Here is a 71,060-nt window from a genome sequence, read left to right on the forward strand (position 1 = left end):
CAAAGGACTTCATTGTAACTACTTGGCAAATTTCCATTTATATTTTTTAAATGGTTCTGGCATCAGTGTAAATATCTGCTCAATTAGTTTTCAAGACTCTTGTTTTTCTGCTGGAATCTTTAAATTTCATACTGAGAGATGTATCTGGTGTTTGGGTTAGATGGATCTCGTACCCTGTTTCCTAGTACTTCAACATACACCAGGCATTGCCACATCTAGGACCATTTATTGGTGTTCTTTCACACTATGGCAGGCTAATAATTGGAATACACGCAAGAGATATTGGCTAAAACCACAAGCTTAATTCAGAGTTTCCCAAAGTCTATTCTATGAGATTTTAATGCTTGACACACATGTACACCAAGAATTTCTTGATTAAATATACTTGGGAAATGATGACTAAAAATTAGATGTTTCTTTACTGGAAAAATTTACAGAGGCTTTACTACAGATTGCACTAACCCCCTAAGAGAGGGTTAGTGTCTACGTGTTCCTCAGACTTATTGGACCGTCAATGCTTTGTTCATAGAGCATCTCACAGGACTAGTGTTCTGAGGGACATGCCTTAGGAAACACAACTTCGGTGGCTTCAGGCCAAAGGGAAAGGCACTGAGTAAGATTATCCTAGGACAGACTGTCACAAACACAAAGTTGGCTGAGAAAATCAACTGTAAGAGCAACCAGAGCTCCCAACTTAGGACTGTCATCCTGGAGCTCTAGTGCTTTTTCATTGTAATACCTGAGACCCCAGGGGAAGGTCACATAGGGACAGGAGGCGCGAAGGCAGATTAGAGACACACATGCCATGAGTCTTAGTGAGCCTTGTGGAGGACTCAGTTTTCAATATTACCTTTCCTCTCTCACTCTCCAAGAAAGAGCTCCTCTAAATTAATTACATTACCCCCATTGTATTCCTGCAAAGGAAGGGATCCAGGTTGATTTAAAATTAAAGATCATCAGAGACAATTGAGAAGAATGCCTATTATTATTGCCTCTAGGCTCACCCACTGCTCTGGGATGTTACCTAAATGATGGGCAGAGAAAGCAAGCAGAGAATGCTTTGTGAGATTGCAACAGAAAAGAAACAAGTTAAAAGGAAGACCTTCCCAGGGATCTTGCACAGGAATGTCACCATAGGAACAGATTGCAGCATTGAGGTAGATCCGAGAGAATGTGGGTAATTCAACATTCTTCTTCATAATTGAGTCTTTTACATATGAATTATGCCCATTTTTCCATACACAGCTTTCTGTGCTTCCGTACCTTCCTGTTTTGGGCAAACAATTCTATGAGGTTATTTTTCAGAAAGCTTAAGAAGGTATAACCTGAATTATAATCTTGATTAGGTAGATTTGCTTGTATGGTGAATACTAGTATGATGAGCTTTAAAATTTGTTAGCAACTCAGTGTTCCAAGTCAATGTTCCAAATCAGTGCTCCAGCTTTCATATCAGAGGCAGCAACAGTATGAGGTACCTTTGTAGCTCTTCGTATAAAAAGCCCAAATATTTTCAGCACCTGCCTTCAAACACTTCAGCATCGGTAAATAATATAGAAAATTCTGGAAAAGAAATAGTAAAAACCCAAACTGCCAAGATCCACGATAGAACTAACTCTGAGCCACTGTATGGTGCCATCATCAACAATGCTTTTTTGGCAATGAGAGGAAAGTTAGATAACAGGATAAGTGAAGAGGAAAAGAAAGGAGCTGTCCGAGGGGATAAATGTCACTCTGATGTTTGAAGCAAACATTGTAGCTCTCCGTGAAATATATTCCAAGACATTAAGTTTCTGATCCTGTTTCTGGAGTAGAACACCAGACTCACTCAAACAGGAAAGTGCTTTGGCATATGCTAACAGAATGTCCCTTCAGCACTGTGGACTTGCTGTTCAGTTTAATGGCTCACCTCCCCACCCTGCTGAGGTAATTAAAGTGTTCCAAAGCCCCTTCAGAATTCAAAAATAGTTTCTGTTTGCTGGGCAGGTGATAAATCTCATTGAGGCTGACAGGAATTTAATTACACTTTCTTCATGAAAACACCAGGGATACCCATTACCTGGATCCCTAAAACTGAAGGCTTGCAGACCCCCCCGCAGTTGAAAGGTTACGTACCAATAACAAGTTCTTCATCATTTAAATGGATGGGAGGCCTCCTGAGTGTAGCCAGCTTAAATTGGACCAAAGAAAAATTGGTCTTGGACCTTGGGGCACGTAAGATCGTTTGTCACCGCTGCTCAGAAATAGCTCGGTCAGTTTGGCTCCATTAACATCTCATAGAAGATGAACAAGAAGTTTGTTTTCGTTTTTGTTTTTTTGTAGACTTCATTGCTCCACTCACTGAAGTGTTACGAGAGTAAGATGGAAGTGAGTATGTCATTGAACACCTGGATGAGTGGCTAAAAAATAGTCCCACAGAGAGTAGGGTACCGAGCTAACCTCACAGTCCCATGGCTTGCTGTAATGTTGAGTTCATTACCAGTCCAGTTAGAAAGAGGAAATTAAAGTGTCGACTTCTGTTGGAAACCCAGTGGGAAAGCTTCATTTGGCCTGCTGTTTTCCTACTAACAGAGCTGCTCGTTGCAATGGAGAGTTTACTGTATCTTCTCTAACAGTAAGTCATCCAGAGAGGCCGAGGTCAAAAGGAAGCACAACTCTGGACCCTTATTTCACAACCCATGGGCCTGACAAGATGCAACCCAGGCTAGAGATGTGGGGAAAGATCCAGCAAACCAAATCTTATTTACCCTGGACCCAGTTCAGAATAAATCAGCACTTCAGTTGCACCTAACTCTGAGACAGAGGGAAATCCCACAGAATGCTGGGGCCACCATGGACCAGACCCAGGCTCAGGTTTCCCTGGGCCTAGAAAGGCTATCACATGAGAATATTCACCTGGAGCAAATTCTTATTTACAAATCCTTGTCTCCAAGATCGACACTTAACGTTTTCTGCATTGTAATTGCATTGTTCATTTGATCTCATCACCTTCTAATTTCCTTCATCTTAAAAAAATTTCACCTGTCACGCTTCTGTATCAGCTCTCTCTCCCCCTATGGAGTTTTCACAACATTTATTGAAATCTTTGGAAATTACCCAGTGTCACAAAATCAGGGTTAGGAAACAAATACTCAAGTTATAAAGGTATTTGGCTCTAGGGCTGTTGCCAGTTCTCCTGAATATGATTTCATGGATTTATCATTTCATGGTACAAAATAAAAGATTTTGGAGTGGGCGCCAATGGATCATACCTAGCACCCTGCTGGGAGCCAAGGAAAGTCCTGAGAATTGCTGACCTTGCCGTGTGGTATTCCCTCATTTCCTCTGCATGCCTGCACGTCTCTGTGTCTGATTTGAATTTGACTTTTGTGGGATATTTTTGCATGCTCTTATTTGGATTTGTTTTATAATTTACGCATTGTTTTCTTCCTTTGCATCTGTGTTTTTCTTTTTGTTATTTTGTTTTGTTTTGTTTTGTTTTCACTAGGCGACCCCCTCCTGCCGTTCCAGGACGACCATCCTAACCCCCATCATTCATCTCCTTTTGTTTCCAACAACATGTCTACCGTGGTATTTAAAAGCCTCTCATTTGCACTATATTGTCATATGTACATAAAAGCTTTTATTTTTGATCCATGTCTATAATAAAAACAAAGTTTATTCTATATAAAAAAAAATGAAATGTGTTCTGTTTCTTTTTCTAAAGAAGACCCAAATTTATTGAGTTTGCTTCAGCTAAAACCAGGTAAGGTGAAAAATACATAATTTGATCATTTAAGGAGCTTAATTGAAAAAGATTGATTTTAAGTTCTTAAAGCATGGCAATTTAAGATGCTATTTGGTGGAGAATAATAATCCATCTTCAGTTGAAATGTCTGTCCAATAGAAGAGTGAAAAGATGAAGTAAAAATTCTGGGTGTCTAGAAAGGCACAGAAGACTGAATAATTTCAACTTGCCTCCAGGTATCCCATTAATAATTATTATTGTACCAAAACATTTTTTCCTTTTTTTTTTTTAACATTGGCACCTGAGCTAACAACTGTTGCCAATCTTTTTTTTTCTTCTTTTTCTCTCCAAAGCCCCCCTAGTACATAGTTGAGTATTCTAGTTGTGAGTGCCTCTGGTCATGCTATGTGGGACACCACCTCAGCGTGGCCTGATGAGTGGTGCCATGTCTGCACCCAGGATCTGAACCTGCGAAACTCTGGGCCGCCAAAGCAGAGTGCGTGAACTTAACCACTCAGCCACGGGGCTGGCCCCTTTTTTCCTATTTTTATTATTTTTCTAAACACTCTTGTAGGAGATAAAATGTGTAAGATTATGGAAGAAATTGTAAGTCTTAAATACATAAACCTTACACATTCTATTGGGGAAATGAAGGGAAAAAAATATTATTCAGAATAAAAGTTCAAGGCCACCTTGACAAGAAAGATTCTTAATGATGTCAGGAAAGTACTGGAAGAGTGAGATCTATATGAATTTGGGGGAAAAGAGAACTTTTTTGTACCTTAATCCTCAAATGGTAATTCCAACATTGAAATTTTAAGCTATCATTTAAAAAAAATCCCAAAGATTTATCCAAATAAAATGTTTATTATTAAGGTGATATAGTATATTCTGCCAAATATGTGCTCTGAAGCCTTCCCAAAGGTTTGAGATCTAATTTAGAATTTTCTTTTTGAAGATTTACATGGTCTAAATTAGAATTTAAAGGTAACTCCTCTCAGATGAGATCACTTCTGAATGTACCTTGCTTTAGCATATTAAGACAGAAAACTATAGGACAGGAAAGTAAAAAATTCTTCCTCAGGAATTGGTGTCCCATTTCCTTCATGTCTGACCTGGGCAAAGAGAGGCCGCATAGAAGATGTGGGCAGGAAGCCCCAACTCAAAAATGGAGACCACTCACTAACAATGCTCTTTCTTTGGACAATCAAAATCTTTTTTTAAGGACTACACTGTCCACTCAAAAATGCAAAACTAGTTTATTTCTCAGGTTAAAAATTTCATACTTTACATTACACACAATTACATCCATTTTTACTTGTATCCCAGGTCCAGTGACTGGGCGTTAGAAGCACTGGAAACTAAGAAAATTCAAAGGTGTCAAAGTAGTGGGTCCCCTGAAGCTCAAGTGCACCTGGGGGGACTGAGTCGATGCAAAATAATGCACAGCCTGTGGTCTTTTGCCCTTCCCTTCACCGTCAGTCCAGGTATTTGATTTTTAAATCAATATTCTTATTGGATAGCATTCTCATCCAGTAACATTCTCATCCCCACAGACGCAGCATTCCCAGATTATTTCATACCACCTCCCCAAACAAAAACAGAGGTTGTCAAAAGGAAGGTTTTCACCAGCTGTCTTTTCTAATTGTTTGGTACTTTTCCAATTTGTCTTAAACATGAACTTATTTTTATATGCAGTGTTACAGTTTAGATGTTAAAAACTTACACTGACCTGATGAACAATGAGAAAGGAAAACTCAAGTCATAGTGGAATGAAATGATTCCCTGGTCTCCTCAACAGAAAAGTGTGGTCCTTTCCTCACATTTGATAGGGGAGAAAAAAGGGGGAAAGTTGGGGGAAGGAAGCAGCCTGGAGTAAAATGAAAGTACGCTAAGGTTTGTTCATAGTGTTTCTGTGTTTCATAGTATACCCCTCCCCAACACTCCCTACCCCCAGGTCCACCCTCCATATCTGATAGAGGGTTGAAAAAGTACAGCGTTCTTCAGAGTTGACCATAACTCAGGATCATCAGGAGGAACAAACTATTACACCTTTAATAAATATAATATTTCTTAAATATTCTCACCCCTTTATGTGTACATCAAACATTTCTTGAATTTATAATAATGTCCTAGTTCCTGGGAGCTAGATAATAAAAAAAAAGATAAAGGTAGCTTACAAAATAGCTAAATAAGCAATTACGGTACAGTGCTATGAAAGGAGGAAATTTTGGTCATTTTTTCAGGGAGAACTGTTACCGACTTCAGTGCTGAAGCAGCTGTTTGAGTTCTAGAACCGCTTGACCCAACGCGTGCTAATGTTCTAGAACGTGGTGATTTGACCTCTGACAAAGAAAAGAACCATGGAAGCCATGTCAGCCAATCAGAAACCACACTTTTCATTTCTAATGGAGTAGTCTAATACAAGACGCTGAATCGCATAAGTGTTGGTTGAGAAAAAGACATAGTAGTTTGAAACTGAAGTAGTCTCCAGCTAGAAAAACCCAGGACATCCAAGAGATGGAGAAGAGAGAAATGAAGGTAGGAAAAATAAAACTTCCAACCCCTTCCTTGGGGAGTTTCACTGGTCAGTAAATGTCTGTAAGCCTTGGGGACCACGTGTACACTGCGGGATGTTTTAACAAACATCCTGGAAGCTGAAAGCCAAAAGGAAGTAAGGAAATAGCCTCTGCTGTTCATTTACAGACAAGGGTCCTCTCAGTGGGTTTGGAGCTCGATATACCTCAGTCCTGTTTATCCCAGAGTTCAACAAAATGTTGTACTTGCCAACATCTGTTTTATAACTCAGCATTAAGTATGATTAAAAAAAACTCAGAAAATTGATATTGGAATCTTTAGTCCAGGTCCATGAGATTCTGAAGTAAACCTTTGCAACCGTGAATCCATTTTAAAAACGTGAACCTCACCCACAGAAAGATGGTTGAAAAAGAAAATGCTTCTGTAGCCGTTTACAATACTACAGGGTCTATATCTGAATAACTCAAACAGAGCTCATGGTACTACCCATTTAAATGAGAATGTCCCACTTGAAGGGACATGCCAGCTGCCTCCACTGCCATAATACACACCTGCTTTTCTTTGGGATTTTTATACCACAAGTTACTATTGAATCGCAATACTGTCGACATATGAAGATAGGATTAGGTGGCAGGCTATTGGATGAGTCAAGATATACACTGCTCTTCCCATACGGTTTTTAATCAAAATAAATTTTACAGTACTTGATGTCAGGTCCAGATTTTCAGCCCCAGTTCACATCCTCAATGAACCTCATGAACAGGAGCCACGAGCGGGTGCCTTAGCAAACCCCAGGGGGCCGAAGAGACTGAACGATCCTCATGGCCGTAGTGAAGTCACTGAAGTGGGTTCTACCTCTCAGACAGAGTACATTTTTGAGGCTCCATATAACACTATCAAAACACTGGTCTTTCAGGCTCCTAAGGGCTCTATTTTTTTTCTCCCAGTTCTCATCTCCGTGGGTAGGTCTCAAAAAGCAATGGAGAGCAAGCTAGAGCCAAGGAGACAGTTCCTTCTGCCACTGCCTTTTTCTCTTTTAAAGACAAAAGCTACATCCACAAAAGCTGCCTGGGACCTAAAGATCTGCTTATTTTGCAGTTTAAAAGGAGTAGGAGGCCCACTGTGTTCTCACTGACCAGAGTCCAAATGTTCCTTGGGCCCTGCACAAGGCCAAGGGGCCGCTCCGGAGTGGTGAGCACGGAGCCAGCTGGAGCTTGGGAAAGCAGAAGCAGCAGCTCAGAGCCAGCTTTTACAGAGGCCCCAGGGACCACAGTTTCCCTTGACCTCTGCCTTGGTAAAATCAATTTGTTCCATCGTCCCAATCACAGTATGGTCAAGGGATTGTAGGGCCGGTCTGTTTAGGCCACAAGACCTTGAGCTGCTCCTGGGTGTCATTTGAACCCAGGTGCCAATTGGTGCCATATGGTGGCAGAAAAGGCCATTTGCCTTTCAAAGCCCCTTCCTCTGGCACTTTGGCTGCTGCATTACCTGCTGGGCGTGAGGAGGCACCAGCACCATGGTGTTGCCAGGCCCCTGCTGCTGAGCAAATGCTGGGCAGTGGGAAACAGATGCTCCCTAACCAGCCTATCTCTGGGGGATCCTCCCCTTAATCACAGTAATACACCTGCAAAGAAAATGGCATTCTGGTTTGGTTGGTGATTGCTATTGTTTCTCAAGGTAAACAAACCAACATTAATTGCACCTGTGAGTTGCAAAAGAAAAAAGCCAAAAGCATGGGCATGGTCTAAGCCCGCTGGCTCCAACAGGTCTTCAGCTGTTTTTCCTCTGCTGCTCCCTGCAGCTAAGCTCTCCAGAGCCCTCCCAGCTCTCAGAGGAGTATGACATGGGACCTTGGTCAAACCCTGGCTCTCCCCTAAGTTCTGATCACTTTGCCCAGAATCAAACTTTCGCACTGTCCCCTGTTGGAAGTTTGCACAGTTCTCAGGAAGTTTGTCTCATTATCCCCAAAAGGCTCTTGTCAAAATGTGCATTACCCAGAAAATTAGTACATTAATTCCATTAGCAAACTATAGTAAGTTCATGATGACATGAGGAAGCCTGCACACTAACACCACAGCTCCTCCAAGGTAAAGAAGAAGCCCCAGAAGTCCCCCCCTCCCACCCCACCAGCTCTCACATTCTCACCACCATCTGCCTTGAACCCACTGGGACTTACACTATTAGCCCTTTCTCAGCCTATGTTGGTCATCCAAGAACCCCTAAGCCCTCCACTGCTAGGCTGCCTTCTTCTCTGCTCTCTATCTCCATTCAGGTCTGTACATATCTAGTCTGTGCGCCTCTCCTACCCCTCGCCAGCTTCTGAAACCCTTACACTGCACCCTCTATAATTCCCTTCCCATGATCAGCAAAATTCCCTGTATCTTCAACTTATTCTCCTGATGTGTCCCTCACCTACTTTCTCTGACACAACCAGATTCTCCTCTAAGGGCACTGCTTCGCCTGCAGCCTTCTCAAAAGGTGGCAGCTTGTCTCCCGCAGCCCTCATACTACTGAGCCTGAAGTGGAGTAGGGATCCCTGTTTTTATATTTGTTTTCAGACCGTTCTTCCTCTCTCCTCCCTAGAACCCTCAGCTTTGAACCGCATGGCATCAGATTATAGCACATACCCCTCATTGTTGTTTTCACCTAACAACCTCCAGTCTATTTTCCATTATTTCTCAATGATTTTAGCTGCTGTTTCACTGTCACTCTCTGCAGTACCACACCTGTCTTAATTCTTGGGGATTTCCACATGTGTGTAGGCAATCCCTCCAACACCACACCCCATCCCGCTTCTCATTTTCTTGACTTCACTCCTCCAATGGTGTTGCCCTGTTCCCTAGCCCAGCCACTCACTCCCAAAGTCATAACCTTGTCTTTATTCTCCAAGCTTCACTTTCCATCTTTCTAACCCGTTGGACCTCCACTTCACTGGCCTTGTCCCTGTTCCTCACCTCCCTGTCCTTCACCCCCTTGAGTGAAGTCTTCTTACCCAACTTAAATGCCAGGGTCAATCATTATAATCATGCCCAAGCATATATACCTTTCTCCCTTGTCCTCCTCTCAATTTGATAAAACCACCCCCCTGGGTATGTTCAACTCTCCATCTCCTTTGCTTTGCACCCATGTAGCTGTACATGGTCTGGAAAACAGACACACAAACTAATTGGTTTCACTTTAAATTCATGACCACTACCCTCCAGTGAGCCCTTGATGCTGCTGGGCAATTCTTCTGAGTATCCCTAGTTCATTCACTCTCCCAGCATCTCCCAAAACTACTTCATACCTTCTCTCCTCCCTCCATCAATTTCTCCCTTGATCGCACTCTCAGCTGACCGTTTGCCTCCTGCTTCCCTGGAAAAATTGAAGCAATCAGAAAAGAACTTCCAAAGATCCCCATCCCTCATCTGCCCGCTTACAATCTACTCACTTCCCAGCATCTGTATCTATATACCCCGCCTTCCACTTGTTACCATAGTTCAACGTTCCCTGTCTAATGCCAGTCCCTCCACTTGTACGCTGGATCGCATCTCTTCTCATCTGCTCAAGAATATCACTGCAGCAGTGCTTCCCTTTCTCACATCAACTATCACTCTCTGCTGTTTCATTTCCACCAGTATACAAATGCACTATTGTTTCTTCCAGCTGAAAAAAAAAGTTTCTTGTCCTCACCTCCCCTTTCAGTTTCTGTCCTGCTTCCTGGTTCCCCTTTGAAACAAAACCTACAGAAAGTTGCCTGTACTTGCTGCTCCAATTTCTCTTCTCTTATTCTCTCTTAAACTCACTCCAAATAGATTTTTATTCCCACCACTCCACCAAAAGATTCTTCTTTTTAAGGACACCAGTGACCTCCTGCTTTCTAAATCCAATGGTCAATTCTCAGTCCTTGTCTTATTGACTTATCAGATTTTGATCTGCTCACAGCTGATCACCCCCTCTCCTTTAAGTCATCTGCCTTGGTTTCCAAGGACTCTAAACTCTTGATTTTCCTCCTGCCTCAGTGGTTGTGCTTTCCAAGTCTTTTTGCTTGTTCTTCTTCCAACATTTTAATTTGTAGTTCTTCGTCCTCTTCTCTGTCTATATCAACTTCCTTGGTGATCTCATCCAGTCTCATAACATTAAATACCATGTATACGCCAAGTCCAAAATTTATATCTCCACCACATACATTGCTCCTAAAATCCAAACTCCTATCTTCAGCTCCCTACTCAACATTCCAGCCTGATGTCTATGTCTGTATGTCTACACTCAGCCTATATGTCTATAATACATATCATATCCTACATCCCCCGCTGAACTCCTCCCCAAAATCTCCACCCACCTCCCTTACATCTAGTATGTTAGGAAGTCCTTGACTCTACTTTCAAATTATATCCAGAATGTGACTATTTTTACCACTTCTTCTGCTATCACTCTGTTCGAAGCCACAACCAGTTCTTGCTTGGACGACTCTAAGAGCCTCCTAATGCTTTTTCCTGCTTTTACTCCTGCCCCACAGCAGCCAGAATGAACCGTTCAAAACGTATGTCTGATCACGTCCCTCTTTTCCTCCAAGACCTTCCAATGGCTCCCATCTCAGAGTAAAAGCCAAGGTCCCTTCAATGGCCTGTAATGTCGTACATTGCATCCTCTCTCATTCTCTCTCTAGCCTCATCTTCTCTTCTCCTTATTCACCCCACTTCAGCCATCTTTGCTGTTCCCCAAACACGCCAAGCAGTCTTCCGCCAAGGCCTCTGCAGCTGGTCCTCCCTCTGCCTGGAACGCTCTTCCTCTGGGAATCTGGATTATTTGCTCACCTCCTTCAAGTCTTTGGTTAAATGTTACCTTTTCCATGAGACCTACCCTGACTCGCTTATTTAATACCATTGCTACTTTCTTCTTTTTTTCCATAGCATTTATTGCCGCCTGTCTATTGTCTGTCTCCTCTTGCTACAGTGTAAGCTCTGCTAGTTCAAGGACCTTTCCTGTTTTATTCATAGATACATCTCAAGCACATAGAACAACATTTGTCATATAGTTAGTGGTCAATAAATATTTGTTGAATGAATAAATTCCTGAGGCCAAACATCATAAAATGTGAAGCTAGAAAGTGAGTAGAGATAGGCTTCAGTGGACAATAAATATTCTGTTAAATGTTGGGGGAAGGAAGAAGGGATAAAGGGGATAAACTGCCTCCCAGTCAGCCTTTGGCCCTGGATGCAATTCAGCTGTCAGAAAAGCAAAGTATCAGCCCACACTGGCAATATAGCCTGAGGCGAGTGACTGGCTCACTCTGAGCCTCAGTCTCGTTAACTGCAAAATGAAAATAATACCTGTATTACAGGATTGGTATGAGAAGTAAATACGTTAATGTATATAAAGTGCCTGACGCAGTGCCTGGCACACACTGGGTGTTCAAAAGTGTACCTATTATATCAAATCCCAATGAGCTATTTATTTCCTGAATTTGTGGGGACCTCAGTGTAATTTCCCAAACCGCAATTCAGCAAGAATTCCAAGGCCTTTATTGAATTTTATTATAAAAGGATTATTAATAACTTCCACAAGATGGCACTGTGTCCCAGCCCTGTTTCCCCACATTCAGTGGGTTTGAAATATTGTAAACTCGTGTGACTGATGCCCTCTGCTGGCTTGTTTTTGTTTTTCTTGAGCTTGAGCCTCTAGCTTAGAAGATATAAGTGATAGCTCCATATGCTCAGCATGAATTCTTAAATCCAGAATCTAAGCCAGTTGCCCAAAGGCTCGCTCAGAAGTTTACAGTACTGACGTAGTATACAGGCATGACACGGACATCAATTTGGTTACCACACAGAACCACTCGGATTCCTGCCAGCCTTCTAGCTACAAGCCAACCATCTATCAGCCCCATTATGCCACAAAATAAAGCACGCCTGCCACCCTATAGCTCTACCTCTCCTTGATCCTTCCATCCCAACTACAATCCCTGGTACCATTTTGGAGGGATGGGCAAAGCTGCCTCCCTTTTCCTCCCTCCTTGCTCTCACTTGCTGCATCCACCCTTCAGCCTTACCTATAATTTATCCAAGTTATATGACAGGACGCAGAGCTGGGAAGAAGGGGTGCAGAGGGGAAAAGGCAGACAGCTTCTTCTGCAAACAAGTATTTGACAGGTTGGGATTTTAATTCCAATGCTACTGTAACCCTCTCCCCCTTGCCTTCCCACCTTTCCCCCACACACCCCATAATATTCTCTGAATTTCTAAATCATTAATAGTCTACTTGCATCCTTTCAGTGTGGTTTAAATTTAAGAGACCGACAGCATCACTGTATTTAAGTGATGAGTAACTTTCCCAACAACTCTCACACTAGGTCATACCAATCATTATCCAGACCTGCAGCCCCAGGCCAGAGGCAACCCAAAGAAGCATGCCACAGTGAGCCATGTCATGCTGCACGTAGCAACACTTCAGCGCTTGGGATTTCTTAACATCTTCTTTCAAAACATTTATGGCTTTTTTATTTGCATTTTTTCCCAAATCTTTTTGGAATCCATTTATATTCCTGGTCTGTGAAACTTCTTAGAACTCTAAGAACATGCAGAAAGTATATAAAATTATATTTTAATTTGTCTTAAACTTGCCCTGCTCAAATTTCAAAGGGTGTCTTCTCCTCCTATAAGTCATATTTGGTGAGCAAATCAACATTAACTTTCACCTTTAACAGTTTTATAGGCAATGACTGTCTCTCTCCATTGAGCCTTCCTTCCAGGCTGTGGTGTTGTAGTCCTGATGAATCCATTTTCATGGGGCAGCTCCTTTCCCTTTGATTCTTACCATTTTGATTTTCCAGTTATCCTTCTGTGATCCATTTCTAATTCCACTATAGCCTGATTGTGAGGCAACCAACTGCACAATGAATTCCAAGTACAAAAGCACTGGATTCTGTTTAGATCGCAATACCCTTCTAGATTATGCCCAGAATTTTGATCCAATGTCCTCCAGATACTACCTATGAAACACCTTAGTCTGGGTGTACTGTCTCGGGTACCACAAACTTAACATGCCCCATTCTTATTTTCTTACTACTTCACCTCCACCTGTCCTCATTTGTTTTTTCATAGTATAGTTAATGGAACACAAATCCACTCAAGGCAAAAGCCATCCTCTATTCCCCTTCCATCTCCCAGCATAAATTTACCAAGCTCTCTGAAAATCTCTCTAATCAGGCCCCTCATCTCCACGCGCACTGTCACCACCCTTAGTCCAGACCCGCGTTTTTCACTATTGACACAAGAGCTCCCCACGCTCAGCCTCTGTAGTTAAGCCTGAACAAAGCTGCCAGAATTATTATATATAATATACATATTTCAGATATATATGAAAGTGTGTTTGGTGGGAATCTTTATATCCCTTTTCAAAAGCTGCTTAATTTGCTGTTGACTACGGGACAATAATTCAAAGTATTCAGCACTCTCAGAACTCAATCCTTCCCACCACAGCCCGTCTATTCTGTGTTTCTCTCCACCGTCAGGATGCATCATGTGCACTTCGGCACATACTGTGCATTCTTCCCACCCTGCCCCCACCTTTCTATCGGAATTGAGCTGACTGCCTTAACCTCACACTCACATCCAACCCAGAACTCCCCATCCCCTGCCACCTCCACACTGAACTTCTACAACCATGAAGTTGAATATAATCAGGCCCTGGGCGCCTCCAAATACTATACAGTGTGACAGAGAAGAGCTGAAAATGACAGCACAGGCACATTAATTCACCCCAAGGAGGAACTATTCTTGAAAGTGGTTCAAATTTGGGGAACTTTTTATACGATCCAGCCATCCCACTACTGGGTATTTATCCAAAGAGCTTGAAGTCAGCAATCCCAAAAGTCCTATGCACCCCAATGTTTATTGCAGCACTGTTTACAATAGCCAAGACGTGGAAGCAACCTAAGTGTCCAGCAACAGACGAATGGATAACGAAGATGTGGTACATATATACAATGGAATACTACTCAGCTGCAGAACAGAACAAAATCATTCCATTTGCAATAACATGGATGGACCTTGAGAGAATTATGTTAAGTGAAATAAGCCAGCGAGAGAAGGATAATCTGTGTATGACTCCACTCATATGAGGAATTTAAAATTATGGACTAAGAACAGTTTAGTGGATACCAGGGGAAAGGTGGGGTGGGGGGTGAGCACAAAGGGTGAAGTGGTGCACCTACAACATGACTGACAAACATTAATGTACAACTGAAATTTCACAAGATTGTAATCTAAAATAACTCAATAAAAAAGAAAAAAATTGGGGGACCTTTTTGCTCACTGACATGGATGCAGTTGCTATGTGAGTTCCCTAAAGTTGGTAATTGGAAACCCATACAAATAAGGCAAATATATTAAAACATAAAAAACAAAAGCACAATTTTATACAACTCTTTACTACCTTCAATCACTAACTCCTGGCCCTGTTCCTGATGTGGACTATAAAATAATTATGAGCCAGTTCTGACCACTCTCTGGGCATGAGAAGGATAAACCCCACATAGCCAGGAGGTGGATGCTTTGAGCTCCGCAAGTCACTCTCCAAAATCCTTCTCTCCCCATCGGCCAGTGTCCTTGGGACAGTGACAGCGATCAAATTGGCCTTCGGGAAAACTACCCATCCTAATCCTGAAGCACTATTCTCATCAGTCCAAATTAAAACAAGAAAAGGATGTAAGATGGCAGAGCTGAACACACTAGTTCACAATCCTATTCAACACATTTTTGAGAATCTATGTTCAGAGAAATAAAAAAACATTACTTCTTAGGAATACTGCTGCCCTGATGAAATTTCTGATTTGAAATTAACTTCTAGTGAGAACGGATGGTACAGGAACTTGCCACATATGAATTATTTCATGAGGGACCAGCTATTCTGGGATGCACCTGGTGCATGTTGCACTGTCTCTGCTCTCTTCAAGTCTTCTTACCTATCAACTTAGTAACAATACTTAACACTAATACTGCTGTGTGTCCAGCATTCTTCAAAGCTTTTGCATATATCTCATTGAATCATCACAATTCTAGAGGTAAGCACTTCCATCCTCACTTTACAGATGAAAAAGCTGAGACACAGAGTACTTTGTAACTAGCCCACGATCTGATCATTTACTCCCTCCTTAGATAAGCTGGATTGCTCCCCGTGACCTGCAGTATAAAGCCCAAATTCCTGAATATTCAGACCCCTAATTGTTACTCAAACCTCTCATTCCAATTTTTCCTCAAATCTCCACAACTCTGAACTCCCATTAAACACTCCCACTTTGTGCTCTGCTAAGAACACATGGCATAGTGGCAGTCACATGCAAGTGTGTTTTTTGGCCCGACTTGACAGAATTTACAATTAAGTTTTGTATTAAAAATCACATTTACATGAGATTTCATTTGAATTTTATTTGAAATTCTAAAGATCCGAAGCCAGGCCCAAATTCTGACTGGAAACATTCAGATAGGGCAGAGCAGCGGCTGCCCGCACTGGACAGGGCATGCTCTCTCCAGTTTCCCAGTTGCCATAAGTCACACAAAGTTTGCTAGCTTCACTTGCTAATATTGCCGACCTGGCTCCTAAAATTGGCCTACGACCTTGCGTATCAGGACACATCACTCTCCCCCTTGTAGTTAGCTGCGTACATGCTTCACTAAGAATGAAGAAGAAACTCCGAGTGAAGGTTAAGTGACCAATTCTGTGACCTCAGGCGACAACTCTGGACCCAGCATCCAGGGCTCTAGGATTCGGGCTCTAGATAAATAACGGAGCCTGCATTAGACCACTGAAAAGGCAGAGAGAAGCGACTTTATACACACACAACACATACACACACACTTACTTTTATTCTCTCTTCACTCTTCATGCCCCTTCTGTCTGCCCTCTGCTTACAGAAAAATCATGGACAACTTGATGGATGTGTTGTTATTTTTTTAATAAATAGAAACCACATCACTTCATTTGTTTCAGCGAATGGTAAAGGAGAGGCAATAATTCAAAAGGGCCCCAGAAAGCTTTTTCATCCGCAAAATAACAAAGGACAAGCACCTTTGCCACCCAAGCCTTTGGTGAACTTTTCTTTTGATCTCTGTCCTCCTACCCACATCAGTATGCTGCTTCCAGAATCACACACTGCCTTCAAATCTTAGACTTTTGGGAGGCTCGGCTATCAGCTTGTCTTAACAGTGGAATGGAGGTCCCTAACTCAGCTGAGGAACCTGGACAAGTCTTCTTTGATTTCAGCCTCATCCCAAGGACCATGAATGTTTTCTTTAAAAAGCTGCAGGCGAATGAGGTAGAAAGGGCAAAGACATGAGATGGAAAGCAGCAGAAGGGCAAAGAGGATGGCTCCCACAGCACTAATGGACAGCAGGCCTCCCAGGGCTGAAAACGCAAAAAGCAGTGTGACTCCCACGTAGCTGCGAGGAGTACATGCCTTCAGTTTCTTCTGTAACATGGGCCACAGGGCAAAAATCTGGATGGCAAATGTCACCATGATGAAGGCATGCAGGGACCGGGGCAGGCGTGAGGCAAGGCAGACAGAAGCAAAGATGGCCATGTTCAAGGACAGTGTGCTGGAAACAATGGCAGCATTGGCACCGTAGTCGAAGAAAATGAGGTGGCCTAACAGCATGAAGACTGACATGGCATAGATGGTGTCAGTGCTGACAGACTCTGTCAGGGTCTTCAGCACTGGGGAAAAACCATACGTGAAAGTAATGAAGACTAAGGCACTCTTCAAGTCAGCCCACCGGGTCCGCCTACTCTTCTTCCGTCCCTCACCTCCATCAATGAGATCAAACAAAACATAGCCAATCAGTGAGGAAGCCAGGCCAGTCCCAAAAAGCCAATGGGGGGCCAGAAGACCCTCGTCCATATACCACCAGATAACCACGAAAACACAGACACTGCACAGCTGCTGTACCACCACACTGGACTCAAATACCACAGCCCAATATTGGTATTTCCGGGCATAGATGTTTTTCCGGAGCTCTTCCAGGAAGCGCCGGTCCACGTAGTTATCAGGAAAGGGCTGTCGCTCGTACAAGATCTTCTGCCACCTGGCCTCTTTGGTGTTAGTTACAGGTTGGGCGTACATTATCCTTTCTCTCACACTCAGGCCAGTTCAATCTCCCTTGCAGAAGTCCATGTGGTTCTTGTTCTTTATAAAGTTTTGAAATAAGACCTCTCTGGAAATTCCATGCTGTGTTGTGGTTGATGTTGCACCAACCTTCCCTCACTTTCAAAGGCAGCAACCCAGGCTAGGCCTGCTATGGAATTTGTTCTCTGAGGCAGGACAACACAGCCAAGTTCCTGCAAAAAGAGAGACTGTGAACCTATGCAATTTGTGAAACGTCACAGGTAGAACTGAGTCAAAATCAAACCAATTCAATTTATTCAGTCTAAGCAAAATGTGTGTGGTGGCCTTTTTATAATTATGGACGCTCAAATTTCATTTCAGATTCTAAATTATAATCCCTTGGATGATAATAGACATGTTAGCTACCACTTACGGAGTGCCTACTCTGTGCTAAGTGCCTTAGATAGCATCTTGCATTTAATCTCCACAACCCTCCAAGTTAGCAGTGGCTCACTTTAACCAGCAAAAAAGGTGAGATTCAAATTGCTGAGACAACGTTAACCCAAGTTAACAGCGGTAAGTGGTGGAGCCAGATTCAAACCAAATTTGAGCCCAAAGCTTGTGCCTCCATCATGCCTCCCTCTAAACCAGTTCTTAACTCAGGGGTTCACATATCCCTGAGGTCTACGGATGGGCTTCAGAGCACCCCGAAACCCTCCCTATCTCTGCACGCTTGTAGCGGCAATTTATGCAAATTTCTAGAGACAGTATCCAGAGCTTTTATTGGGTTCTCAAAGGTCTCTATTATTTTTTTTAAAAAGTTACGGTCTAAAGACAACAGTAAACTGCACAACAGAGAGGTAAGAGCCAAAACCAAGGACTCAGAAAAACTAAAGATTCCCAATCCTTTAACTGAGTTTGACATCCTTTAAAGAGCCATCATCCTACTTATAACGGCGAAACTCTAGTGAGGATCGAAGGTAATGATCCCTCTTTCACAATGGGAAAACTAAGAGTCAGAAATACCAACGTCATCCAGCAAAGCTGCGAAGAAAATTCCTATCGTCCGACCTTATTTCTTCCATGGAGACCACGGTAGGTTTGCTTCACAAGTCAGACACCCTGGGAGCCCCCCTCACTGCAGCAGAGCCTCCAGCCCCGGCAACTCACGGCCGTCCGCGGGGTCGAGTTAGGGCTGGGGCGGGGTGTCCCCGAGGCGCCCTACTCACCGTCCCGGGTCTCCCCCGCCCGCCGCCGCCCCTCACCCAGCCGTGGGCCTGCGGGGAATGGCGGCGGAGGAGGCCAGGAAACACTCGTTCCCACTCGGAACCCACCTGCCCGCGAGTTCCCAGGGTTGCGCAGCCGGGGAACGGCGGCCTCCCGCATCCTTCCCCATCCGGGGCGCCGGGGTCGCGACGGCGGCCGAGCACTTCCGGGTCCGCCGCAACCTCCGCGGCTAGAGCGTCCTTCCTCGGCCGGCGGGCCCGCTGCTGCCCGCTGCTGACTGCTCCCGGTTCCTCCCCGGGGACCGAGCGCCCGGAGCCCAGGAAAGCAAATGCCCCGCAGAAAGGCGAGATCTGGCGTCCGGAGGGCAGAGAGAGGGGCTAGGCTGGTAGAAGAGAGATTCTAACGGCTGCATTTATTGAGCTCCTATTTTTAAGTCAGGCCCTCAGCTAGGGACTCCCCATGCATCCGGTGTTCATTGGACACAGGGTCACTGAGTACCTACAAATATCAAGCGCTGTTTTAGTGCTCGTGATGCAGCAGTGACCAAACAGACAAAAACCCCTGCTCTCCTGGAGCTTTCTGTCTTGTGCATCGACCTGTAATGACCTGTGATGATATCCTCTCTCACACAGAGGACAAAACAGGCTCAGAGAGGTTGTGATTTGTCCATGCCACACAGCTGAGAAGTGGATTAACCAATATTAATATCCAGTTGTCTGTAGCTTCAAAGTGTGGTTCTTTCCTCTGTCTCCCAGAAGGAAGGAGGGTGTAGGGCCCCGTGGCTGAAAACAGCCAGAGACTTTGAATACAAGGTTGCTAATATTCGGCTGAATTCATGGAAATATTAGAGGTTATATCAACAGATAGAAGTTTATTAGAAGCAAGAGATATAGTAGAACACAAGATATAGTGGACGCAAAAGTCAGAAAATCTGAATCCACTTAACTAGCTGTGTCATGGCAAATCACACTGTATTTCGATTTCTTCATCTGTAAAATGGAGATAACACTATTTGCTCTTAATGGGAGAGTCAAAAGGGTCCGATGTAAATCATAAAAATGTTTTATAAAGGGTTGACTGCTGTATAGCTGCTGTTGGCTTACTTTGGTCATCGTAATGATGACAATGGCCAAGTGCAATGAATTCTGTAAAATGATCTCTTTCCATTTCTCTTCAGGTTTCCGTTCCAAAATTTGGCAAGATTCCTTCGTTTAGTGAGGCTAGCCTCATCAACAAGCCATTAGTGCTCAGCCTCCCCAAAAGGTAACAGCTCAGCCACTGAGGGTGCGGGTTTCAAGAAAGGTCTCACGGAAGAGGATTTCTCAAGGGTTAGGGGGTGCTTATCAGAGGGGCACATCTGATCAGCTGAGAAACCCAAGACAAGTGCTCACAAACCAGAACTGGCCAGGGTTTCTCAGAGAACACTGAGCAGCGCATAGGCTGGCTGGAGGAGATATTTCAATTCACCTCCCTCTCTACCACCACCACTCAACAATACAAGAGAATCTTGCCCCTGGACACCACCTCTCAAAACTCTTCTATCGTCCTTGTCATCTTACCTATTCTTCTCTCCTTAAGTTTGAAATTTTCGAATTTTAACCATCAAAAGTCTAGAACCATACATTCCCATCTTTATAGAGTAGGACCTGCCTGTTTTTAACCCTGAGACAATCTCCTCCAATCTCACGAGTCCCACCCCTTCCTAACAAACTGCCATGGAACATGTTCCTGTTTTTCAAAATTGAGGGAGTTGTGTGTAGGGAACATCTCAGAGCCGCCCCTGGAAATAACTGGGTTTCCTCATTCCTCCCCCATTTTGGTCCCTGGGTGTGGTGATACACCCTGCTCTGGGAAGGGGAAATGGGAGGGAGGGTGAGTGTGAGTTAAGGTGAAGGGGAGAAAAAAGAGGAAGACCAGGGAATGGGCAGGCCAGGAGGCAAGTCCTGGGGCACCTCCTGGATGAAGGGGGGCTCCCTGGCCTGTGCAGCAGTCTGCTAGAAAGGCTGCACACTCTAAAACGAGTTTTTCCTCCTGTTGCTAACTGTCATGTATCCTCCTGCCCACCGATGAGTGACTCTCCATGAGAGACGTTCCCTCCACATCCTCATTTCAATAACACGTACGTTTGCTTTGTCTGCTGCACCATTTAAAAACCACATTTTCAGTAAGCAGCCAGACGATTTTGTGTATTTTCAGAGCACTTTTGAAGTGGTGGTTATTCGGTTCTGTTGTTTTAACATAACTTTGAATATATCCAAACTCTAGGTAACATCTTAGCTCAAAGCAGGCAGTCAGAGATTCAATAAACCCAAAGGCTTGTTTATTAAGTAAAAACGCAGTGATGGAGTTCTTATGAAGAGTTGTTAGCACTTCAAGGATCAGCACGAGGAATGACAGTTTAGCATCTTTTAATTGGGGGCAGGGCGCAAACTCACATGACAATGACAGTCGGATGGCATAAATGAATAGAGCTGACCAGAGTGGGACTGCAGTGAAGGGGAGGTCACCTCCCTTCACCAGAGGGGCCAGTCTGCCCTCTACCCTCATCAACGTGGCTTGCACGAAGGTAACTCCAGTGGTCAGATCTGCTGGTTCTTCTAATACCAGAAATCAGAATTTTTATGTGAAATAGCTAGTGTCTGGCATCTAAACAGGGTAACATCCCACTATCCCACCCCACCATCATGCCCATTAGACCAGGCCCTGCAGCCAGGAGCAAAACATCCCTGTGAATGGCTCTCTTGCTCCTGCTCCCTTGCTCCCTGATCATATAAGCCTTTGGTAGGAGGTGAGGAGGGGGCTGGGGGAAGGGGAGGAGCTTGAAAAAGGCAGGCCCAGAACACCACTGGGTGCCCTCAGAACCTGTTCCCTTTCACCGCCAGGTCCTGGGGTGTCAGAGGGGACAGCCTCTCAACAGTCAGCTGGGAAGGGAAGGGAAGTTTTCCCTCCAGCCAGCCAAGCTTGAGCTAGTTGCAAGGAGAAATTACCTAACACAGTCAGGGAAGCTCCGCTCAAGTCTATACTGGGAGGATTCGGGCAGCCATTTCAACCCTTGTTAAGAGAAATGGCCTTCCCTACCTCACAAGAATTCTCAGACAACTGGACAACACCTGTGAGGTGCCTGAGCTTTCAGAAGGACAAGACAGAAATGGAAAATCTATTGAAAGGGTAGTTAGTTGAAGTATCAATTCTTAAAGATTAGAAACTCCTCATCTGGCCAAAGCTCTGGGTTCCAAGCTGTTTATTTTTGGCAAATCCCTTTTCTGAGACCTTGGTAAGAAGGGTCTAAAGGTGCTTTACATATTACCTAACACAGAGAAAGGAACACTTAGTGAAATGTGCTCAGAGCTCCCCCATGGCAAGCTCTGGAAACAGACCGCGGGGTGGGGGGTGAGACCTGGCTCTGAAGGTCGGGGTGGGCACAGACCCACTTCCCTGGAGAGGACTCGCACAAATTGGCCTGACTGCTGCAGCCACACTCATTGTCAGTCCCGGAAGCCTGCAGTTGGCACTGAGATCCTGTCGATGTGCCATTACTGTGTGCTGAAGCAGCTCTAAAGGGGCCTCTGGTCTCTCCTGGTCGCGTCTGGGTATCAAGTCCAAGGCAGGCTGTTCACGCATCCAAGTCAAAGGCAGCGAAGGAGCTGGGCCAGCTCTGCCTCCCTACCCTCCCAGGGCCCAGGGAAGTGGTGAGGAGAGATGAGACAATAAATGCCTCCTGGACACCGAACCTCTTCACAGCCCTTTGTTAAAAATGAACAATGGACAATGAAATCTTTCAGAGAGGAGAGGTGTTCTTGGCAAAAGCACGCACTCCGAGTTTCCATTTCTTGGATGCCAGGGGCATGCACGGAGCTGTACACACAGGCAGTTTATGATGACCAGCCCCCTGCATGCCTTGGCCCCTTATACCGTAATAAAATGAACCACACTGGCCAGCAAGGTGGTTCACCCTGTGGGGAGAACTGGTGTTACCCCCGCAGCATCACTGCTTCACCTGCTGACCGGAAAGAAAGAATGTTCCGGGGGGAAAAGAGTAGTTGGAGGGAGACGTTCCATGGGAGGAAACGGGTGGGTTGTGTGAGTGTGCAGGGACATGGACGCCGAGAAGGCAGGCCGGGCATGGACGGACAGGCACTGTTAGATATCAGTAACTTCCCTGCAGGCCTTTTCAAGAGGGAGATCTGGGTGCATTCCACCCGTGACACATCTGCTTTCACGAAGAATTGTTTTCCTGCCTTAATTTGTACACTGTCTCTGACGACCCACAGCGGCATTGGTTAGTTCCACACAAGGGGGACAAGAAGCCAGAGTGACTTAGAGGGGAAAGCCCTCTTTTGGGAGCTCCAGAAGGGAGGGAACTGACTCCTCAGGGTGTCTCTCGGGTTCTCTCTGAAACAAGGGCCTGACTCTTCAACCCGAGGAGATGGTTCTAACCTGCTCTTGTTCTGATTATTCAGATCTCCTCATTCCTCTGCCACCTTTCTGGTTTCATCCAAGAAGGATATGAATTTGCCAATAATGTTTCAAGTTCCAGATGTCTTATCTAAGGTACTCAATTTGCTTTTTAACTGAAAAGAAACCTATAGCTAGGATGACATAGAATGTGACCCCAAAGGCATTTCCTATTTCTTTAGCACAGCCCAGTGCCTGGAACATCATCAGTGTTGGGTAGATATTTGCTGGATGAACTATCAGTCACGGAGGCCTCACCCGGCCCCCAGTGCTCAGGGCATCTGTCCACTAGAACTCAGAATAAAGGCATGAGGTTAGAATCATCAAAAGGAAAACCAAAAACATTCCTATTGAGGAATCTGCCCTGAGACGGCAGGCTGTGTCCAGAACCAGTCCGAGTTTCTGGAGTCTCGAAGCGCCCCTCCCAGCACCACCGTAAGTCCCTTTTGTCTCCCACTTACAACCCCCAGACCGTGGAATTTCACATAACAACTCCTCATGTCCCCTCCACCTCACACAAATCAGCCACGACTGGCTGCTGAGTGACACTCTGTGACACTGTGCTGCAGAGGGTTCCCCAACACTAACGGTGCTTGTGAAGTCAGCACCTCCCCGCGGTGGGGAGAGAGGGACCTGGGGGACGGAGCAGGCTTTCCGCGGGCGGTGCATGGAGCCGTGTTCCTCACGCGCTCAGGGACTGTGAGCCTCAGTGTTACACGTCACTCACGTCAGTGGACAAATGCTGGCGGAGCCCTTTTTGTTTAGTTTAATTCACAGACGGGGTGAGCAAGTCAGATGCGGGCCACAACGAGTGGGCCAACCGGTCAGGTGCACAAGCTGCAACGAGCATCAGAGAGAGGGGCGGGGGCGTGCGGGGGAGGGGAGGGAAGGAAAGGGGCCACCTGCAGGTCGCAGGAGGGGCGAGCAGACAGAGAGCGGGAATGCAAGGATTGAGGAGTGGCGTCTGCCCTGGATCTGGAAGATATTATTTCACAGGTGGAGGGCAGAGCCAGGGGGCAAGGACACGGAGGCTGAGCGCGCAGGAAGTGCCTGAGGGCCATCAGGGTCCGGCCTTCCATGGAAGGGAGCCGAGGGGACGGATGGGCCCCGCAGAGCGCAGAGGGCCGGAGGCCGAGCGCGGGGGAGGCGGTCCGGCGTTCAGCACGGTCGACAGGTCTGCCGGCAGCACAGGCCGGCGGTAGGCGAGGGGGCCCGGGGAGGCTGGGGGCTGAGCGCAGCTGCCGCGGCGCCAGCAGGCAGCCTCCATCCGGGTCTCCGATGTCCCGTTTCGAGCGGGCCGGCCCCGCCCCGGGCGCCCCCTCAGCCCAGGCGGGCTCTGGCTCTCCGAGCACCGGGCATCCGAGGCGCGGTCTGCAGGCAGCCGCGGGCCGGGCGGGAGGGGCGGGAGGAGCGGGCGGAAGGCGTTGATCGTGCCCGGGGCCTGCGAGGGGCCCACCTTCTGCCGGGCTCACGTTTCATGGCTTCAATGCTCACGGTGGCCACGAGATGGCGGCCGAGAACAAGTCGCTTGACCAATGGGCTGAGCCCGGGAGCCAGTCTCTGGGCCACCCAGGAGGTGGTGAATCCATTCCCCCTCCCAGGAAGGGAGAACCGGGCTAGCTCACCCTTACCTTTACCCGCGCCCTGTGGGGGCTGACCCTCCACCAGTGTGTGTGTGTCTGTGTGTGTGAAAGAGCTGCTCATCCAGTTTGGAAAGGCAAGCAGGTGTAGGGAAGCGAAAGTTTACCTTTGCTGTCCTAGGGTTTTTGGCCACGCCTGAGAATTAAATCGACTGAGACAGAGTAACAGGAGAAAAGCACACACATTTATTTAGTAGAAGTTTTACGTGACAGGAGAGCCCTCATAAGAAAATGAAGACCCAAATGTTTTTATACTGGGGTGAGCAGAGAGAGGCAGTTGTGGAAGAGTAACTCAGATAGATGGGAGGCTAGAGGAAGATAAGAATTATTTAAACAAGGTCTGTTTGTACAGACTTCTCTCGGCTTAAACTTCTTGTCCTTGATGATAAGAATGTTGCTTTCCTCCGGGTGTGAGGAGGACGTCTTCCATATGGGGTTTCATCTCCCATGTTTAGGAAGAGCAGGAGGCGGGTCAGAGCACCATTCTTGCATCTGCTGTTTTTACAAAGTGCCTTGAGCTCAAAATAACCCTTATGCCGAAGTGGCGTATTTAGGAGAGGCATACTCTGCTGCTCTTCATAGGGAACCTGGGATCCCTATTCTGTTGGGACACCAGGCGGGTGCCTCAAGTCGGATCTTTGCCCATCACACAGCCCTCCTCAGATCCCAGATGAGTCAGCTGTGCCCATGACGGCCTGCACATGTATGAGGTAAACATGGCCTGCGCCAGCGGCTGCTCTTTTCTGGAATGAAGCTTTGTTGTATCTCACAGGAGCGGGATGTACTGTGGACACTATCTCTTCCTTCATCCTCTGAGTCAGGGGCCTGCTAAGAGGCTGCCGACAGCCCTGCAGCCAACTAGAGGTCCTGGCCCCTGGTCATAGGTGCAAAGGTCCTGCCACCTGGCTCCCTTCCTCCTCACTGTCACAGGTCAAAGGGCAGAACTTTGAACATCTGCATTCCAAGTGGCTTTCCTCCCCTGCCCTGGAGCAGTCCCGTGCAGATGCAGGTGTCTGTGTGTCTGGAGCAGTGTTCCCTGATGATGAGACAGAGAGACAGAGAGGAAACAGGCTCAGAGACTGAAAGACAGGGAGAGGAAGACAAACAGCAAGAGAGCAGAAGCTCAGAGACACACAGAGAGGGAGGCAGACCAAAAATCCAAAAAAAGGGAAACAGAAGAGGAGAGGCAGAGCTGACAAATAAGAAAAATAGAAAACAGAGACCAAAAACTGAAGCCTAAACATCTCCCACTAAACATCTACTGTGGGCACGCTTCTTTATCATACATAACCTTCACCGTAAGGGCATCGACTCATGACTCCCCAAGATGCTGTGAAATAGGAAAGTGTCATCTCATAACTGGATAATTGAGGCCAAGAGGGGACTTGTCGGAGCCCCACAGCAGGGCAGAGCAGCTATGTGTGGGCGAGCTGGAGAAGTGCAGCTGGAGACCCTGGGCCCCCTTTCCTCCTTGCTGGGTTGGGGATAGCAGAGCTGGAGCCCCCAGTTGCCAGTGGAGTATAAGATGCCGTCCGCTCTCCGTTCCTGCCCCCACTCCCTCTCCACTCTCTTTGATCTGGGTTTGTTGTTCCAGCCTAAGAAGCCAGAGTAAAGATAAGAGCGTCATTTATGTTGCTTTTAGCAGACTTGTGACCAGAAGCCCTGGCTAAAGACATCACGCTGTAGCAGAGAGGTGGCTGGGAGAGGGGAGGAGGGCAACCTCCAATTTTCTCACCGCTGAGAACTTGTTTTGTTATTTCTGTCTCATTGACTCTCAGTTTTTGAAAGCTCGTGACCACCAAGGAGACTACGTTGCATATTCCTAAGTCCTTTCCCTGTTTATATTGATCAAACACATATAACCAGAAAGTAAGTGTTTAAAGGGAAGTAGTAACACTACTGACCTGAGATAATGATGTAATAGAAACCAGGTTTAATAAGTCTGGATGGTAGGTACATGGCTGTTGATTATTTCCTGTACGTTTGAAATTTTTCCTAGTGAACGATAAGGGTATTTTAAAAACTATATTCAGCTTCACTCTTCAATTGGGAGGTTTGGTATTTTCAGAGAGCAGGAAAATGTGTCATTATCATAGGAGGTTTTTTTTTTTTTTTTAATATTGTACATAGTTTTCTGAGCACCACTTTTTGGATTCCAAGGGATATAGGAATCATTTTACTCTCATATGGACCCTAAGAGTCCACTCTCCCCCTGAGGAGAGGTAGTGTTTTTTTGACTCTTTATCCAAACAACTTTCTGGCTGACTGAAACTAAATAGATGTGCTGTTGGACAAATCTCTTAGCCTTTCTGGGCCACAATTTCCTCGTTGTGTTTGTTGAAAGAGTTGAGCTAGGTGACCTACGAGGTCTCTGTCAGTGAATGCAGGAGTGGAAGGGAGAAAAGGAATAGAGGTATTGAAGGGCAAGAGGCACGGAGGCAAATCTGTCAGTGCTCCTCGAGATGTGCTTGTGATGGCTATTTTTAAAACCACCATTTGGTGCTTACATTTTCAGGTTTTGGTATGTAGACAGGTGTGTGTGAGAGAGAGAGTAGGGGAGGGAGAAAGAATAGTGGAGACAGAGAGAGGGAGAGAAACATATCTCTCCATTTCTTTACCGAAGATTCAAGGAGGCCAAGGACTTGGGCTGTGAGCCATATCTTCGGAACATTAGCAGATACTCACTGCAAATATTAAAATGTTTCCAGTTGTGAAATGTGAAGAGCAGGCTTTGGCTTCTGGGTCCTGGCTGAAATTCGCACCATACCTTGGCCAGGCTACAAAAGATTGCTCTCACGTTTCTGTCACAACTGTTATCTGCTGTCCTGGGGACAGCTGCTTGGGAAATGAGAACCCCATTAACACTTCAGAGCTTCTTTTCTTGGTGACTTGGACTCTACAGATGATCAACCAGGGGGCTGTGCTCTGAACCACTGGCTGGTTCACTCTGCATCCCTGCTGCTGCTGCTGAGATGGCCTTAAGGAAGCCAAGAGTGGGAAGGGAATACCCCAGGAGAAAAAGGCCTTGGTCTCAGGGCTGGGAAGGGAAACCAGACAGGAGAGAGGAAGCTGAGGCCTAGAGAACATGGAATCCCAAATCATTTGCACAGTTTCTTTGTAGACTGTCAAAAGCAGGACTTGCCCATCACAGCTGCTTTCCGTGTTGTGTAAACGCCCCCCCCAGTGCCCTCGCCCTCCGCTCCAAGCTAAGAGGAGTGGAGTGGCTCTTCCTGGAGGCCCGGCTTCAGCTGACAGTGAGGCTCGGGTGGAGTCACTGCCACATTCCTGGCAGAGATGACTGAAGCCACACATCAAAGACTTGTTTTACTCCTCTACATGTCAAGCATGGGCAGGATTAGAGCCCTCTGTCTTTTTGGCCACAGAGTGCATCAGCAGCAGAGGATGGGAGGCACAGAGTGTTTATGTGGCTGACCGAAGTCACTCAAGTTGCTCATAGAGCCAGGACTGGAACCCAGCAATTTGGGCTCCCAGCCAGTGCCTTTCTCCAACACAGCGTATAGGGTGAATTTGTTGCACACTAGTGTCCCATGTGTATATATATGTGTGTGTGTGTCTATATCTATACCCGATAGTTTAAAATGCTTACAATGACTCATTCATTCAACTAACGTGTGTTGAATGCCTACTCTGTGCCAGCTTCTGTGATAGGCTCTAGGAATACAAAGATGTGTGAGACACGTTCTTGCTTTTGAAGAACTCTCAGCCTAGTGGAGGAAACAAACATGTTTTTTCAAAAAACACAACAGTACAAAAAGCTGTATCAAATCTATGAGGGCCTCAGAGAGGCAGGCACCCAACTCAGGGGGGCGGGAGGCAGCGAAGTGGTAGGAGGGTCAGGAGAAAGATTTCCTGAGAAAGTAATACATAAGGTATGTCTTAACAGATGAGGAGTTGACAAGGCCAGGTAGGGAAATATAGAAAACATTTCGTCCTTCAGGTTCTGAAAGATGACAGTCGTCTTGTTTGTGGGACTCTGGAGTCACATTCATGGTTGTCAACAACCTGGCAAGATCCTGCCATGCACCTTGGAGACCTCTGGTGTATATTTGCTAGTCGATTTGCAATGATCTCTGTGATTCCATTCCCTGTAGGGCCTAGTAGTAATCTTATGTAGAAAGCGGAAGTCTGGAAAGGTGAAGGAATCAACTGCAGGAAGGACAAGAGTCTGCTTATAACTCTGCTAAAGACAGCCCTACACCAGGGTTCTCCCACTCCCACTCCGCCTGTCCAGATCCTCCTCATCCTTTCAGACTAAGTGCAAATGCCACTTCTAGAAGCGCTTCTTGATTCCTCCAATGGGACATGGTCTCTCTCTTTTCTGAAGGCCCAGAAGTATCATTGCTTCTTCTATGATATCTCGTGTGTCCAACTTTGAATCACAGTTTCAGATAGGTGTCTTAGGCTTAGAAACCCAAAGATGTGAGGGATGGAGGGAAGAGCCAGGTCCCAGGAGATACCATCCCCGGAGTATCAGGGAAGATATGGTAGAAAGTTGAATCTGCCCAGAAGCAGAGGAGTCAGCACACACGGGCGCTTCCTCTCCAGCCTCTCTTCTTACTCCACCCCTCCTCCCACGAGAGAGTCTGCCATTCCAGGCTATCCTCAGGTACCTGAAGCCAATTTTCGAGGTGATTCTTCCATGTTGTTGCACAGTGTTTCCCAGGTGGGAATGCCCTCCCCACTCCTCGCTCACCCCACCAACACCTACCAAGCATTGCCTGCTCTTCGAACCCTTCTCAGACCCTTCCCTCCATGCCCCATCCCCCACCCAGGTGAGTTCAAGACTCCTTTCGGTTTCACTGTGGCCTCTATTTCTATCGTAGTAGTTTTCACACCATCATAATTCTCCGTACACAATCTGCTGGTGGTGACAGCTTAGAAGCTGTGTCTTATCTATCTCAGTGTCCCCAGTACCTGATGAATGGGCAAACAAATGAATTGGTATTCTTCCCTGGTCTTCCTTAGGGCCAGAAACTTTTGTCTTATTCATCTTTGTGACCCCATCACAGCACCCTCCACGTGGTGGCCTCACAATAAATGTTTGTTGTTGAATGAATGAAGCTAGTCATTCACACTCATACTTCAACATACCAACCCACAACATTGTAATAGTGAGTTGATTCTTTTTAAATGACCTATAAAAATGAAATGCATGTTAAATATTTGTCAAAAGAATCCACTTTGTCCGTAGTTTTCAGTCCTCAAAGTCCCAGTAATGCCTCACGCAAGTGCCATATGTCTCTCACAGGACGAAGCTCCTTGCAGACCAGTCTGGCAAAGGTCACCTTAGGGGCACACCCACGCACTGTACGCCACATAGAGTCCTACTCCTGTTCCGCACACGTCCCAAGGCAGCATGAACGGGGCAGGGCGCAGATGTGCACACATGTCACTGTGGTAGGTCAACGAGCTGATCCAATGGAAGGAGAAAGCTTCAGTTCTGAGTGATCACCTGTTCGTCCCTCTGGCCCTCCTCTCCCCTATATTCTATGCTTCCTAGGAACACATCTCATGACTCTGATGTCAGTGTGAATGAGGAAGGATCGGAGAGAATCCCCAGATGGAATATTAACCTCAAGTTCCCGTTTGCTCCCTAACCAAACTTTCATCAGAATGCGAATGAGAACCTCATGTTCAGGTATAAATGTTCCAAAGCCCTTCCTTCCACCCTTTGGCAGAAGTAAAGTCAGAAAGAAAGCAGCGTTTGCGATGAACAGACAGGGTGCCCCCAGCCTCCCTGCACTGGTCATTTCTTTGCCCTGGCCGTGGCAGCCTCTGTTCCCCGGAGGAGGGGGGGCGCTCAAGACCCACACACCAGCTCCAGTACTGTTTATGGCTTAATCTATGGCTCTCAGGAGGTGCAGAAGGGCCAAGTGGTGCTGGACAGTGTATGCTTGAGAGCTGATGTCAGACCAGAGTTAAAGCGTAAGAGAAGGGGATAACGCTTGGGAGAGGCCAGTGAAAGGAGTTTTGCAGAAGACAAGTCATCTCTTCATTTTTCTTAGACTGTCAGAGGTCCTCAGCTACTCAATACAGTGGAGACTTTGTGTGAAATGGGGAAAATGTGCCCCCTATGAGTGAGTGCAGCCCCTCAGACATGGGTGCTCAGGTTGGAAAGATAGACCTCACTGGATTCCAGCCCCCAGCCTCATCCCCCTCTGCCAGGTGTCTTATACCTGTACCATTGTATGCAAGGGGCCCGAGGCTTCCACTTAGTCTATGGCTCACCCCCTCCTGCCCAAACCCTCTCTGATCCTACCAGCTGCAGTCAAGCCTCAATTCAACCTCCACCCAGAATGGGGCTGAGACCAGAGTGTCCACCTCTGTTTTATGGAAGGAATGACTGTTACCTACCTCACTGCTCCACCACCTTCCCACTTCATTGCTACCCCAGATACCCCACCATTTCCTCATCTCTGTCTGTCTCTCTTCCCTCTCAGGCTAGGAGGAACCAGGGTGACCCCATGCTGATCAGAAACAAGCAGCTGTGCTCCATGTGTCGAGAAATAAAAACGGTAGGCCAGGGGGATATCAGAGATGGCATGGGCATCCCAGGGCGAAGCACTGCCTTTTCCCCACCAAGGCCCAGTGGAGAGAGACAATAAGGGGGCCCCTTGCAGGGAGAGCCTTGGTAAGGGCTGCAAATGAGGAGCTGCTGGCCCTGGGAACACCATCATCTGGCACTGTATGACAAACTCTCCATTTTCAACAAACCAAAGATGAACCAGGGTACGTTGGGCCAGAGGGAAGAGATGAGATGAGCCCCTTTGCTCCGGGTTCCTAAGGTAACTGCAGCTATAGAAGTGCAGGGGGTTATGAAGCTTCTTCTGCCCCCTTAACATGTCCTCAACACTACACACATGCACACAATACAATCCACCTCCACCACTGTAGCCGGGAAGCAAGCAGCTTAATCTTTGGGTTTACCATTAATTCAGTCAGGAAAAAACTAGGGAGAGATTCTATAGTACTTTCTAGCTAGTGGAGGTGTCTATAATTGGTAGTGGGGATGGTGAGCAGAGGGGAGTAGGAGGAGAAGAAAGAGGATATCAAAGGGGTTGAAGGCACTAAGGACAAAGCTCCGTCATGTGTCAGAGTTGCTGAAGAAAGAGGCCTGCTTCAGGAGGGTGCTGTACAGGTCAGAGGTAGGACTTGGGGTGGTTTAAGGGTTAGGGTTAGGTTGGTCAGGGTAAGCATCAAGCTTGGGTTGAAGGGTAATTGAGGTCAACAGTTTGGTTTAGTGTAGGGGTTGGGGAAGGGTCTCCTCAATTGTGCTATCCTGTGATTCTCCTTTGACTCAGGGAGGAAGGTGGGGCTGGAGGTGCAATAAGAGGAAGGCAAGGAGCAGAAGAAAAACAGGAGACAGAAGAGAGGCTCCTTTGATGAGTTCCTGGTGAAAGTGCTTCTGACTAGTAGGGTTATGGGTTTGTGAAATTTTTGTGTGGGCTTTGGAAATTTAACTGAAGCTACCGACAAAGACGTACCTGGGTGTTACAATCTGTGTTCATGTTCTACATAATTAGGATCACAGTGTTCACTCTTAGCATTGACTGGAATCTGGGATTTCTCCCGGTCTTATTCCTGGAATCACCATGTCCACATCTGGAGTGCACTGACCCCGGGCCAGTGCTGGCCTCAGCCAGCTGGCTCACTCAGGACTTCAGCAGCTGTCCTCTTTCTCAAGACCCCCTCTCTGACCTTCGCCCTTGCCCAGGCCTCGCTGAATGAAACCATGTGCTATGGTTTTATTGTTGGCTGCAGATTCCAAAAGGAAGGGCCTCAAACACAAAAGTGCCCAGGGACCATACCCTACAGCTGTCAGATCGGGTGCACAAAGAGCCCAGTGGGAAACTACAGAAAGTTGGAAAATAAGTGTGAGATACCCTTACTTCACTATGTACAGTGGCACCTCAACTTCCTTCAGGGGAGGGGGACGGCACATCTGCTATAGTCACTGAGACCTCCTCCTTTCTCAGCAGGGGGTTGAATGGAGACACTGGGGAAGATATAAAAAGACTCCTAAAGATAGAAAGAACTTCCTCAATCTGATAAAGGGCATTCATGAAAAATCCACAGCTAACATCATACTCAGTGGTGAAAGACTGGATATTTTCCACTATGATCAGGAACAAGCTGAGCCGTCCGCTCTTGCCCTTTTGTTCAGCATTGTACTGCATGTTCTAGTCAGGGCAATTAAGGTGAGAAAACAAATAAAAGGCATCAGATTAAAAAGGAGAATGTAAAACTATGTTTGCAGCTGACATGATCTTATATAGAGAAAGCGCTAAAAGATCCACAAAAAAACTATTAGAGCTGATAAATGAGCACAGCCAAGTTACAAGGTGCAAGATCAATAGACAAAAATTAATTTTACTTCTACATATGGCAATGAACAGTCCAAAAACAAAATTAAGAAAGTAATTCCCTTTACAATAGCAGCCAAACATTAAAATAAATTTAACAAAAAGAATACAAGACTTGTACATCAAAAACTATAAAATATCATAGAAATTAAAGAAGACCTAAGTAAATAGAAATAACCCTATGTTCATAGATTGGAAGACGTGATATTGTTAAGATGGCAGTACTCCCCCAAACTGATCTACAGATTCAAAGCAATCCCTCTCAAAATCCCAGATGCCTTTCTTGCAGAAATTGACAAGTAAATCTTATCTTTTCATTGTCATGGCTATAATATTTTTTGAGAAATAATGAAAAAAATCCTGTTTCTTGGTGAAAACGCAATCTCCAAAAGAAAACCAACCTCTAGTGCTAATAGTAAATCTGAAAAAATTCAAGAAAGTGATGTCTGTTAATCAGGAATACTGTAACTGTGTAATTGATTTTAGCCCTGTATGAAGGGCACACTTAAGACTTTCAAGTGAGCTTCAAAGTGGATTTGTTCATTGACTAATTTGGTCAACAAATATTTCTTAAACAGGCACTGTGTTAGGACCTGGAGATATGAAAGCAGAGACATGGTCTCTGCTCTCATGAAGCTGAAAGTCTATCAGGGAAAGCAGGCATTAAGCAGGTCAATACAATGAAAAGTTTATGAGCATTCTGATAGCAGAAGCCCAGGGAACGTGAGAACCTGGGGACCACCTCACAGTAGTCCAGGAGTCCGCAGTGTCTGTGAGAAAGTGACAGTTAACCAGAGACCGGAAGAACGTTGGGAGTGAGCTCAGCAGAGAGGGTTGGAAGGCTTGCTCACCTTGAGGTATCTAACTCCACACTCTGAAAACCAGGCAAGAACAAAGACCCTATGACTTGGGGACCGGAGGATCGCCTCTGCTTCATTCTCATCACAAAAGGATGTATGAATGACTCTGGTATTAAATACAACTTGAGTTTGCTAACATGGTGTATTATTTATTTAAATTAGCATGCAGTTTGGGGCAGTGTTCTAAACGAGACTTTCTTCCTCAGGTACAATCAAGAGCTGTAATAATCCCAAGTGATCTGAAACTATCCTTTAAGAATTTTATGAATCAAAGGTAAGTCAAAGATTGAAAGCGCAACATGACTTCAATTCTGATTAAATATAGTTTGGGGACACATGATAGTGGGTTGAGAAACATAGTAAGTAGAATGTTTAGGCAATGCTCGGGGAATGGGCTTCTTGACTGGTTTCCTTTTCTGGTTAACCCAAATAGTTAGACCAAAAGAGTTTTCACCTTTTTGTTTGAACAACTGTTGAAAGTACTGTACAAAGTATAATCTTCCTTTCCGCCTTCACAAGCACTGTACAAGTAATAGGATGGGCAATTTCTTTGATAACTCGGGCAGAACTAATATAAAATTTCCATGTAGATGAGATGTCTAAATCAGAAGGTACAGGGCATTACACACAATCTGTCCTGAGTCCAGGACATCTTCTGCGACTTTGTAGTAACTATTCTTATCAGTTTTTTTTATTGTCATTTGCTGCTTTCTGATCAAGATCAAGTATATCAGAAATAAAATCTGGGCAGAACTTTTATTACTTGGATATCAGGGGTTTCTTTTTCCGTATTTCACTATCAGATAAGGAAGAAGGACTCAGTTTTTACTTTATTAAAAAACTCAAAACAAGGACTCACCCTGGATAAGGCACCAGTGTAGACTTGCCTTGCAATAGATGATTGGAACGTAGACACACAGTCACTCTTACTTATGACCAATCCAAAAAGTTATATTTGATCTAATGGCAATCTTTCATTTGTTTTTCCTCATACAGAAAGCAATAATGTGGGAAAATAGGTCTTTTTGTAAGCGTCTGTTGGACAGCAGTAGAGGTTATGATTTCTTGTATGACCTCAGGGCCCTCTGTTCCAAGCTGAGGTGTAGACTCAGATGCATTGAAACAATGTACGGGTATCTGGCCCACGTAGACAGGGTCGTGGAGGAAATGGGTATTTGAGTGCTACAGGCTCCAGCGCTAATCACACTTACCTACACTGACTCTATACTTGTAAGGAACTCTTAGATCACAATAAAAGTAATTCTAATAAATATTCTTTACGGACTTTAAATAGAGAACAACTATCAGAGATTTCTGAGCAAAAGTTCACTCTTCTGTGGGAGACTTTTGATATTTGCTGGCCCAATTTATTTATCTTGCAAATTTGGCATTTAAATAAAGTCTCAAATCCAAAATCATTAGTTGGTTTTATTTTATTTATTTATTTTTTTGAGGAAGATTAGCCCTGAGCTAACTGCTGCCAGTCTTCCTCTTTTTGCTGAGGAAGCCTGGCCCTGAGCTAACATCCGTGCCCATCTTCCTCTACTTTATATGTGGGACGCCTACCACAGCATGGCATGCTAAGCGGTGCCATGTCCACACCTGGGATCCAAACCGGCGAACCCCAGGCCTCTGAGATGCGGAACGTGCGAACTTTAACCGCTGCGCCACCGGGCCGGCCCAGTTGGTTTTATTTTTGATGAATAGCTCTTATTCCTTTAAAGCTAAGACCAAGAGTTGAACCAATCCTAAAATCACGTCAACCAGAAGTATCACTAGATTGCTCTTTTTTTTTCAATGTAATGAAAGAACATATAGCATGTCTGTTTGAGATTTAGCTAGTGTGACTATAAAGTAGGGTTCTGGTTCTGTTTGTAGCTTATAAAACCTGCCCTCACAATTTTTAACTCACACCACATATATAGGCAGGTGGAATTGTCCTCACTGAAATTGACTTTAATTGTAGCCATTGTAGGAATTAAATAATGTTTGTTGAATGAAAGGAATGAAGGAAAGAAAGACGGGAATGAGAGAGGAAAAGAGAGGAGGAGGAAATATGAGTGTATAGATACATATTTTTGAATTATAGTGTAGACAGATCTTTTTTGTCCTTTTTTAAAGTATGCTTTTTGGTGAAGAAGATTGGCCCTGAACTAACATCTGTTGCCAATCTCCCCCTCCTTTTTTTCTCCCCAAATCCGCAGTACATAGTTGTATATCCTAGTTGTAGGTCATTCTAGTTCTTTTATGTGGAATGCCGCCATCCATGGCTCGATGAGCAGTGTGTAGGTCCACGCCCAGGATCCGAACCAGTGATCCCTGGGCCTCCAAAGTGGAGTGTGTGAACTTAACCACTCAGCTACTGGGCCGGCCCCCTGGTGTAGACAGATCTTAAACTATTCAGCCTTACAAGGACCTTCTGGTTTGCCCAAAATGGGTAATAGAAGGGATTTTCTTTTTCTTAGTCCCACGGAGTCCTCCAACAACAACTGAATAAAATAAACTGGTTGGACTAGCCATGTTTTTGGTAACAAAGTAAAAGTAATCCTGAAAAATCTTTGTGGAAATAGAAAACATAAAATGAGTTTAGAAACTTAGATAGCCCAGCAGAGTTTACATATTTGTCAGTCTTTAGAAATTAAGCAACTTAAACTAGTGTAGAAATGGTTTGGGAACAGACACATTTTGGTTGAGGGTCACTTCCACAGCCTTAGCCCCCAGGAGAAATAGTATGCGGCCAAGACATTTTCTCTACAATTGGAAGGTTTAACTAAAATAGTCTCAGTTTTGCACTCGAAGGGTAGATTACTGATCTGGAAGAGCTTTTTTTTTCCTGGAAACTAGAGGATTCTTTCCTTAATCCCTTCTATCCTCAGACCAAATATGTTCTGACAGTGAAATAAAACATTTTTTAAATGAAGATTTTATCAAAATCCATGAAAATATCACTAAGGGAAAAAGCTTGAGAAGCAGTGGTCTTTGGCCCTGTCATCTCACCCTGCTGCAAAGTGGTCTGAGCTCCAGGTTCACAGGTGCTGGATTCAAGAGACCATTTGGGTTTTGAAATGGAAAAAGACACGTTCCTTTATACCAAGCCCTAGCCAAACAACTAATGTAAAGTTTTCTTGCTTCTTCCATTCAGAATGATGAGCCTTCATCCACCAAAAGCCCAGACAGTACGCAAACCTTCCCGTGGTGACATCCCAACAGGTTTGCTTTCTTTTGGAGTACTTGTAGTGGGAGACATGCTAGCTCCAGAGTAGTAGAAGGAAAAGTTTAATCCCTTAAGATGATTTCTAAATTCTCAGAACAAATTCCCATTCTCCATCTTTTTCTCTCTCACATATTGCTGATTGACCTGTTTTGGTTGGCCCACAGCCCTCCCTTCTCTCCAGCCCTACCTGACCCCTCTTCAGGCCTCACTTGCCTTTCTCCATGTCGTGTTCCTTCCTAGGTCTTCTCCACACCACATGGCTCTGCTCCATTCTTTCTACAAAGCCCTATAATCCACTTGCTGAAGAATTTCCTTAGAGATGGGGCACAGATAATTCCCTTCTCAGGCAGTCTTGATAGTACCAATTAAGGTGGGAAGGAGACTGCGTCCCCATACCCTGAGAATGCCCTCCCCAAGGCCCTGAACCTTCCACCCCACAGGCTCCCTGAAACACCTGCCTTCTCTCAGCAGCTGCCCAGTGCTATTCTTATGTTCAGTTGCTGTTAATAGAAAAAAGGATGGCAGCTCCATCTCCAGCTGCAGCACTGAGCTGAGTCTCCTCTTTGAGAGAAGCCAGCACTGGGCTGGTGAGGGTGGGAGTGGGTCATTCTTCAAGATGATATAATTCAAGGGTTTAGTGCAATGTAGGCTGTCACTTTAGTAACTTTGTCCATGTTCTCATTTGCTCCCATACTGAAGCCACCTTCAGTTTTTCTTCCATTTGATACACACAGTAGGGAAAATCAAGATCACTTTCTGCACTTTATACAGATGGGAAAGTCTAACTCTGTCCTGGGAGGTTGCAGGGAAGGTAGAGCCAGAACTGAACTGAGAAGACATCAGGAAAGGAAATGTGAGGATAGAAGGGGTATCTTGAAGTGGTGATAAAAGGGAGGACCAGAGATTCAAGTAACAGCTGAGGTTTGGAGATATCCACTCTAGTGGAGTGAAAGACTACTAGTCTCCCAATGAATCCCTTCTTATGTATCTGAAAATATTGGCCTAGCTCATGGCTCTCTTAGCTAAAGTGGACTGAAGAGCCAAGAACTAGGAGCATCTACCCAACAAAAGCTCCCCATTCTGCCATTCTCTGCTCTGCAACCACCTCATCCTCTCAAAGCCAAGAGAACACAAAGTGACAGGCATGTGCAGTTGGTTTCAGGGTTCTCTGTACCAGCCACACACTCATTCTGAATTTCCATTGAACCTGGCTGTTTTCAGGCCTGCCTCACAAAGGAATGAACATCCCCCACCCCCACCGACACGCACACGTACACACATGCACAGAATTATATGCCCTTCCCTCAGCAAGAATATTACTTTCTGATTCTACAGGACAGTGTGATAAGATGCCTTTCATCAATTTATTAACCCTGGGAGTGTGTTTCAGTTACCAATATAAGAGCTAGACTTGGTGTGCGTAAGATCAGCACATTATGTTCTTGCACAGACCTGTTTCTTACCCATAGAGTCCATCCAAGGACAGTAATCTTGGAGGGGAACTCCAGGGAGAACCCTATGGAATTGGCTAGGAGCTAAAGCTTGGTAGATCTACTGTCGATTCCAGTCGTGACCCTTCTGAGTTGCGCTTTGCTCTTGTGTGTGTGCTCTCTGAAGTTATGGAAAAAGCACTAGCCTAGGAACAAGGAGACCTTGGTTCAGATCCTAGTTTTGCTGTACAGGCTTGGCCAAATTGTTTAAACTCTCTGGACCTCCATGTTCCCACCTGTAAAACCAGAGAAGCATTTTGCCCACATCCTCATGCTCACCCACAAGAACCACACATTCAGTACAGGCAGCCTTCACCTTTGATCAGCCCAGAAAAACTGCTGACACTGCCCTGGCCCCACTGGTTTATACAGCTTAGACACATCCCTACTGCAGCACTTGTGGCTTACTGCTGAAGCTGCCACCCACCTGTGCTGCGTTGCCTGTGGACATGCTACAAATACCAAATGGCCGACTCATCCCAGTGAACATTACTGCCGATGATTGTCTAACTCATTTTGTTGATCACAACAGTGATTTCTAGTGTTTTTCTCGATTTAGCTAAACTTTATATATTATCAATAACTATTAGTGAGAACTAAGTAAATGGAAAGAGTCTGTCTCTATAAGTGACGAGGATTTCTTCTTGATTTGTTTATCTTGACTCTGGCCTTCAGTCCAGAGTTCCATGACACCCACAGGCTCTTGTTGTCAATAGATGTTGGTAGAGATGTTAACCACTTGACTTGGGCCTACCAGGTAGCACAGTGTGTGACACGGTACAAAGAGCACTGGGTTAGCATTAAGGAGATGTGGGTTCTGGTCCTCGGTCCTTAGTGCCTATGACCCTGTACCCTTGTTTTCTCTTCATTACAGTGATGAGACTGAACTGGATCCTAGGTTTGTGATTTTGTGACATCTTTTAGCTCTCATTCAGCTAGACTAATGAGCTCGTTCCAGAGCGTTCAGGACTCCAATTCCCTTAGTCATTCAGTGACTTCCGGTGGGAAAATGTTATTTCATGCACTGAATTATTCTCCTTCACAATGTGTCTTCTGGAAAAGTCGAATATTAACCAGCTTTTTGTAAATAAAATCAGATTTGAAGAAGAGGTCAGGATGGTGAGGATTTTAAGGAGCCCTAAAATAAATTATTTCATAAGATGAAGGTTCCTTTGAAATGCAAATACTTTTTTCCTTCTGTAGCCTTTTTCTCAGACTGTGTTTGTTTGTTTGATGAGCAGAACCACATACGTGTCCCTGAAAAGTCTTCTGAGGACTGAATCCTCTTTTCCCTTCCACTCACATTACAACTCCAGACACACTTTATCTTTATTTTTAATTTAACTGGCAATGTCTCCTAACACATGAGTTTTGTTTCTAGGCACTCCTTTTTGGCCTCTATGACAAGATTTGTAAAAGCTTAAATGTTGTGAGGTATAAGATGGTTCTATTCAAAGGAATTCTTATGTGAATTTTGAATCTGTTTTTAAGGTTGAAGAAGTCTTGGGTGACTTTTGGTTATTTTGAGTTTCTTTAAAAATAGAATCTAAGCAGCCCTTGTCCTTCCTTCTTGCAGAGAGCGTTCACTACAGACTGCCCATTCTGGGCCCCAGAACAGCTGTCTTTCACGGAATGCTGTCAGATGCCTACAAAACTCTGCAGGAGACACATCTCTCTTCCTTATCCGGAAAGGAACCAATGGGCAAGACAATGAGGCAGAGAGTGATCAGAACTCATAACCTTGCAGACTCAGAGAGAAAACAACCTCCCCAGGCCAGTTTCTGACACTAGTGCCTTCTCATTATTTCCTCCTATCACCAAAAAGATGACTCCATTTTGCCTTCATAAGAGTTGCTAGCCCTTGCCTCTATCTTCTCACTTCTCACTTCGCTTCTCATAAAGACAAAATGGTTTAATTTACATCATTATAAAGACATTGATTAAAATGGAGCATTTGAGTGTCAGTCATTTTGTTTTGTTAAAGATTCTTAATTATGTTATAATAGATAACATCCTGCTGTTTCTAAGACATGAATTTTCTGTGAAGATTATTTCAGCTCTTCCCTCAGGGCAGGGGCCAGAGATGACTCCAGGAGGTCCCTCATGAATTCAGCCTATTAAGAATAAAAGAGAGGAATGGAGGTCAACCTCTCTCTTTATCTCTGTCAGTTAACTCTAGTAGATACAGAGGGTATTGTGATGCAATAACTGGAAAATGGCAAGTGACTAGTTGTTGCAACACTTGAGGACAGGAACCGTCTCTCTTGCCTTCCTCATGCCACCCTCTTTAGTGCCTTGTGTATATCAGAGGTTCATCTAATCTTTGTTCAGTCAAATCCAAACCAAATTCTTATATTTCCCAGTTTGGTTACTTTGGTTTGAGGATGTATGTCTCCAGTTCTGTCCTGGTCCATGTGTCAGCAGTGTGAGGGAGACAAAGGAAAACTCTAGGCTTGCAAATATGATATTTAAGGGCAACTATGCTCCATGTCCAGCTTCAGGAAAGCTCATATTAAAAAGGGTTTCCACTGCCTTTCATTCCATAGGAGGCAATGGCCTTGTGGGACCCCGAGGTCTGGAGTAAATGGACACTGGACCAACGTGTGAGAACCAACCTCTGTGCTGATTGTATTCGAAGAATGGGCTTCAGAAATACCTAACAAATGGCCTCATTTCTTGCGCGGACACATACGTGCACACAAAAACAAACCCCTAAAACCAGAAAAACTTGCTTGATTGCCCTATATTCCTGGTAGGCTGTGATTCTTGGTTTCAGTTCAGTTAGCGTTCAAGAACTCCAAAAATAGCCTGCACTTCATCTCACAGTGAAAGCTGTATGCGTGAATTATGATCTTATTTCAGATAATTGTCAAAGGACACACAACAATGTCTCCTTTTTGTCTTTTTTTTTTTTTGCAAATCAACATATTCAGGAAAAGAGTTTGGGGCACCTATAGTCATGCCTTAGAGGAGGATATGTGGAGCTTTTGAGGTAATCTGAATACTATGCGCCTAGTCAGGCAGAATGTTCCCTAAATCTCATTAAGGAGTCTTCATCTAGACTATTAGGGTGTTTCCAAAATTTCTTTAAAAAAATAACATTCTGGTGATGGCTAGTCTCCTAGTATGGTGACTGAGAATGATGGTCTGTATCAATGGTTCTTCAACTTTTTGGTCTTAGGAAACTTCTACACTCTTAAATATTGAGTGCCCTAAAGAACTTTTTAAAATGTGGGTTATATCTACTGACATTTATATTGTAAATCAAAAATGGAGAAATTTTTAAAATACAGCAACACACAAGCATACCTTCCAATAGCTGTCGGAGTGATGACTATCACATATCACATAGCCTCTGGAAAACTCCGTTGTACCCTCTGGAGAGAAGAAAAGTAAGAAAGGCAAATAACATCTTAGTATTACTATGAAAATAATTTTGACCTCACAGACATCCCAAAAAGGATTTCAGAGGCTCCAGGGGTCCGCAGACCACACTTTGAGAACTTCTGGTATACGTAGGATACCCGTGCATCTCCAGCCTTCCAGGGAAAGGGAGGCCAGAAGCTTTAGCTCTCCCGCCTGAGTAATCTGCTCCCTTGACAGAGGTGTTAGAAAGAAGGCAGTAGCAGGTTTTCAGAGTTTGATGATATTAACCTTTAGGATCATTTACCTCTCTTTGCTCACATCGTCTACTTAAAAACCTTAATTTGGTTTCTCTAATAGTGTCCTGGTGAGAATAGAGTAGGTTGACCAGTTGGCACAAGCATTCTAGTTCCCTTTGAACTCTCATTTGTCTATATGAACGCTTGTAAGTTTGTTTGCTCTTGGTTAGTATGAACTCATTTCCCAGAATCTGAGGTCCAAACCTGGACCCAATATGGCCTTAGCTCACTAGTGATGTCCCATTAGCAGCTTTGTTAAACAACGCTTTTCCTCTTCACTTTACTCTTGCAACCGTGTCCTGGAGACTAATGGCACCGAGGGCAGAATGTCTTAAATTGGACAGTCTAGCTCTTGACCAATTTCTCCATGTGACCAACCCAATACCACCATTTCAATTTAAACTTGCAAAGAGACCTGCATGGATGCTGCCTGAATCGTAATTTAGCACTTTATTAAGTACTGTCCCTGTTTCATACCTGTAATTCTTGTCTCTCTAGAAAAATCTATAACTTATTGAGGATGAAAACAATATCTCATGCTAACAGTATATCCCCACAGGAACTACCCAGACACATACTCAAGACATACTCAGAAGAAAATCCATTCCTACACTTGCGAAACAAAATGCCAAAGAAAATATGAGCTGAGATCCCTAAATTTGGGGCTATGAGGACACAAAGGGTTTAGGTATTAGGACCTCGCCTCTGAGGAACTTCTCACTTCAATGGAGGAAATAACATGCACGCACACAAATGAAAAGCATGTGGACAGGCCAGTGTGTGAAAAAGTATGAGTTACTCTCCACTGTAAACCGAACACCCAATGATTACAGCAAAAACCACGAGCACCAACTGTTCAACTCTCTAGACAGGAGCAAAGATGCAATTGTGTGAGCTTGTCAGGAAAGTTGGTTAGAAGAGAAATAGCCATTTTCACCCACACAGGATGTTATCTCTTGTTCTTTGCAGAGCCTTTGGCAAGATGTTTAACTGTCTGGCCAGTGAAATGCGGAATAGTGAAGTTAAGCATTGGCAGATGTTTGCTCTTTCAAGGAAAGCTTCTTCGCAAGCCTCCTGGCATTGGCCTCCACTCTGTCCTGTGTAGCAAAGATCATCCTATGGGATGTCACATAGCCAGAAATTCAGGAAACCCTTACTTTCTGGACTCTTACATTGAGAAAACTGCCTGAAGAGTAAAATGTACATAAAACAACAAGAAAGATACTGGTTAACACTCATTACCTCGGAGGAGTGGGACTGAGTGGTTGGAGGACAGAAATTGGCAGAAGGAGGAGATTTTTCTTAGTATACCCTTATTTACTCTTTGAATTTTAAACCACATGAATGTTTCACTTACTCAAAAACAAGATGAAATGAACAACAACAAAACCTGTTAAAAGTTACCAGGGGCCTGTCTAGCTTTGGAATTGGAAAACTGATAGACTACCAGCATAATTATTTGTCTTCCTGATACAGAGACAACAAAATCCTTGAAGACTACAAAGCACAGGCAAGTGCCCAGTGGGAAGATAAATTTTATCTCTGGCCCTGGGAAGTTTTGCTACTGAAATGCTAGTACTGGCAAATAGTATCAGAGGCCTTCTGCTTATGTAGTATTTTCAACTTCTCAGATTCTTTCACTTGTTCTTCCTCTCTCTCTGCCTCACGTTTACCGTTGTTTTCCTACCATGAAACAGGGGCAATAACGTTGCACACAATGCTGCCTATTTTACAAAAGCAGTCCTTCCCTGGGCACTTGTACAAAAATTCTTCATTTTATTGTAACAAGTGCACCTGGTTCTTATTTATGGAGTTGCCTACATGGGACTACTCTCTTGCACAAAACCCTTTAAATGTTTGAGAGCACAGCCCATGTCCACCTTAGTCTTTTTAAACTTACAATCCCCAGATTCTTCAGCCAGTAGAACATGGCCCAGTCATCCTCTCTGGACCCACCCCAGTGCCACTTAAAACCAGACACTTAGAGTGGAATCTAAAACTCCAGATGTGACCTGGCCAGATGTGGCTGTGGGACTTTCAACCTCCCTCCTTCTGGCTCAACTGCTTCCAGAAATGCAGACTAAAACGGCATTTGTTTTCCTAGCAGCTGCGTCACTTCAGTCTCTCACATTGACTTGCCACCAACTAACCCCTTTTTGTCCTTTCAGTGAGAAGTGCTATTCTGACAACGTTCCTCAGGCTGCCAATTTTTTAAAACCTATATGCATGACTATATTCTTGTTTATTAACTTGCCTCTAGCTGGATTCCAGCCAATGACCATCTTTCCTAATCTAGATTCCATCAATCACTAGTTCTTCCAAGTTTGATTGTGCTCTTCTGTCTTCCTCTCAGTCTTTGATGCAAGTGTTGTAAGAAACAGAGCCCAGAGCCAAAACTCACAGCACAGCTCTCGAGCCCTCTCTTTAGGTCAGGGAATTTTAAGGGTCTTTGTTTTCCTGTATTTTATTAAGAAAACATTCAAATGGACAGAGAAGTTGAAATAATAGCATAAAGAATACCTATCTATCTTCCACCTAGAGTCTACAATTGTCAATATTTTGCCGCATTTCCTCTATCCCCATATTGTTTTGCTGAACCATTTTAGAACAAAGACATCATGGCATTTTACTACTACTAGTTCGTTTTACCACTTGCAGCTCCGAAAAAAAAATTATCCTTCAAAGGATAACACCATTATCAATGAAAAATGAATAACAGTTCCTTATTATTTTCTCCACTCTGTCCTTATTCAAATTCTCCAATTTGTCCCCAACATGTCTATTATGGCTGGTTTGTTCAAATCAAACAAAAAACGACACATTGCGTTTTTGCCTCTTTTAATCTAAAAAACCTTACCTCAACTTCCTTTTTCGTGACGTTGCCTATCAAAGAGACCAAGATAATTGCTTGGTAGAATGCCACAGACCTCTTTAAATACTACCCCTCTTCTTGCTGTAAATTTCAAATGCTGCTATTAAGTAAGGGGCATTCATTGAGTAATTATTAATTCTTTTTTATTAATCAAATTGACAGGTAACTAACAATTAGAGCTTCTGATAAGCATGAGATAACACTCTTCCCATGTTGGATTGATACCATCACAGGCATAAACCCAGAATTGTGATACTTTATGATTGTGTGACTTTGGCCGAGTTACTTCACCTCTTTGAGTCTTGGTTTCCTGTGCTCTGTAACCAGGATAAAAGTGTTGGTCTCAATAATAAGAGGAGCACGTACACTAAAATTGGAAGATCACAGGGAAGAGTACCATGACCCCTGCATGAATGACATGCAGATTTGTGAAGCGTTCCATATTTTTAAGCTAAGCTCATATGTCTATTTATTAGATATTGCAAAATGTCCCTTCATAAGAGTTTTCTAATTTATATTACCATGAGAAATGTATGCAAGTGCCTGTTTCCCTCAGCCTCAAAAATAATTGTAATAATTTTTATTTTTTAACTAAAATTAGGAATGAAAAATTATATGTCTGCATGATTGAAATTTGTATTTTCCTAATTAGGAGATTGAACATGTTTTCATATGTTTAAAGGCCATTTTTATATATCTTTTGTAAATTGTTCATTTTTGAAACCTATTTTGCTATCATGACCCATTAATTTTTAAAGAATAAAATAATTATCCAAATGGCAAAAAAAAGAAAAAATTCTTATAAGGATTGGTACAATATTGTATTGTATTGTATATATTAAATTGTATCAATCTTATAAGGATTGATACAATAGTACTCAAGATTTCCATCTAACATCTCTAACCAGAGGAGAAAATACATGTTTTCATTTAACATTTGGAAATCTGACTCTTTAAACTAACATTTATTAAACCCATACTGTAGGCTGGTCAAGAGGGTATTCAGCTGAGCATTGGTTGTGTTCCCAGTACATGCTTAACGCTGTCGGTGAGTCCACATTTCATCTTATAATAACCCTACAAAATAGGGAGGATTATTAGCCCCGTAACATGAAAGGGGAGATTGGATCTCACAAAGGTTAAGTGACTTGCCCAAGTTCACACCAAGTGGGAAACTGGACTTAAGGTCATTCTGAGCACAAAACTGAAGCTCCTTTCACTCCTCTATCAGCCTCTCTTGACTGAACGGTGCCCATTTTTCAGTCAACACAATATCTGAGACTTCCTATCAACCAATCGCCTCAACCTTGTTGGAGTTAGGTCCAAAATAGCAATTTCCTCTGTGGAATAGGTAAAACTGGCTGCAACCCAAACAAGGCCAAGCGTCATCTTGTTGGGTTTTCCCAGGGATGGGGGTTGTGAGGGGGATGAGAATGCCACATTCTTGCTCCAGGCAGAGGCGTCTGTTCTCTCAGCCTGTTACGCATTCAGGGTCATTGCAATGTGTCATATTTTTGGAATGGGAAGGCAGGGAGGGGCTAGAGGGAGCCAGGTCCTGGCATGAAACTTGCCCACCAGGACAGACAAGGCTCTGGATGTGGGCAGTAGAGGGTAGGAAGGCTGACTACACCCAAGAGTGTGGCAAAGTCAGTGAACAGTCTTACACCAGTGAGCCCTGGTGTTCTGGTCAGCAACTGGAACCCTAACAAAGTGGAGGAGCGCAGCAGTGGGGACAGAGGTGGAGGGGTGTATGTGTGGAGGGGAAGGACATACTTGGAAATGTAAGGGCAGGAGTTCATCACCCTGGAAACCTGGTTATCTGTGGTAAAGCCTAGTCACTGAACAAGGGTCAAGAGGCCACCTGCCAAGGGAGTCTGCTCAGAGTGGGAAGCCCAGGGATTCTCAGCAGGACCATATCATGACCTATGGGGATGGGAGAGGGTACAGTTAAAAATTGCATTCAATACTGAAATGTTCTGCATACATACATCAATACATATTTAAAATATTCTTATTGTGTTAATAATAGAAAATAATGAAAGTACATCTGAACAAGGTCTTCTTAGTTGGTGAGTATGTACAGAAACAAATCTAGCTAAAAGCAATTATTTATTTCTTCCATATTAGTTATTTTCAAATGGGTTGTGACATTTTTATGTTAAACCAAAGAGAGCATCCGTTTCAATATTGAGAAACCCTTGGAAAGCAGAAGAGAAATCAAGAGTCTAGTTCTGAGACAGCCCTCATAGCTGACAATGGTGATGAGTTACCCAGGGCTTCTCTCCATCTGCTTTACTTTAATTCATTAAACATTCGCTGAAAACCTACTAAGCAGTAGGGCATTGGGTGCTGTGGATATGAGAGTGAATATAACCATTTTCTGCCCTTGAGAAGATTGTAATCTCACTGGGCAGTGGATGTAGGCTGACGGGGAATCACAGTAAAATGTGAGAAGTGCTGGGATAGAGGTGAGCACAGCAGCAGGAGGGGTCTCTACCTGGGCTGGGGTGAGGGAGGGCAGAGAGGGTTTCCTAGAAGAATTGTCCACAAGCTAATTTTAAAGAGCATTTGCCCCGGATCTAGTGCAGAAGGGCAGCCCCTAAGGAGGTGATGCACCGCTGTGGTTACAAGCTTGAGCTCTGCACTCACACTGGTTGTGTTTCCTCATCTATAGCATCAAGATGATAATAGAGTACCTACCTCAGAGGGTTGCTGTGAGGAATAAATGAAGTAATTACATATAGCACCTTAGCACATAGCTCTCTATAAATATGGATTATTAACTAATTTTAAATGCAATATGATCTGAAGGATCTGAATTTGTGTTTGGAGGGCTCTTATTTAGAGTTGTTTCTGTGCTTAGAAAGTCCCTTCCCATGCTGGTCTAAGGTTTTTGCTTTCTTCACTTATAGAATATTACACAAGGGTCAAGAAGGGTGATTTATTAAGGAATTGACAAATAAGTTAGAAATGTGGCAGTGTTGGTTTTAAAAAGAGTTAATGCTTAAAAACAAGGTCCAGCCCAACAATTGCTGTCATTCATTCAACTTTTGAGTTCTTATTGTGCACCAGGCGCTATGCTTTATGGAAGCCTTGTAAAGACGATTTGTACAAAACACTTTTCTGTAGAAACTCACAATCTAATGAGAAATACAGCCATGGAAATAAAACATTATGCCACAATATGATAAGTGTGATCATATAGGCATGTGCAAAATACAAATCATGACATTATTTGGCTGTGCAATACCTAGTAGGCTGGAGAAAAGCATGATCAGAACTGGGTCTGAGGGGGAACCAACAGTGGCAGCTGAGTAGAATGAGAAAAGATCAGTAGGAAAGAGGCCAGACAGAGTCTTTTGCAATAATCCAGACAAGGTTGGTAAACCTTGATAATTTCTAGCTGAATATATGGTCTGGCCATATCAAGAGACGTCTGGAGTAGAGGTTCATTTCTAGGAGTCATCAGTCTAAAGATGGTATTCAAAGCTATGGACATCAATGAGATAATTCAGGGAGGTGGTGGTGTGGTATAGTGTGAGAAGAGAGGGATCTACATGGGAGGCCTGGAGGATACCAACAAGTAGAGAACAAGAGAGAGAAGGCAACAAATTAAACTGAGAAGAAGCCAGGAGAAGGTGTCCTAGGAACCAAGGGCAGAAAGAGTTTTAGGAAGTAGAAAGTTATCAGTGGTGCCAAATGCCACAGGGAAGTCAAACAGGAAAGAAGTGAAAAGATGTCACCAGATTCCATATTTAAGATGTTAGGGATAACCTTGGTCAAAGTTTTGGGGATTCAAACTGGATTGCAGTGAGCTGAAGAAGGAAGGAAGTTTGGTGATGAGGAGGAGATGCAAAGATGAAGAAAAGATGTCTTTGTTGTGGGGGAGATGGGAGTGTATTTGGAGCCAAGCCTGTGGGTACCTAGGCACTCTACTACTTTGTGTCTGTCTACGAGTTGCTTTTAAGATAAGAAATTTTTTAAGGTATTTTTCATGGTTTAGGAATCTCATTGACAGCGTTTTTTAAATTCATCTTAGTGTTACCTAAAATCTCTCAGCTCACTCCATCCGGGCTCTTTTCCCTGCCCTCGGCATACCCCAGTGGAAGCTTAGGGACTGCAAGGAGGGCTGGAGAGAAGCCTACTCTCCAGCTCAGGGCACTCTTCCAGGATCCTTCCCTCTGCCTGCTCCAGTCTTCAGGCAGCAGCTCTCCTCCTTCCTGACCTACTTGGCTTTATGACTTGGCTCCCACTTCTACTATCTCTGAACCTCAGACTATTTGCTTTGGGCCTGGTAACTGGACCTCCTCAGTATTGCAAAACTCAGGGCTGAGCCCCTAGAACACCATTTCAGGGCCAACAATCACCCATCACCTATTCATTCATCACACATATATTTTTTAAGCCCCTAGTATGAGTCAGGTACTATTTTAGGCACTGGAAGACATTGATGAAGAAGAAAGCCAAAGATCCTGCTCTTAGTGGAATTTACCTTTAGTAGAGGAGATACAAAATAAATAAACGATAGACATGGACCATGAGGGCCCCCAGGCACCCTCCCTTCCAGGAAAAGAACTTGGCCCTACACACACTGAACTGTGTTTATGCTTTGTAAACTCTTGGAGCCACTCTCCTAGCTGTGCCTGGGGTTTTGATGTGCTACCCTAAGGTACAAGTTCTCAGAACTGTCACATCTCATCCCCAGGCATTCAGATGCCAAATGCCCCTGCAGGCAATAAAGATTTTTTTCTGACTGACTGTAGATTATGAACTAGTCTTTTCATTTGTTGCCATATCCCTTTTCAGTGGCTTTCTCCCCTGCTGTGGCACCCTCATTCTGTATACCCATCTTACATTCCATTCCCAAAGTGCTAGACTTTCTAATTAATGTTACCCAATCTAAGATTCCATCAATGAAAAGATGTACCATTATGTTATATACTAATAAAGGAAAAATGTCCAAGATGAAGAATTGAATGGGAGACCCCTATATAAAGCTAAGACACTAAAGGACTACACCTTCAATACAGAGGTAAACAAGAAACAAACTCACCACACAGAGAGAGACAGCAAAAGATCCTGCATGTCTCAATCTTGGCACAGTGGATAGAGGGTGAAAAACATCTCATCTGAGAAATTAAACTACACCCTGGCACTCACACAAGTAGTCTAAGTCCACGCTACTAGTGTGGCCCAAATATTCTCAATCTGAGAATGTAATTTGAAGCGGTGACTGGCAGAAGCAAATGTAGATCCTCAGAACGAAGGTTCACAATGCCCATCTGATGGCTCACCTGCTCCAGCAATAGTCAAAATCAGTATCTTTCTAATGCAACCAAAGGACACCGGGCATCTGGTAGACTTCATTGTGTAGGGGTTTGGAATATAGTCTCCTTCCTGAGTTTATATTATGAAGACAATATTTTTTCTACGGTAACCACTCTGAAATTGCAGATAGGGAAATTAAGGTTTCTTTAGCACATTGACTATGGCACTGAGATGCTCATTTAGTGCTCCCCAGAACTGTTTCTTTTTCCCTGAAAGATCAGAACTTTTCTGTGTCTGGCATCTTCGGCTTTTCCTGAAATGAGGGAGAGCTAGATGGTAGCTTTTATTAAGTATCATGCTGACATCTACGGATATGAGTATACGCTGCTGGAGCCATGAGTCCTGATTATTGACAGAACTTGCCTAGAGACTAATTCTGGGCTCCACAGCTGGAAGTTACAGATGCTGGCAAAAGTTTTGAGAGGAACCATGAAAGCTATTGTGAAACAGGAACTAGGTGAAAAGGGAAAACTCTAGGTTTTTCTACTGGAAGGAACCCCAGAGACCATCTAGGCCAATTCCTGAGGCCATCTGGCAGGGCTGCTATCATATCAGATCTTTGTATGGCTCCACCTTTTGCATAATTCAGGTCTCTGTTTAAGTGCCCCTTCCTCACAGAAGATTCCCTTTATTATCTCATGTATAATAGCCTACCTACAACCCAGTATGCTTAATATTTTATTGTGCTTCTTTTAGTCACAGCCATTATCTCTGTCTGATATTGTTTGAAATGATTAGTTAATTGTTAACTTGCTTTGTTTCTGTCTTCTCTCACTAGAACACAGGGACCTGGTTCAACTCTGTAAAACCAGAACCAGAACAGTACCTGGCCCAAAATGAAAACTCAGACATATTTGTTGAATGAGTGAATAGTAAGTGAATCAATGAAGAAAATAAGGACAATAGCTGTAATTATTTCAATTTCAGACAAATGAAATTCCATATCAGGTTTAGACTAGGCTTTAAGCGATTCATTTTCTCTCTGGAGCTAGCTGTAATGTTTCTGTATCACAGCTCTAGGTATAGTGCCTGCCATATACAAGGCTCTCATGTCTGCTGGATGAAAGCGTGTATGCCATAAACTCCGTAACAGGAGCTGCTTTTCTTCTCTGGAAAAGTGATGTCTTACCATCAGGGAACAGTGATATGTATGATGTTATTAACCAAAAGAAAGTTGGAAGTACAAAAAGATTTTAGATTATATGAAAAATTTAAAGAGAGGAAAGAATTAAAGATTTAAAATAACATTTTAAAATGAGAAGTGGAAAATTGGAAAATTATCAAGACTAGTGAAACTGGCAAAGAGTTAGTCATTGAAGATTAAGTAGCTAGGAACTAAAGGTTTTTTTCCTTTTTGCAACTACTGATTATAGCTTTTATCTGTTTAACCCACCCATTGTTAACTGTGCTCTTTAGGCAGTATGCTATCTGACTCCCACTAGGTTCCTATAGAGAACATCTCCCTGGGGCCTGGGACACTATGGTAATAGGTGTGTGAGCCGTTTTTCAGGCATTAGAACCCCTTTGTCCACTTCAGGCCAGTTGAGACCAACTCATCAACTGGGCCTGTACAGATGTCCAATAGGCAACCTTTTGACAGCAAGAGGCTAAAAACTCCACCCTCCAATCATGGTAACAACACCATTTTGTGAGCATGGGTCCTATGAAGAGGCATGAAGCCTGACTACGCTTGCACAGATCATCAATTGCCTCACCTCTCCTCACCTCCAACCACCTCTCTCGACATTTCAGACCACCTTGCCCCCATCCCATAAATACCCCTGAGTCTCTCTTTTCGGGGAAGCAGATTTGAGACTCATGCTCTCGCTTCCTCACGTGGCTGCCTTGTGATTAAACTCTCTCTGTTGCAATCTTGTCGTCTCAGTGTTTGGCTTTCTGGGTGGCAGGCAAAAACGAACCTGGCACAGTAACACTAGGGATGGAATAAAGGACTTTTAGGAAAGGACTTTCAAGAAAGAAGGAGAGATTCAAGATGTCATGGTCATCTATGCTGCTCTCATCTCCTTTGTTAAGCAACCAAAGAAGGTTGTGAAGTCTTCCAGGAGGGCTTGAAAAATAAGAGCACTTTCTCCTTGGCTGGAGTGCCTGTGGATCTGCCCCTAGAATGAGTGATAAACCAAGTGGCCTTTCCAACATCTTCTAGCCTTACAGTATTCTGAATTTGGACACTGAAAAACTGCTCATTCGTCATGCAGTAAACATTTACAAAGTGCCTGCTAAGTGTCAAGGAATAGTCAGGATCCTTTGATTTCAAGTAACAGAAACTCAGTCCATACCTTAAGAAAAAATGGAAGTGTACTTGAAGGATCCTGGGTTTTCTCCAAGAGCAACCAAGCCACAAGAAGGGCACGGATGCAGCAGACCCCAGGAACCACTGGAGCCAGGGACCTAATATGGTGTGGATTCTTTCTCCATCTTTTTTCTTCTTCCTTGTGTTGTCTTTTTCCTTCTCCTGCTGCAGACTATCTATTTCCACCTGGTGGAAAACCTGACTATGAGCATCTTTCAAGCTTTATGCCTTATAGCTTTTGGCTATTGTGGTTCCAGGTCCTAAAATTCAGAAGAAGGCATCTAGCCCAACTTAGAAAGGTACCTTATCATGAAGCAATCAGTTGTGACCATTGGGATGGGATTAAGTAAGAACTCCATAAAGATGAAGTGGTGGGGAGAGAGAAAGAGCATTCAGAGGAAGTGGGTGGGGCTGAGCAGGCAATGCCATATACACTCATTATGGCCTGGCACTGTGTTGGACACTGGTGAGATAAAGATGACTAAACCTTTATACCTGTAAAACCAAGCTGTCATCACTGCAGCACTACACAAAAATGCTGTCAGTGACATCCTCAGAAAGTCTGAGCCAGGTACCGTGTTTAGGAGCAGCTGAGCTTGGCATCTCTCTTTGAGAAGGGGCTGCCCCCATTTTCTTTGTAAAAGGCAAACTCTGTCTCTCCAGTTCAGAAGATTGACCTGGTGAGGACTGTGGAGTTAAAGCCGATAGTTGAAGAACTGGTTTGTCAACTCTTGAGAAGCTGGAAAAGAGGTCAACGTGAATGACACTATTGAGGATGAGCAGGATGAAGTGGGAAACAGGCAGAGTAGATGGAAAGAAGGAGAGAAAGAAAAGAAAGAGAGAAAACAGGAGAAGAAGAGTGTTGTTAATGGAATTAATGTAAAACGAACTCTAAACCTCACTTTCTCATAGCTCTCCATGTCTTCTCTGTTCAGGAATGAGAAAAACACTGAGAGTGTAAGGCTTTTTGTTTGTTTGTTCCCTAAAGATTGGCACCTAAGCTAACATCTGTTGCCAATCTTCTTTTTTTCCCCCTTCCTTCTTCTTCTCCCCAAAGCCCCCCAGTACACAGTGGTATATTCTATTTGGGAGTGCCTCTGGTTGTGCTATGGGATGCTACCTCAGCATGGCCTGATGAGCAGTGTCGGGTCCACACCCAGGATTCGGGCTCGCGAAACCCTGGGCCACCAAAGCCAAGCGCGTGAACTTAACCACTCGGCCATGGGGCCAGCCCCAAGGGTAAGGCTTTTTGATCTGGGACTCTCTGGTCACAGACTGTCTCTTTTGCTCTATGGCTGTGTCTGCTCAGCATTTCCCCCAGAGCAGTGCCTGGTCGGAAAGTGGGTAGGAGACTGAATGAGCTATGCCTGCCCTAGCCTTGTTTCCATGACAACTGATCCTCAAGCATTGCATTTGGGCCCTTATACGTTACACCTTCCCAAGAAAAAATTTGTATGTTTGGGGAGGGGATGGAGTTGGCTTTGCAGAGATTCTCCAAAGGGCTGACATTTCTTTTAGAGATCTTTCTGTTTTCAATAGTAATAGTGATTCTTTCCAGATGACTTGAAATCAACATTCTTCATTGTTCACTTTAGAAAATAGCCACAGCCCAATAACTCCCTAATAGGCCTATAACAACAACACAGGCCAGAGTGTGCCCAGTTATTTGTTAGTCAAATGGAAAAGTAGGAGGAAGCAATGAATTGGTGACAGCTGGCTCAGCCTGACAGCCCACATCAAGAGCCATCTCTCCTCTCTCTGGACTAGAGTGGCTGTCTAGAACTGGACCATTTCAGGGGAAGGAGTGCCTTAAGATTTCCTGCAAGTTGAGAGACAGGTGTGACGAGAGTGCCAGAGGAGTTGGAGGTGTTAAGGGAGATGAAGATGATAATCACCCACATTATAAGAATATCTGAGCTGACTCTGAACTCCTCCATTAGGTGTAGAGGAAGAAACCACGACTTAGCCATGTCTCTATATCTAGCCAGCATGGTGCCTGGCACACAGCAGGTGCTCAGTAAGTGTGGGTTGATTGAATAAAAGTAACATTTGATATTTGAGAGCATATCTCAGGAGCTATGCACAATCTGGGGCTTTCTAAAGGCACAAGATTTGCCCTCTAGCAATGAAAGAAATCTTTCTTTTTATTTTTTAACTATCCCTCATTGAACTCTGATTTTATTTTTCTTAGTTGTGTTCCTTGTCAACTAGGAATTTGATTCTAAAAAACTGGCTCCAAGTGAAATAGAGAAAAGGGAGAGAAACCCATTCTGGGATCCAGAAACTGGGCATAGGACAGGGATTCCCATGGACTCCCAGCAAAGCTCAGAATTGAAACAAAGGGAAATGCCTTGCAGAATTATCTTCCTGGGGAACCACACAGCCACCACAAAAGGGCAAAAGCAGAGTCTAGTCAGCACGGACTTCTCTGTGCAGTCTTTCCAACTTATAACCTCCCTAGACCTTAAATAACTAAAATCTCTGGTTTTTCACAAGGTCAAACGGCTTATTTGTGCATGAGAATTGCTGGAGTAAACTGGCATAAAATCGGAAAACAACAAGGTAAAGATAAGCAACGAGAATTCACATTTGTTACTGAGAAACAACAACGTAAGCTATGTTCATAGCTTGTGGCTAAGAGCAGGGCCTGACTGGGTTCGCATCCTGACACTACACTTTACCGCTTTTGTATCACCATATCTTACTGCTGATATGGCTTTGGCAAGACTGTCATGAGACCGAAATGCATTGTATCAAACCAAGGCTCAAAATATGCCTGGCATGTAGTAGTGATCAATAAATATCAACTAATCTTACTATTATTACTTTTAAATGCTTTCTAAATCATAATTCTAATAAAGTCATCTCCTGCTTAAAATATGTCCATGCCTCCTTATTTTCCCCCTAGATAAACTGCATATTCTTCTGCATGGCCCACAGAGCATTCCAGGGCTGGCTCTGCTTGCTCATCTCTTGCCATCTCTCCCTGATCAAACCCTGAGCTCCAATCTTGCTTAGAGCTCACTGGAGTACCTTGTGCTCTTACATCTCTGTGCATGTTCTCTTTCTTCTGTTTGAAACACCCTTTCTCTGCTCACTCACCTGGATAATATCTATTTGTCCCTAACCTAGCCCAGATACTATCTCTTCCAGAAAGTTCCCCCTAACACCACCAGCTTGGCTCGAGGACCCCTCTTATATACCCGTGTTAGACTGCAACACGGTCTCTAACATACTCTGTTGACATTCCTTCCTTCTCTTCCTACCCTATGGACTATATGCCCCTTTAGAGGAAGAAATGGCATCTTGTTCTCCAACGTACCCCCAGCATGCATCAGAGAGCAGGTGTTCCAAAAAATGCTTGGAATCTTTAGAGTAGAGGAGCCTTAAAAATGAAATATCCCAGAAGGATCAGCAAAAGTAAAGAACTGAAGCCCTCAAGAAAGAGAAATAAATAGAGAAAAATGTCTAATTTCCTCACCTCTCACCTATTCCTGCTCCCTCACACTTGAAGGCTCAGGATTTGCTCCTTTATTATTTTCCATTCTCAAATTCCCCTTAAGAGAATGCCAGGAGTCACGTTCTCTGGTGACCCAGGTCTTTTAGGCTGCTACCTGATCCTGCTTCATTTCCTGTGAGCAACCAGGGCACTGACTCTGATCCTCAACAGGAAATTCTGAGCAGTCACTGTTTCAGGTCCTTTCAAACTGATTATGGTTCTTAGAGGTAAGGGATCCAAGGCTTTCCGTAATCCAGACAACGCAGAGCCTGTCTTTTGGACTAGCCAGCACTGGATAAATAATAACCAACTGCCTTTACCTTTTCTCAGAATCCTAGAGGGTCATAGCTAATCCTTTAAACGCCCGTGTGGGTAGAAACGCCATCCTGTTACACATTGATCAGGAAAGCGATAGCTCAAGGTCATTCAGCAGATCAGTGGCAGAACCAGCAGGTCAGACTCCAGCTCCAGCCAACGGGGATACTAGGGTCATACAACTCTAGTCAGGCTCTTTTTTCCTTCGACAGTTTTCATTCTGGACACAGAGCTACAGAATTAAAACGGGAGCTGGGGGCAAGCTAATGAGAAAATCATATATTTGAACACAATTTAAAAACAAACATGATAAAACGCATTTATGAAATCCCTATGAACCTGTTCCCAGCAATCTGAAAGGCACTAGCAAAAGCAAATGTCCCAAGTTACCCAAGGGAATTACCCTATGTTCCTTTTGTTGGCATGAAAAACCCCCCAAGGAACCAAAATAAAGGTCAGAAGAGGAAGAGGAAGAAAAATATTTCTAAAGAAGCAGGGGCTTGATTCTTTGGGCACTCAGTAAAGATTTTTTTTTCAGAGATGAATTGGTTACAAGCTTCTGAAATATCTTTCTTAGGATGTTGGATCAGGGCAAGCGGGAGCGGCTTCTGAACATTTCAATCTCAGGTGCAAATAGACTCAAAGCTTTTCACCGGTCTCAGCAGTAGGCAGAAGAGTGGTCAAGCAGCTCCTCAAACTTAATGAGGTCTCTCTGGTCCAGAGCTCACGCATCACCTATCTTCGTAGCTCTTATACTTTCCACAAGGGTTGTCTTTTAGTAGACAATAAGTTTTGCTGAAAAAATTGTGAATGCATGGTGTGTTCGGTGAAGGAATCATGGTCTCTTATTTTTAGTTCTCAAAGGAAAAAAAGCCATGACTTGTAGCATTTGCCAATTTCTGTGGTGTAAATTCTCCTGGCATGGCCATTTTCAAGCTACTAAAGGTTTAACAAGAAGCTCACAAAAGGTCTAAAAATTTAATAATCGGCTCTCGTGACCAGCCAGAGTCAACTGCAGCGCCCTCGTGCTACAGCAGTTCAGTCCTGGCTCTCTTTGTACTCAGAGGCAGGACAGTACTCAGTGTTTTCAATATATTTAGCCCTCAGAGGGAAAAGGGTCTGGGATGCAGTGGGAGGTAGCTTGGGAACAGTGATTGTGCAGTCTGATGAGGCCGCTTGCGTAGAGAAGCACATCGGTGGTGTCCTGTGGGAACTGCCAAAGCCAGAATACTTTTCTGTGTCTAGCCTAGTATGGAAAATGGAAGAAGAACATCTAGACCCCTGCTCTGCATGCTGCATGCCTCTTCCCCTAAGCAAAGAAGAAAGAAACCTTAGAGTTCACAAACCTTCTTCAACACAGCTGAGGTTTGTATGAACAGGTGAAAAACTCTAATCCAGCTTTGAGTGTACTCAGATCACAGCAATGTAAGATGTCTTTGCAATGTGGAGATTAGATAAAAGAGGGTTATTTCTAATTACCTAAACACTTATATCAGTACCAGAATACTTCTCACGTGTGTTTGGCAATAAGCATTCTTCATCAAGACAAATAGATCTTTTCAGTTTCCCCACAATTTATATCATTCAAGTTTTTGTTGAAAGTTTTTCCACTTATCATGCTGTTAAATGAATAGGGTTTTCTGCTCACGAGTGCTTAGGATGAGTGTTTTGTGATGTACGTCCTTTGGAGACACACATCTTCAGCCAGTGTGACTCCTTTCAGGTAACACACCCTCTTCGTTATACACCCTGGACAGATCTGGACCCTGACATAGGCGGTTCCTGGGCGCAGCTTCTGCCCGAAGCACATGTACTTCCTCCCCAGTTCTGCCCCATCTGGGAGGTGGGAGCCTTGAGTGGGACAGGGGAAGGTGAGAGCCAGGCCATCAGGGCTCTTTAAGGTACACACCTCCCCTCCCCACAAACAGTCCTCGTTCAGGTCTCAGCCTATTCTTCTCTTTACGGATTTAATTCTGCATCACTCACCTCAATCTACTTTTGGCATGTCTGTTGCTTGACCCTGCTCTTGGTTTTCCTAGCATTCCCTTTGCTAATTGTTCTCCCCCTTCTTTCCCAAGATCCTTCTTTGGAATTACCCTGCTGTGTTTGGGTTGGCTCCTCTCAGTTTAGCATAAGAGATAACAGCAGAATCTGAGAAGTCAAATGGTCTGGGTTTGCGCCTTGACACCTTCACTTGCTGGCTGTGTGACCCTGGGAAAGTGGCTTGACCTCTCTAAGCCTCAGCTTCCTCATCTGCAAAACAAAGTCACTGTGGGTCCTTATCTTAGGAGTATTTCGAGGTGAAAATTAGAACATGCATGTCAAATTCCTAGCAAGTGTCTCTGTGATATGTTATCTCTTCTTAGCGTTACTTCTAGCCTCCGTATTGTTGTTGTGATCAGTAGAAGTGGAGTTTCCCTGGCACAGTGTTGCCTCGAGCGCCTCTGGTGATGCCCATCTCCCCCCCCGCCCCCCCCAGCTCTGCTCCACCTTTAGAGATTCCCATGGCCAAGGTCCCTGAGCAAAGTGTTGATAGTGCTTAATGGGAAGAATGCTTGGGAAACGGATGCCAAACCTACTTCCAAACATATAACCATGTAATAATCTGTCCCTTGAGATGTCCTGCAAGTTTGTCTTAGATAAGAAAATCCTTGATGACTTTTTGATTTTGCTTGCCATGTGCTTTGTTATTGCTGACACAAAAGTATGTCTAGAAAGTACACTTCTTTTCTTCAATTTACATTTGATAAACACTGACTTCTTGGCCTTTAAAATGAGTAATGGCCATTGCAACAATGACAGTAATGAAATGGTTTTATTATTTCTTTCTCCTTTAAGAAGCTGAACCAGGGAGAGGCAAGATGGCCTCTCGTACCGCTTGAAATTAGACAGCAGTCTGGAGCTGTGCTTGACAGCCCTACCTTTTTCACTTCCCTCCATTTGTTCTGGGGAAATAGCCAAGCTCCTGAAATAGGACAGATGCTGCCTGGATTCGTCAGGTCTGGATGCCCTTGAAAGCGGTAGCTGAACTCATCTGTTAGGGTCAGAAGTTCGAGCTTACCTTCAAGGTCAAAAATGAATTTTCTGAGATACATGAAAAGAGAATCTGTTTATGCAGTCGTGTGCAGCCCTGTATGTCAGGGGAAGAAACTACGCTTTCTAGGTACTCTGACAACAGACTTTACAAGCATTTGAGAAATCTGGAGAAGGCAGGAGACAGCCAAGAGTAAAGGCCAAGAGGAGCACTTGGGGTTTTCCAATGAGCAGGACAGGCCATTGCCCAGGGTCACCCGTCACGACTCCCAGCAGTCCGTAATGGGCCATCACCATTCCATCCCACTCTGTCCGCAGCCTATCTCCTCCCTCCGCCCCACATCTCTTCCTCTGACTTGTTCCCCCTCCCAGTCACCTGCACTTGTGTTCCTATCTTCAGTTTCAAATGGTGGGAAGACTGCAATTGGCAAAAGAATTCCTACAAGGCTTGAACAGGGCTCTATGCTCCATTTCCCTCAAATATTTCTTTTGTCACATGCTGGAACCTGCCTGTTGCCATAAGGTCTGCTCAGATCTGGTTCAATATTCCCACTGTTTTTTGATAGAACCTTAGGGACTATAACCCGCAAATGTAAAGGGGGCGGTCCAAGAGATGGAAGGTCCTCAGAGGTCATCTTGCTCCATGCCAGCAGCCACAGCCCATTTACAGTATTCCTCACGGAGAGTTGTCTGGCCTTTGATTAAATACCAGATAACAGAAGTTGCCTCTTCAGATGAAAAAGGAATGTCTGGAAGGAGACCCCTTTTCATAATATATTTTTCCTCCTTTTGAATTTTGTCCTGTTGCATTTACTACCTATTCAAACAAGTTAAATTAAATATTTTGAAGATGCCTTCAGTGTGAGGAAACTCATTACCCTACAAAGCAGACCATTCCATTTCAGACACTGGAATTGGTATAAGGTCATTTCTCCTGCTGAGCTGAAATCAGTCTCCCCGTGGCTTCTCCTTTCCTACCCGCCCCCGCCTACCCTCTGCAAGCAAGTATTACAGAACCAGACTACCCCTCTCCAGGATCAAAAAATCTTTCTGAAATACTTGAAGACAATCATTCTATTTTCCTTCAGTCGTTTCTTCTTGAATGCTAGAAACATCACCCACTTTGCTATGTCAGATCTCTCAGCTAGAAGGGCTAGAGGAATAGAAAACTAATTTTATCGTTCATGGAAGAAAGGAACTGGTCCCAGGGATGAGAGCTCTGGCCTTGCTTAACTTTGCAGCCTGAGGGGAGGGAAATGGGGGGCTCCCCTTGACAAGGAACACCTGAGCTTCCTAGCAGCCTCAGAAAAGTTTCCTGAGCATCCATGATAGGCGGCAATGCATTTTTTGTTGGGGCCTGTTTCCATATGACAGAAGCTTTGCATTGGCTTTCATCTAGAGGTTTATAAAGCCAATAAAATCAGGGGACCAAATTTAGGGGCACTACTCTTGGATAAGAAAGACAATGGACAGGCCTGGGGCTTTGTGCCCAATGCTTTCCTTTATTTTTCTTATCGTTTAGACAAGTACTGCCTCTCTTCCTCCCTCCACCCCAAGTCCCCAGAACTGTGCTAAAATATGCAGGAAGCACTGGAATACATACCCTGCCCTCAAAAAGCACATGTTTATCCTAAGAAGGCTGTATGCACAAAAGCAATGAAGTAAGAACAAAAAACTGATTCGACTGTGGCCAAGAGCAACCAGGCACCAGGAGCAGCACTGAGACCGTGGAGTCCTCCCGTAGCAAGTGAACACGTAGGTAGGCCGCCAGACTGTCTGCCTTCCCAGACCCTGAACGTTATCTTCATCTCCTCTCTCCTACAGAAACTGACCCTATTGACCTATCAGGAGATGACCTTACATGTATCTGTCCCATTGCAAAGAAATGTACTCCCCCCAACTCCTACTCAAATATCTTTTTATCCTGGTTTCCCTGATGACCAAGGTTACATATTTGGGACCAACTGACTGGAGCAGAAGAGAAAGTCTGCAATTATCAGGTTTGCGAAGTGGGCACAGAGAGATTTGTCCGCCAGAGGGATATTGTCAAGGCTCAGACTCAGGCGAGAACAATGCTCACCCCTACAAGATGACAAATCCTGGAATGCCTTGCCTGGCAGCCTGTGGCACACTGAACCCCAGTATCCGCATGATACAGGCTCCCCGGAAAGCTGGTTTTCCGGAGCACCTGCTTGCTTATCAGAATTGTAACCACAGGAGGAAGTACGTATCTAGAAAGGTGCAAACTGGACAGTGAGGCCTCCTGCACGAGCCTGAGCTCTTTTGTGTCAGCTCGGGCACACCTCTCATTTATCTGTGCACCCTGAACCAGTTCGCACACCAGGCAGGCACCTCTTGTTTGCTCAACTCAATCGATTTACCCCCAGTTTGTTTTTATTTTATTTTTTTCACCCTGGAGCACGTCACACATGTTCTTACCCCAATGTTTACCACCAACCAAGCTGAGTGACTCACTGAGCGTTTCCTGCCCTCATTGTTCTCTCTGAGGGGAGGAATCAGGCTTTCCACTGGTGGAGGGCCTACAACATTTAGCATGGCAAGGAGGCGGGGTGTGCAGGAAAAAAAAAATCAATCGGTAAACATTTAATGATTATCTATCATCAGCCTGGTGATGTGCTTGGCACTGGGAAATCAAAGATGAGTAAGATGCTTGTGCCCTCGTGTTGAGGGAGGGAGGCAGACAGGTGAGCCCTCACAGAACAGTGTGATAAGAACTGGGGCTGTGAGAGCACGGAGGATGGGCACCTGCTCCGGCCTTGGTGAGGGGTAGGGTTGGGAAAGGGTATCAAGGAACTAATAGGGGAGGTGACATCCCAAGGGATGAAGAGGCATTAGCTGATCCAAAGACAGGGCAGGCTATGGGGACAGAGTGGAAGTGCAGCAGCCAGTGTGACAGCTGGGAGGTGAGAGAAAGCATGGGTTAGAACTGAATGATGAGTCCTTGGATCTCAGAATTTTATTTATTTATTTGTTTGTTTGGTGAGGAAGATCGGCCCTGAGCTAAGATCTGTGCCAGTCTTCCTTTATTTTGCATGTGGGACTCCACCTCAGCATGGCCTGATGAGTGATGCTAGGTTCACGCCCGGGATCCGAACCACCGAACCCTGGGCTGCCAAAGTAGAGTGTGCGAACTTAACTACCACGCCACCGGCCAGCCCCATCAGAATATTTTTCTTACAGCTGGGAAGTTCTGAAGGTTTAATCACTAGTTTTTCGCTCCGTTTAATGATGGTGATTAATACCAATTAGTGTTCACGTTTAGCCTAAGTTAATGAAAGCCCTCTATCCTGATCCGTGAAAAGGAAGCTTAAAATGTGTCGAGGTCAGGGAAAGCAACAGCCAGGGCTCCACCCCCACCCCTCCCCCTCTGTAGAAAAACAGAGGCCACTAGCAAGTGTCAATCATGCTGGAATGTGCTGGTGCAGCTCAGGGGGCTGGGGCCATCTCTCTTCTCTCTTTCTCTCCCCTTTTGGTCTGGTGAGCTTGCATACTGTCTGCATTCTGGGAAGCTGCCCCTGTCAGTTCTCATACAGGACTCCCTGCTTAACGAGGTGCACACGTACCATTGCTTTCGTGCAGACTTCCTCCCGCTGTGATCCTGCCTTCCCGCTTCTCCACCCACACATGGCCCGGGGCCCTTAAAACTGTGACAGCTCTCTGGAGACAGAAAGTCTACAAGGGGGGAGCTTGATCTCTTGCAGGAGGACCAAAATGTAGGACAAGACTAGAATGTGATCTGTGGATCTTTTCCATAGGACCCAAGAGGAAGCAGGATGGTTCACCCTCTGAGGAAAACATTTGAGATTTTTAAATCTCAAAAGAAGGGAAAGGACCTCAGATCGTTTTTTCCATAGTAAAAATAACTAAGATTCTTGGATGTTCAAATGAAAGTTTAACATAGATTATCTCATTTGATCCAAAGAATAATCTTATGAGGCATTTACAGTTATTGCCCTCTGTGCCTCCATTTCCTTGTCTGTAAATCGGGGATAATAGTGCATCCAACCTCATGGTCTTGTTAGGATTTAACAAGTAAGTAGTAAATACACTGGAACTGTGCGTGGCACAGAGTAAACTCTCAAGAAAATGTTAGTATTTGTTATCGTGAGGAATCTGGGGCACAGAGGTTAAGTAATTTGACCAGGATCACACAGGTGATAAAATGAGGCCAAGATTCAAACCCGGGCAGTCTGGCCCCAGAGCCTGACTCCTAATGGCAGTGCTATCCACCTAGCTGCTCTGCTCCACAGAAGAATTTAGGAGTGACAAGTAACCAGCGACTTTGGGTCGCTAGAGAGAAGCTAGAGAATCCCTTTGGTGTGGGGAAACTGGTGGTTCTCAAAATCTGCTCCCCAAGCAGCATCCTCCGCATTTCCTAGGAACTTCTTAGACCTGCAAATCCTCAGGCCCCATCCCACAATCCTGAGTCTGAAACTCTGGGCTGAGACCCAGCACACCGTTTCCACAGCCCTCCAGGTGATTCTGAGGCACACTGTAATCCCAGAGGCGCCCGTGTAGACGCTCAACTCTGTTGTCCCATGCCTGCAATGAGCTTAGGCTCCACAGATGAATATGACTTTCAGGGTCTTTCCACCACATTGACGCTCTTCAACCCATCTCTCACCTACACAGGGAACAAGTTTTGAAAAAGCTTAGCAGATGGCTCATCACAGAGGGGCCGGCGGAAGCCTTGGCTGCCCTCAATCTTTTCTAAGGGAGCAGATAGCAGTGGGACTTTCTGGGCTCTCACCTCCTCCAATAATCCCTCCAGGGGTTAAGGAAACAGTCCTCTGAAGAAACAGACATCTAAAAAAGTGAATTAATTTGCCCTCCCAGCCACATCATGTGGAGGCCTCAGGAAACATGAGAATGTGTCATTTATCAAGCTCACACCCTGTGCCAGGCACTATTCATCGTGCATGTGCAAACTCTTTTAATTCTCAAAGGTCTTGGAGTAGGGATCACTTTTTCATTCTCCTATTACAGATGGATTTAGGGCTGTTGAGTCACAGAAAAATGAAGTAATTTGCCTAAGGACAAACAGCTCCCCTGTGGTGGAGCTAGGGTCAGAACCCAGGCATTGTTGGAACAGAGCGGGCCCCACAACGCGGTTCTGCCTCTTCAGCAGAGTCTATGTCCGTGGTACAGGAGAAGGAAAAGAGGAAGAGTGGGGAGGAGAGTAGATCAGAAACACCAGGCCCTCAGCTGATTCTGGAGCCAGATTCACGGCCCCCACCCCCCACCCCCCGCCACCCCACCCAGCCATGCTGTCTCAGCCAAACTCTGCCACATCAGTCTTCTGGGCTGGAGTTTGACACTCACGGCTTGTTCATCAGAGTTAGGAGGCAATGACAAATGCAGTCCTTAGCCAGGGAGCATCCTGAGATAGATATCAAAGTCCCGCCTTCCAGTGCTGTTACACTGACCCAACCAAGATCCGAGCTCGAGAAGGCACCAGCAGAGCTTCCCTGACCACGAGCAGTTTGGCTCAGGCCCTGCTTACCTCTCTGCTTAACAGGAAATGGGCTCCAAGCAGGACATCCTGGCCTGAGGGAGGGACCTGTTGCTGCATGGCGGCCGTTTCAGCTGGGAGGCTGGGGAGGATGGGTTGACAGGTATAACCAGGTTTTCCCCCGCCTGCCCACCCTTTCCTAGCAGGCAGGCAGAGGTTTCTCCCTGTAAGTCTTTCCTCCTGGGCATCTTTATAGAGAGGGAGGACTGCCTCTGGTTTTCTCAGAGGGAAGGAAGCTGGAAGCCAACAGGCCTCTCCCTGGGAGACTGCAGGCACATGCCAAGGTTCCCAGGAAACTGCCAGCTCACCTCGCCTGACAAATGACCTCTCCTGACAAATGGTGAATGGACTTTCCAAACAGTAGTGCCACTGAATAAAAGCAAATTGCCTCTTTTTAAGGAACACAAGGTGTTTCACAGGTAGGATCAGATCTCCGTCCCTCTGCAGATGCAGACATGGAGAGCAAGTGAGGACTCTCAGACCCTCTTTACAGAATAGGAAAATTGGATCACCCCTTCACAGAGGGGCCGACTCATTTGACTGCACTAATGCCTGAGGGAATCTGAGGTGGGTGTGGGAACCATGACCCATGATTACTGTTGATGCTTTCTGAATGTGGGAATGTCTAGCGTGGATCAACTCCACCGCTGGGCAATGCTCAGCCTTGTAGCTCCTAGACTCCGCACAGAGAGTGTTTTATTTCCTTCTCTTCTGAAGCCAGTTTTAAACTTAAATATAGGTAGGAAAAAAAATCGATTCTCCCATTGGGCAATCTAAAAAGTCTGGCCAGGATACAAGCAGCCCTTGTTACCTGGACCAGGATCTGAGGCAAGGCTCCTTCCCCAGAGGAGGACTCTGGAATAACTGTCCCTTTTACCAGGGCTGGCACAGCTCCAGCGAGAGCTGAGGGAACAGATTAATAACACCTGAGGGCTCCTAAGAGTGGGGAGTGGGGCCTCCCAAAGTCATCGAGTCCTGCTAGCTGCCTTCATTCTCCCCCCAAACCATTCTAGATCAATTAGCCTAAAATCCATCAGTCCTTAAACACCTTCTCCCACCTCCGTAGGAAAGAAGTCTTTCTCACTCCGCAGTTCCCGGAAATTTCTGCCTCTCATTTCTAAAAGTTTGCTTTCCACTTGGGTATTAGAGATGGCCCAGCTGAGAAGCAGGCTGTTAGGATTTTCTTCACAGTCAGGCACAGGGAGCCCCGGGATTCCTGAGCCTACACCAGAAGGACCCCAGGTTAACCCTGAAGTGGGGGTACACTCATTCATTGAGCAAATCTTTAGAGAGCACCTTCTAAGTGCCAGGCTTGATGTAGGCCCTGGAGATATACCAGTGAACCAGACAATTCTCCTCGCTCTCATGAGCCTACATTCTAGTAAATGTAAACAAACAAAATAAAAATTAAATATGGTATATTAGGAAGTGATGATGGCTATGGAGAAAAGCAAAACAGGAGTGGGAGATAGCCAAGGAGGCTGATAGGGACATGAGGACCCAAGGGGATCCAAATCAGTAGTAGGCCCTTGGGTAGGGTTGTCTTGGCCTGAATGCCACTTCTCCCCTCCCCCTCGACCCTACACTTTTACCAAGAGCTCCTTCTGATGCCTGCTTTTCTTCCTTTGATGCTTCTGTTCTTCTCATTTCCTTCACCACCAAAAACTGTGCTCTGTCTCTATTTTTTAAATTCTCCTGATATTCAAGGTCCAGCTCAAGCCCAGGCTTTTGGCAGCTCCTCTGAAGCATACAGACCTCTCCCTTCTCTAAGCTACAGAAAAACATTAAGCCGTACAAGTGCTACTTGATCTTATCTTGTCTTTTATTGTTCTGTAAGTGCTCCTTCTATACTGTTCTCAACGCATTGAAAGTTGTGACAGAAGGAGGCTGAGATCTCAGCATGTGGTTTTGAATATAGGACGCCTTTGGTAAGCATACCTGCTGTCTAGTGCAATTTGTAAGAGTCAACTCCTCGTTCCATTCTGGGAAGCTGTGGCTTTCTCTACTCAAGCTCTGAACCTATCTCTCTCAGCAGAAACTTTGCTAGGGTCCATCTGATATGAATTTGCTCAGTTTTCCCTCTCATCACCTCAAAATGTAATCTCTATTTTCAGCATCTCTCTGCTGTTTAAGAAGAGTTAGTGCTAATTCTTGTCCAGGACTAACTTAACTGCTTCATCTACACTTTCCCACCGTGGCCACTCATGTGGTCTGGGAGATTATTCTTTTCATTATCCATAAATTCTTGTTCATTCTCTTAAAGTACTGGCTCCCTCTTCCTAGCATCCAAGCAAATTGAAGTCTTCTCTATTGAAAATAAGGAAAAATCTTGATACTTCCTCCTCAAGCTGCTACCAAGCCATTTAACTGGTAGAACATGGACTCTTGAACCAGATTGCCCATAGTTTAAATACCAGTTCTGTTGTTGCTAACTGTGGCTTTGGGCACTTAGCCACTCTGTGTCTCAGTTTCCTCATCTGTAGAAATGGGGATAATAATAATAACAACTTTCTCATACTGTAGTGTTGAGAATTAAATAACATAATTTTTGTAAATGGCTTGGAACAGTGCCTGACACATTGTAAATGCTAGGTGAGTGTTTGTTAATTTAAATAAATAACTATTAGGCATTAGCTATTATTATTTCTTTCATTTCCTTGGTCCTATTTCTTCCTGGAGTTACTAGCCAATCCCTCTATTGTCTTTCCTCACCAAATTTCTCAAAAGGCTAGTTTACAGTGCACATCCTCCACAAATTGTCTCCATTTCCTCACGTCTCTTTCAGTCCTCAACCCGCTGCATCTTTGAAACCACGTTCTTCAAAGCTGCCCTGGCCTCTTAAGCTGCCAATCCAAAGTCTCTTTTCATTCATTTGACTTCTAGTCTCTGACTTGGAATCTCTGCCTGCCTTTGGTTTTTCTGTCAATCCAGTTTCTCCTCAGCCATCTCCTCTCCATGTACTCCACCCTGTAATGCAGGCCTTCCCAAGGGTTCCTCTCGGCCTCTTCTCAGGCTACACCCTCTCCCTGGGGGTGTAGTCCACACTCCTTCAGTGATTGTTTACATGCCATTGGCTGGCATACCTATTAGGCCTGACATTTTCCCCCTGAACACCAGCCCAAAAGCCTGATTGGCCAGACAGATAGCTATCCTGTCAAATACTCGGTTACAACACGAAAATCTTCTGCCTCTCAGGTATTGCTTCAGGTCTCTGTTTTGGCACTCAGTTGTAAAGCTAGAAACCTCAGAGTCTTTGTTGTTCTGTACCTGTGTGTGCCTTTGCATTTTACAAATCAGTTGGTGCATCCCTTAGCTCGGTTGGTCCTCACAACCCTGAGAGAATCATTTGATTAAGTGATGTAGTAAGTCTTAATCTGGATGAGTCTTCTTTTCCAAAACTGACAGAATGGACATATTTGCCAGTCCTTTAAGAAAGAGCGGTATAATTGCTGTTCACAAAGCAAGAAAATGAAGCTCACAGAGGTTAAGTGACTTGTCCAAGGTGTTGGAAGTGTCAAATGCTATAGTATGTATTATGAAAGCTGAATAAAACATCATCTAATGCAAAATTTCCATAATTACTAATAAAATATTAAATTATTGGTGATAAATGTCCTAAGAGAAGTACTAAGTATACACAAATACAGAGGAGAGGGAAATAAATTTAGTTAGGGATGATAAGGATCTTGGAACAAGAGCAGGATTTTAAAAGACGCACCAGCTTCTCTATCTCTCTTTCTTGTCCCCCATCTTTGATCTGTCCTGTGGACTTGAGTGACCCTTTCTTAGCACTTTCAAGTATTGGCTGGGGGTTTCCTCTAAATGTGATAGACAGATTTGAGGCATCTTTCATAAGGACATTTGGGTATAAACTCAAAAGGTCACCTTTCTCCTGGGGTGTAAAGAGCCAGCCAAGCCTCTGACAAAAGCTCACACAACATCGTCTGCCATGTGAACTGGAAAGAACAAGGGAGGGCGCAGGATGATGAGCTACACAAGCCTCAGTAGCATTTGGGCAAAGCCAAAGTAAGTGTTCCCAAATCATGAACCCAGAACCCACATCAAATCCCCCAGTGGGTGGTATGATGACAGTTGTCTCAGGCTCAGGTCTCTGGAGCATGCTGTTTGGAAGTGACCCTACATGCTGCAATCCATGTGGTGTAGAAAGAGTCTTAGAGAAATCTAGGGTATTTTTTAGGAAGTCCATGGCTACGAACTGGAGAACCAGCTTTGAGGAGAGAAAGAATAGAATAGAGCCTTTTATCCCACTAATGTCAAATCACTTTATTTCCTTTAAGTCCAAGCTGAGATTTATTAGATTGGGTTAAAACAGGTCCTTGCAGACTTTTTGGGTTACTGAACCAGGATATTGTCTGACTTCAGGAAGAAGAAGGTAGTTCAAACAATTTCTCTACTCTGCAGCAGCCATTATCCACATCCAAAAGATCAGTCATTTTTCTGAAGCTTGGTGTGCCCAAAGCCACCCCATTACTATCACAATGGTGCACAGGGTATATGCAGTTTCAATTCTGACTCTTCCACAGAGACAGCAAGACAGAGGAAGTAATTCTCTATCAAAATCAAGTGAAGAAACTACGGGTTAGATTTCAGTTTGATGATTTTCTAAATGACAAGAGGCAAAGTCTAGCAGTTGCCAACCCAATTGGGCCTGGATGGGAGGCACTCAGAAACTCAGTGCCCCCCTCTTCCCTAGTCTCTCAAGTGCTACGCTGTCACTAGTGGTGCATGACCATTATTTGATTAAGTGATTGAATCAGTCTTAATTTGCAAGAGTCTTCTTTCCTCAGACTAGCAAAATGGACATACTGCCAACTCTTTTAAAGAACTGTTGTGAGGGTTAATGAGATTATGCTTGTACAGGGCCTGAGTTCCTGCTAAGTAGAAAGCTGAACAAACACTGAATGTAGTCATTATTTAACCTGACTGACATTTCTTTGAATAGTTACTCAATAAGTAGTGATATCATGAAGACCAGGCCTAAAACTGGAACAGCTATGAGCTATCCAGCCACAACAGTCCATGGGTACTCTCTTCCCTAAAACCATAGTCACCGACCACAGACGGAGATTTTGCCAGTCTGCTCTGATAGCTATGAAGAGGCTGTGTCACATTTAAGTTCAGATCGCTAAAAGGTCCTGTTCCTGGTGGGCTGGAGAGAGGCCACCTTCTCTGCCTAGATGGCCATCAGATGGTGTTCAGGCAGTGCCCCAGCCTGGGCAGCTCTGTCCCAGGACAGTGGACAAAAGGAATAGAATAAATAGAGCTGACTCCAGCTCCCTAGCAACTTCATAATCTGTTGAAGATATAAGCAAGCTTCATTTCACTAATTGCAATGTTTGAATTAAAAAGTGAGGAGAGGCCACTTCTAGGTCCTAAAATCCACCCTGTGGGCTGCAGTGGGATGTAAAGGACAGGGAGTGGAGGCAGAGAACTGCCACTAAGAGGGAATAATTCTTTTAAGTCTCTGGGTGTGGGGCTATAAAGATCCAGTCTCTTTGAGTAGGACTCACTGGTGTCAGCAGCTTTCCTCAAGCGTCTCCCATCAGCCTCCTCCCTGAGCACTAACACCCTTCCCCCACCCCACCCCTAAAGAACACTAACCTGGAACAACTGGGTCAGAAGAAACTCCTACAGCTTCTTCCATGGCAGGACAGCTAGACGGTGGGAGGGCCCACTGGAGAGGGCCTCATCTCTACAGCCAAAGGGGGCCAATAGGCTACAGCTGGAAAATGGCATATACTTGTCTAGAATTGTTTACCACTTGCTTCCATTTGAAAAGGAAAACCTAGCCTATGATATCAAAACTGTCATAATCATAACTCTGTAGGGAGCATACTTGACTGATAACTCCAGCTGCTGCCCCTCTGGATGTAC

At 44.6% G+C, this 71,060-nt stretch overlaps 3 protein-coding genes and 1 non-coding gene across 12 annotated transcripts in view; 3 read left to right on the forward strand and 1 right to left on the reverse strand.

Moving 5' to 3' along the window:
• The window catches only part of DNM3 (dynamin 3), a 510,159-nt gene extending 506,485 nt beyond the window's left edge, over positions 1-3,674 (forward strand). For 3 of the 4 annotated variants that reach the window (XM_046681886.1, XM_046681888.1, XM_046681891.1), the window contains one exon: positions 3,485-3,674. In XM_046681886.1, the coding sequence (XP_046537842.1) occupies positions 3,485-3,521 (37 nt within the window). In that variant the 3' untranslated portion in view covers positions 3,522-3,674. Of the gene's footprint in view, positions 1-2,319 lie in introns of all 4 variants that reach the window. The other variant, XM_046681889.1, reaches the window with a different exon arrangement.
• Positions 3,675-14,424: 10,750 nt separating this feature from the next.
• On the reverse strand, positions 14,425-18,774 carry PIGC (phosphatidylinositol glycan anchor biosynthesis class C). Of its 6 annotated transcripts, none has more exons than XM_046684305.1 (3): positions 18,414-18,666; positions 16,432-17,575; positions 14,425-14,989 (listed from the first exon to the last, which is right to left on the reverse strand). In XM_046684305.1, the coding sequence occupies exon 2, from the start codon at positions 17,358-17,360 to the stop codon at positions 16,467-16,469; it is 894 nt and encodes a 297-aa protein (XP_046540261.1). In that variant the 5' UTR covers positions 17,361-17,575; positions 18,414-18,666; the 3' UTR covers positions 14,425-14,989; positions 16,432-16,466. The 6 variants fall into 6 exon arrangements, with proteins under 6 accessions (XP_046540261.1, XP_046540260.1, XP_046540264.1 ...); XM_046684304.1 differs by having other exon boundaries at positions 14,425-14,985; positions 16,428-17,575; XM_046684308.1 differs by lacking the exons at positions 14,425-14,989; positions 18,414-18,666 and adding an exon at positions 18,677-18,774 and having other exon boundaries at positions 16,176-17,575.
• Positions 18,629-40,722, forward strand: C13H1orf105 (chromosome 13 C1orf105 homolog). The gene is made up of 7 exons (XM_046680689.1): positions 18,629-18,778; positions 19,747-19,832; positions 23,030-23,120; positions 31,126-31,200; positions 34,115-34,182; positions 37,051-37,118; positions 40,189-40,722. The coding sequence occupies exons 1-7, from the start codon at positions 18,629-18,631 to the stop codon at positions 40,395-40,397; spliced, it is 747 nt and encodes a 248-aa protein (XP_046536645.1). The 3' UTR covers positions 40,398-40,722.
• Positions 40,723-45,486: 4,764 nt separating this feature from the next.
• On the forward strand, positions 45,487-45,594 carry LOC124251616 (U6 spliceosomal RNA). The gene has a single exon (XR_006891809.1). It is a non-coding gene; the product is annotated as a U6 spliceosomal RNA (small nuclear RNA).
• The last annotated feature ends 25,466 nt before the right edge of the window (positions 45,595-71,060 follow it).

The sequence above is a fragment of the Equus quagga genome, chromosome 13 (assembly GCF_021613505.1).
Source record: "Equus quagga isolate Etosha38 chromosome 13, UCLA_HA_Equagga_1.0, whole genome shotgun sequence".
In the NCBI taxonomy this organism is placed as follows: Eukaryota; Metazoa; Chordata; class Mammalia; order Perissodactyla; family Equidae; genus Equus; species Equus quagga.

Coding starts and splice junctions, on each gene's coding strand:
- C13H1orf105 (XM_046680689.1), top strand. CDS start 18,629: ATGGCGGCGGAGGAGGCCAGGAAACACTCGTTCCCACTCGGAACCCAC. Junction 23,121..31,125: donor TTCCAGATGTCTTATCTAAG/GTACTCAATTTG, acceptor CTTCCCTCTCAG/GCTAGGAGGAACCAGGGTGA. Junction 31,201..34,114: donor TGTGTCGAGAAATAAAAACG/GTAGGCCAGGGG, acceptor TTTCTTCCTCAG/GTACAATCAAGAGCTGTAAT.
- PIGC (XM_046684305.1), bottom strand. CDS start 17,360: ATGTACGCCCAACCTGTAACTAACACCAAAGAGGCCAGGTGGCAGAAG.